Here is a 72,089-nt window from a genome sequence, read left to right on the forward strand (position 1 = left end):
CTGATTAAAGTCGGTAAAATAAGTGTACTTTTTCAAAAAAGTACTCGACCTGCCTTGTAAAGGAGCTGGGCAATGCTCCCACTGCGTATAATTTACAGCATTCCTTCTGGAATTAGTTTTATGTAAGTAGTGATTGCCAAAATGTTGGAAGCAAAACAAATCACCATAATTAGCAGACTCTAAGTACAAATCCTCAGCATCAAAGGCAGCATAATATTTCAAATCAGAAAACAAAGCCTCTACAGCCTGAACATCCCAATCATCAGAATGTATGTTTTGTTTTACTACATCCCCCATGTTTACCCTGAGCACATTAGGGACATTAACAACTTCAGTAGGGCCATGGATTTGAAATTTAACGGCATCCCACACAATCCCCTCAATGACAGGCCAAGCAGTGATGGTAACAAAAGTCAAGTCTCTTCTCAGTCTGTGTGCTGAATGCAATGAGGACAGGGGGGCCAAATTTCCATTTAGATGTCAAATGCAGGTTCTCTCCTCAACATAGTGTCCATTGACGATTCGAAAAAAATAAAACACAAAACCAATTGACATAAAAAGCTAAATTGAAAAAAGTATCAGCCAGATATATGTCCAAGGGGGAATCAAAAAGTGTTTTTTAAATTACCTGGCATAAATTGCAATACGTGAGGGCTTCTTGGAGTTATATGAAACAGTGTCAAAAGAAAATCTGGACTCTGTGGCCAAACGTGTTTGCAAATCAGGCATCGATAAGTCGGTTGGGTAAGTGCAATCTAGTTCATCAACGATATCACCAGGCAAAGTACTTAATAAAGGACTGGAAATTGCAGGCATCTCGAGGGCCACCTCTGGCTCAGGACTAGAAGCAGTGGCCAAAACAGAATTTCTCACCATCGAAGGACAGGAGACCGCCGGTGTCATACTAAGAAGAATCGGCCACTCTGTGTATCTTGACATTGTCAATGGAAATAAACCTGTTTTCCTTACGACCTGGAAGGGGTGGTAAAATGACTGTTTTTGTGCCCTTCACGCCAAGGACTGGAACCGGAGCTCGATAGGATGGACCAAATTCTTTCTTGTTATCGATCTTCTGTCGAACCAGTTCTCCAACTTGGGCTAGCCAGCCCACTACCGGGATCTGCAACACATCATCCGATGTGGAGGGCAAATGTTCCTTTGCAAGACTGTCTCTGGTCTTTTGTAGATCCTGTAAAACATTGCAATGTTCATCTACGTCAAAGGTTGTGGCGTGGGCCACGCAGTCTAGACCGTCAAGGTAGGGACGTACATCTTGATACCAAAGAGAATTTCCTATGGGGTCCGCCCACCCAGAGACCTTCTAGGGAGATTATTAAGAGCACGCTGCACGCCATTGAGGTGGGCCAGCCAGTTTCTGCCAGTGCCTATAACTCGTGCTGTCAAAGATTGCTTTAAGTCACGGTTCATTCGTTCCACTACACTATTACCCTCAGGTCTGTATGGAGACGAAAAGTTGACTTGGACCCCCATCGAAATCATGGCATCCTTATACGCCTTAGAGGCGAAAGCCGGACCCTGATACAAATGGAAGGTACCACAGGCAAAAATCCCGACAAAGACGCGTAAATCTCTTATGACAGTCCGTGAATCAGCACTGCGATGGGGCCATACCCACACAAAGCGTGTGCATGAATCAACTGCTACTAAGATGTACTTATACGCAGTATCAGAAGAAAAAGGGCCACAGTGATCTAAATAAACACATCCTAGTGGTTTATTAGATATGTACAACTGTGTCTGTGGCGGACGCGCAGCAGTCGAAGGCTTAATCTGCTGGCAAATGATACATTGAAGGACATAATTGCGATGCTGTTTGTACAGTCCCCGCCACCAGAAACGCTGTTGTAATTGAGTTACAGTGGCCGAGACGCCCGCATGCACAGACGCAACACCTTCATGCGCCGCTGTAATCAATGTAGCCCTGCGATCTGAGTTGGGAATCAACCGTTCCCCAACTTTAGGAATTTTCACATAAGGAACCTTGTCGGGACTTAAGTGGTATGTGTACTTCGAAGGGAACCCCGTAGGATGTTTACCTCCCTTCTCAGTGGCAGCAACAGCCGCCAAGATATCATCATTAATCTTACTTTTGGACCGTGCAACTAAATATGTCGATGCTGCTGATTTTGCCGCTTCATCAGCAGGCGAGTTACCAACAGCGTGAACTCCAACACGCTGATGACCGAGAGTATGAATCACAAACACAAGTGGCATCTGCTCTTTACGCTCAAGCACTCAAACCCAGATCATTTTATGTTTTATCGTGCTACCCTTGGAATCACGAAAGTCATTCTGAATACAAAAGAACAAGTTTTCATTGCAAGACTGGACACAGTAATAGGAATCACTCACAATAGGAGTCGTCACACTCGGATCTGCGTACTCTAATGCAAGCAACAGAGCCCGAAGCTCTGCTAATTGTGGGGTGCAGTCCCCTAGAGTCTGCGTGTGCACGAATCTGGACTTGAACTCATCGTTCACCGTGGCACCGACCACAATGGCGCATGCGGAAACGTAGGCATGTTTAGAGCCATGCGCAACCTGCGCCGAACCATCGGTGTAAATGATGTAATGGAAATCCTCCAAAGGTCGCATAGCTGGAGGAGCAGTATGAACGAATTCATACTGCAGGTACTCTTGCGACCGCAATGAGGCGTCAAAAATAAACGTGACATCCGTGGATGTCAAGGAAGCAGCCCATTGAATCCACCGAGGGTGCAAAGCTTTAGAATTTGGTACACTGGCTTTAGTAACCGCCTCTAAGTGAGGACAGGGGGTAACAACCAACATGCGTTTTCCCGGTGACAGAGCACGTCCCTTAAAAATCGCCATCTGTACAGCCGTCAAAACTTTCTCCACAGTGGAAAACCGCATTTCAGCCGAAGTGTACAAGTGTGAATTGTAAGCAATAGGTACTGTGTCTCCTTCATTAAAACTCAGGTACGTGAAACCCACTGTCCCAGGAATGATTCTTATCACCAGGTTGGTGTGGTTGTCACAAGTCAGTAAAAATTTGGAAGCGAGTAGATCAGCCTGCAAGGATTGCAGAATAGCTGAGTGCTCAGGCAGCCAGCATGATTTGGAAACAGTTGGTTGTATCAAAGCATACAATGGCTTGATACGATGGGCATATTCCGGAATGTATGTTCTCCCGAAATTTAAAAAACCCAGTAAAGACTGTAATTTTTTCAGAGTTGTCGGAGCGCGCAGTTGTGCACATTTCTCCAGGAAGTGAGGAGCCAAACCTCTAACTTCACTGTTGAGCTCGTAGCCCAGGAACAACACTGTATACTCTGCAATGTGCGATTTTGCAAAGTTGAATTTGTAACCCATGTCTGCAAACGTGGAGAAGCGTGGCTCAGTGGTTAGAGGCGGTAGACCCGGAAGCTGAGATCAGCCGTGGACCAGGGTTCGATTCCCCGCCTCGGCGGGTCTTGGGCTCAAAAATTCCACGGACTTGACAATTCTTGCTCTGGTGCCTACTCGACTCACGGGGTCACACTCTGCGACTCTGGGCAATAGCTTGCTTAATCTCCACTACGGCCCCTCGCGGCGGGATGCCTGGCTTTCACCTTGTGAATACCCTGCCGGGGTATCTCACAGGGGAATACCAGGACGGGTTCCCTAAGCAAGCGCCTTGAGACCCCTGGGTGATTCGTGCGCTATATAAAATTTGAAATACAAATACAAAGGTACAAATTAAGCTGTTTACTAGACACAGATGCTCCCAATGTTCGTCTGAGATAATGTCATCCACATACGAGCATGCATCTGGATCGATTCTCTCCAAAAGAGAGACTATGCGGGCAGTGAACACCCCTGGACTATTCTTATAGCCCATAGGCAAACGCCGCAAGTAAAGGAGGTCCATTGGGAACGTAGACCATCCAAACGGTGGGCATAAAAATCGTTGGAAATGTCAAGCGTGGTCTTAAAACGCTTACGCACAAGACCATCCACTAAGGCAGAGCCGTGTGTATTCTGTACTGCACAGGTACGGCAATGAGAGTTTAAATGCCGGTAATCCAATACCAAACGGTACGAACCGTCAGGCTTGGTCACAGTAAAAAGAGGTTATTCATAGGTGACATGTTTCAATAACTCCTTGATATTCCAATTGTTCAAGGATTTCTGCAACGGAAGCCTTAACTTCACGTTTAATGGGATATTGCGGTTGAGGCTGTGGCTGGTACCGTAAAGGAATCTCGTGGGACAGGGACAATTTATCCCACCCACAATGTGTACGGTACAGAGCCGGTGCTAGAGCCTTAGCCCACTCTTCTGCAAAAATCAGCGCATGCTCCTTCGAGACTGTGTGCGCAAAACTGGGGAGGATCACCTCCTCCCCTCGCGGAGCTGCAAGAACAAAAGGTGGGGGGCAGTCAGCCTCCGAAAGCAAAATGTTATATGTAGACGAAAGATTTTCCCAAAATACCCCTTTGATGGTACGCTGTATGTCACCTTCGATTAACAGGACAATTTCATAAAGTCTATCAGGGGAGCAACCCTAGTATCAGCTGTTTCTATTACAACGTAACGGTCAGTCGCTGTCACCTTCAGTAGTGGACGCAGGGCCTCTCGCACTATGGTAATCTCCGCCGCGCTGTCCTGCAAGGTCAGAGCCCATGTCAGATTCCGAAGCCGCGTTCTCACTATCCGTGGCATATCTGTGTGCCGTTAAAGCTGCAACATTCTTGTTTTGAAACTGGGGTCTCTTCGGAGTAGAGCCGTCCTGCTTCCCAGCAACGTCTTTTGGGCGGGGCTGGTCACGTCCTTGTTGGCCACCCCGACCCCTTCCGCCTCCTCCACCACCGGTCGCCGAGGCCGATGAGTCCTGAAAGGAACGAGGAGAGCGTTGATCAGAAACCTGAAATCGATCAGGTGATTTAATCTTTGCGCAAGTCATAAACACCTTCTGTTTGCGCAGGCAATGGAGACGCAGGTCGAGACTCCTGTTGTTGTTGCTTTCCCTGTTTTTGTTTCTTAGGCCAATTTTGTTTTTTGGACTTGGGCTGAACATCTGTTTCAGACTTCTGCCCTTGGGGTTGCGTTTTCTCTTTAGTAGAAAATGGTTTGAGACCCCTACTATTGCGGCCCACGGTTTTATAAGCCGCCACAATAATCCTCGCTAACTGCCGGGGTTTTTCGGCATCGGGAAGCTCCGTCAAAGCATTAGCTACCTGAAAGTTCACTGCATCCCCCTTGACATTAGCAAGAATGAAATCGCAAACTACATCAAAGGTGCCACACAGGCGCATACCCAATTCAACCGCAGCCTCAGGTCCGTGCTAGTCTTGATCACGTTTAAGGACCGCAGGCAGGACAGTCATAGACGGAGTGCCGAAACACCTCGCACAGACCACCGCAAAAGTTCTACCCCAGGTCTCACGGTCACCGATTTCAGGGGCCAAGTCCTTGGGTAAACTAATTGTCAGAATCCTGTGTTTTTCACCAGGAGTTGTGTTAGGAAATACTGCTTCCAGCTGGTCAAATTTCTCGGCAAGCCAGAAAGGAAATTCATCCTTATCCTGGGGACGCTTGCCCATCACAGCATTTACCATTACGGGACTGAGCTTCATACCGCCCTGTCGGCCAGAAGCGCCGCACCCCCCGGGGGCCCGCCCGGAAGATTACGGGTTATGTATTGCACTAATGCTCGAATAACGGCAATAGAGACTACATGTAGTCTATGAAGTTCCGGTAGGGTACAATTGCCGTATTGAGGATGAGGAGTAAATCCAGCCAATACAGGCCAATTTGCCCCACGTGGGCGCCACGTAGCAGGGATTCCGTTCTCCTACAGAACTGTGCATAGAGATTTCAGTGAATTAGGGTGACCCAAAACTCACCTCAGTACCCAAAATCCCCTTACCGAGCTAGCTACAGTGTCTCATTGGTAATAACAAACTCCCAATGTTTAGACAAATAAGAACATGAACTTAAAATACCTCAGGTCACGTGGAACACATGAGCACTCTTTCGTTATACAATCATTTCAAACCAGAACGTGGAGTCAAAGAGGACACATGAACATTTGAAATATTTATTTACTAATGCAATGTTCTCAAACGCAGTATCTTAGATAATACAAGCAAACACATTATTAGGAGCAAAGTTATCAGCATAGTTACTAGTCCATAAAAGGCAAAAGGTGACAACATGCTAAAATGTTGAAATGAATAAGGGTTAACAACACCTAATTCTCACCCTCCCTAACTAGCATATTATATTATTATCCAAGAAGGTCTCTTTGGGTTTTAGCAGGGCGGCCCCATACCTCAAGATCTCAGTGTCAGAGGATCACATCATCTTCCACCCGCTCTCTGCATGCGAACCGCATCAAGTGCGTGTAATGTGCTCTAAGCAAAGCAATATAAAACGCGCCTAAAGCCAGTTTTTGGCAGCAGCTGCATTTATGTTATGTCGAGGAAGGTGCGAAGATCAGACCTCACAACAATACTGTGTCGAGTTATCCTTCAGGCTTCAGCACTCACTGTACAGACATAGTTTACCAAGCAAAGCTGATATCAGAGCAATAACATTATTCTCATGTAAATCACAACGCTCTTCTAGGCTGAAACCTAATTGTGTGTCGTGTGCAGAAGCAGCAAAAGGTAAAATGGCGTTTAAACATTTAATAAGCTCATGCTAACTTAACACGGTATACAGGTAATCAGTAACTATATGACAGGGGATGCTGATAAATGGAAAATATAGTAAAATGGACACAGCAAGTAAGAACATCAACTTGCTCCTGAAGCCACACAAATCATCTCATCGTGAACAAAGAGACTTGACATCAGTAAACATTACTGCCGTTCCTATACCTTGTGGTATAGCATGGGATAGAACTGATTATGACATTTATGATCCAGCAGAGCTGCTGAAGATTCTACATCAATTTAAGGTTTCCTTGTGTGACTTTGTTTCACAAAGCATGTTTTCGGATGATTGGGACTTTGAGACTGTTCATAATATGAGGTCAGATTTAGAGAGTTCTGCTAAATTTACAAAAAACATGAATACTTAGAAGGTTCATCAGATTATGCACAAATGTATTGTTATAATCACTATGGTCATCATTACTTGCACAAATCTGCAAACCCTAGAAATGTTTATACTTTCAATCAATGGGAACATTGTCCAACGCCACCAAAAGGTAGCTCAAGAACATTCTATGAAAAATGTCCATACTTCTCAGGTTTTAATACCACAAATCCGGAAACATTTTACTTTAGAAATGTTAATAAGACAGGAATGAAAAGTATGTTAACCAATACAAAGCAAATGTATTCAGCAGCCTTTTATGCCCAGCTGTCCTCATTAGGTTTCGACTTGGAGTGACAACATAGAAACAAAAACTGTCTGGGGCTCAAAAGACTGGCAGGTACAGGGAATAGAAGCTTTATTTTGAGCCTGCATTATCCCTGAACAAATAATGTTTTTGAATGACACTGTTCAACAGACATCCTGCCTTGGCCTAGCCAAGATAAAAGACTTGAACAAACAGTCTATACCTGCACCTACATCTGATAGCAAAAACACTTCAGAAGGAGGGGGTCGACGTAAAAACTATTTTACTTAAAAACAGAACTGATCCTGATTGGAAAAAATGGTTAACCTGGCCCACAGACACGAATAACTGTCAAGATAGATTCCTGAACAAGACAATAGTATACAGTAACTAGGCCAGATCCAAGATATGTCCAGAGACAACATCCAGGGATAGTAACAACATACAGCGTAGGAAAACTATGCCTTGAGTGGCTACAAAAATCTACACTCACAGAGGTTAAACAAACTTATCTTACTTAACAATGGCGTGGATTTAAGGGACTTCTTACTAGGTCGTGCGAATTGACGTCATAAACGTTTCATATATGCAGGTATATATGCCACTTATAATGAAGCTTGGAAAGAGACACAGGCAGAGACTACAGAAAGAATACGAGAAATTGATCTTATTAATTTAGAGAAAGTACTCCATGTGTCATCCAGAATTTATTCTTTGGACAGCATAGTATCCTCTTTCATTGACATAATGGAACAGGACTTGCTCATGCTACAGCATGCGGTAACTGCAAACACAACAATGATGGACAGAATGTGGATCAATGTCACACATTCACCCCAGTCCAAAGATCTGGGCCCAAATCCATCGTTTTTCCACTCCACACCACCCTGGGTTAGACAATGGCGATGTGCAAATCAGCGCTGACCCTGTGCCCCATGGGAACAGTCCAGTCCGAACTACAAAAGCCATGTCCTTCCCAGAACGGAAACAAGCATCCGAGGACCGGCCCGGTTTCGAGGTAACACCTCTCTTCAGCCCGGCTAGCTTGATTCCAGTGGTGTGGAGTGCCTGGGACTCACGTCTGAGCATCCCCAGTACACTTAGAGCGGTAACTGCAAACACAACAATGATGGACAGAATGTGGATCAATGTCACATTCACCCCAGTCCAAAGATCTGGGCCCAAATCCATCGTTTTTCCACTCCACACCACCCTGGGTTAGACAGCATGGACAGTCACAATTACGTTCTATAATACTTTTTGGCTGGACGTTACAAAATCTTTCGTTCTGGATATGTGCCACTGCGTCTAATCAACACCACGTCATTGTTTTCTGTATTTAACCTTACAGATAGACAAATCAGCTTGGCACAGAAAGGAGCAGACTATACGGTGCTGAGCATTGAAAAACCGGAAAGATTACCATTAACTGTTTCGGAAAAGCCTGCAACAGAATGGATAATACATGGGATAATCAATCTGCCTGTCACAATTTTCAACTTTCAATACTGTTTGAGACATATACCAGTTGCCGTGTATGAAAGGTTGGGTAAGGAATACATTAAGTCAACCTGGGAATTACCATACACATAGATGTTGGAGTGAGGGAAAAGAGTTTTTTTTTTTTAAAACCTTTATTGGTATAGACAGGATATACAAATCTGGGCCTACAACCAAACTGGCCGGCCAGAATACGTGAAAGCAGTCAAGAAGTCCAGAATGAAGTTACAGAATCAATCATAGAAGAACGTAAGCAATACAATCTTAAAAGGGGGGGGGGGAGGAGAGAGGATCCAAACGGCCAGCAAACAGGAGCAAAGAAGGTTATTTTTTGTAATAGGGCAATAAGGAGTATGACAGGCTCGGCGACAATATAGAAGAATCCGGATCCCCAAATCAAACCATCGGTAACAGAACGACTAAAGGGCAGCCATGCAGGAATGTCAGCACTGTACATATCAGTATAAAAACAGGGCCGTGAACACAAGTCAGTATATAATTAAGAACAACTTTGCATCCCCACCACCCAGTAGCACATCGGAAACAGAACAAAGGGGCCAGAATAGCGACAACACCAAGACTAACCCGTCATACTAACCTTGGGAGAGAAGGAAAAAAGGAGGGAGGGGGGGGGGAGAAAGAGGAAAGAGAGGGAAAGGAAAACACAAACTGAAAGAGAAGACTGCCGCGCCTAAACAAGCGCCCCGTAGCAAGGAACACATAAAAGAGCAATAATATCAACAACGAGGAGGGCATGGGAGTCTCAATGGAAAGCAGCAGAACTACAAAAAGAAGAACAGCGACATTACAGACCCCACCCCAATCATACCACAGAAGGCAAGGACAGACGCGGCACTCCAAGAAAGAGATACAAAAGGGCCATAGAACTGAGGAAAATAAAACATCAAATAAGACCCAACCCACCCATCCCACCCAGCACCCCTGCAGAAGGCTACGGCCTACCCTCCAAACAGCGCGCCTATCGCCCTAAACCAGAACCCGAAATGTAGTAGAGACAAGAGAAAAGAAGAATATAGAGACAAAAAAAGGACATCAAAACAAAGGAAATAAATGGGAGGGAGGAGCAAAAGGACAGAAACAAATACGGTCGGCCACAGCACTCCACCCAACCATACGATCATATTACATGTGAACCAGAACGACACAATCTCGAGCGCCAAAAAACGCACAAGGGGGGGGGGGGGTCTCCCACAGCACTAGAATTATGAGCAACTTCGCCACAGATCCGTACCTCAATAAACCCCCGGGAGCCGTGCATCTCACCCCAGACCCTTCCTAACCACAGTCACCACCCACCACAGGACAGTGTGAGGTAAACAACACGATGCGAGGCAAGCACACAATTGAGAGTACAAGCAAAACGTAGGCCAGGGAGGGCAATCAATAAGCAAGTGGGCAAAAGTTCAAATAGGCAGTTCAAATGTCTCAGCAATAGCAACAAGGGCAATAATAGACAGGAGTTCAGTCTCGTCGTTAGGAAAAGCGGGGATTTCCCTGCAAAATAGAAACACGACCTCATCAAGGCAACAACAGGCAGCGGTCCACCATTAGTCTCAGGCACCCGGGGAGGATCGGATCCCCGCACGACATCCAAGGCCCCAAACTCCAAACATCGAAGAGCAGGAGGTTCAAAATCCACCGGCCAGCAGACCCGTCGATGGATGGCGACAGTAACCCCCGTAGCAACCTGGGGAGGCGAGGCGGTGGCGTCACTGAGACAAGAGGGGACCATGAAGGAGCGTTCACCCAAGATGGCGGTGGAACGAATCGAGTCTTCCGGAGCACCGGGGGCCAGGGCCGCGCGTAAGGATCGTAAGGCATCAAGAACGTCTCCAATCTTAGGCTCACGCACACACGTCCAGGCCCCCGTGCAGTCCAGCAACCCAAGGCCATCATCACGAGGAGACCCACAGCACAGGTCGTCAGTAGCCATTTTGTGAATTCCGCCTCCTCACCACCCTCCGCGATTCTCGGAACAGTTCACAAATGCGGGCCTTTACAGATTTCCGGGGGGACCCAGCAATGGCAGCCACGGTGAAAAAAGGAGATTCGCCCAAGGCGGGGGGCCGTCTGCAATATCGCTGGCGCTCCTCTCGAACAGAGTCCGAAGACGACGGTCCAAGGTCGATGGACGGGGCAGCGGCGGGGGGACCCCTACCCACGATCAGTCCACGGAGCACCGCGCCCCGCACCAGCCTCACGGCCGTCAAGGCGGGCCCGGATCAGGGTCACCGGGATGTTCTCACAACGGCTCTCACCAGTGGCGCAGTCTCTCGGCCGGGGCCGACGGTCACCACAACGCCAGGCCGGATCCGATAGGCGAGGCCCCGGTCTCAACACCACGAGGGCCCAGGTCCCCTCGGGGGGCACAACTTCGGAACCGCAGCACGCCGGAGTCTCCAGGCCAAACGGTGAGTAGGAGCGAAACGTTGCGTTGCTATTTCTTCGGAATTGTGTCGTCTCTGGGCAGGATATACAACAGGATAGGCGAGTCAGGCCAGAGGGCTGACGGAGCAAAGCTACAAGGCGACCATTACGCTCGCGAGCTTGGCCCCTCCCCCCCCCCCCGAGGAATTTCTTAGTGGTACACAATGCAAAAGTGCACTAAGTGGTACACTCTTATGTCAAGGTATTAATTTACACGGGGCCTGTGAAGGTTCTTCGAACAACTTATCCTGCCACCTGCAAGGTTCTCCAGCAGCAGTGATAGATCCAATTTTTCCTAAAGCCAAGACATACGGGAAGTCGCCGCTATGGCCTTCACTGAACATCTCTTCTATTCGAATTGAGACTTTAAGCAGAATGAAAGCCATTCTTTTACAAAAAACTGTGCCACGGACCTTGTCCAAAGAGACATATGAACTTCAAGTTGCAAGGTCCTCTGCAGAGATACATGCCCTTTTATCCACAAACTGTCCAATACATTTCATAGAAATGTTAGGTTGTATCTTGTACATGTCTGACATCAGTGGTATTGTACATGTTTTTAAGACAGTTTTTTAGGGACTGTTAGCACCTTTTGAAGCAATCCTCTGCATTTTCCAAACTTCGTGCACTCTGTGTTCGGCGGCCTGCCTCTCATTTTGGGACTCGTAGCAGGAATACTATTCTTGTTTCTTCTGCTCCGATATGGCAAGTCCGGTCAGCAACGACGCCCAGATTACCATCGAGAACACTCTACTGGCAATGAAGTGTCGTGAGCGCATGATACAGATCCTGGGCCTGGCTTGGTTAAGAGACCTGAATACTACGTGGTTCCTATAATTCCAACCAATCTGTCAAGACTGCATCTTACCTGTTCTATGATGCCTGCTATGTGGAGAAGAATGCGTGCTGGATGGCTGTCTAACACTTTCATCAGCACTGCCCAATGGATGTTGATCCCCTGCTTGGTTCGGTAACAGCCCATGCATCGTGTTGTCCCCAGCGGCTACCAATCCGGATGACAGCATTCATGGAGATCTCACAGACGCAATCTACTGACGGTGAGATACGTGGATCGACAGGCACACAGGTACCCCCCCCCTCATCTCCATCTCCGACGAACATTGCTAATGCGGCTAACACTGACGGCAAATCTTCCCATTTTTGTGCTATCGGTTTACTTAATGAAGTGGTCCAACTTTCACCTACTGTGGTAGACGATTTGTTTGCCAGCTTAGAAGATTTGATGTTTTCTCCTAACAACGAGAATGATTTTTGAAGTTAGCACACAGCGTTCAATGGGGCTCTGTATTCGACCTTCACTTTTCAAAACAAAACTTCCAACTTTAAGAACTCCTTTTTTCTACGAATATACTTTTCCAAATTTGAACTTTTTTTGGCACAAAGTAATCTGCTTAAAGTAGAACTATTCTTAGAGAACAAGAAGTCTTTGAAACACTTCCAAGAGACAATATTTAACCTTGTCCACAACCTAAACAGTATATTCTGTATGGAATGGTCTCAAATGTTTTTCTTCCGTATTTAAGAGCCATTTCATAAATGTTATTTCATGACTCATTCTGATAAGCATTTTTCAATGTCACACTACATGCTTTGAATGAAAATATTGCTTTTTGAAATGCGTACAGCACAAATGCTCATCTTTCATGTACAGCCATTTCAGATGCATTTTATGTATTTTAGGAGGTATTTCTTACACAGCATGCTTTAGATAAGTTTAAAAATGCTTAAAATTTAGTAATATCGAACATAATAAAGTGGAGTGGGTGTTGTGGAGCATTTTAGGATCCATGCGTAATTCACAGATTCATGCCCTTATATAGGTACAATTCACATTGCCCTTATGTAGGCATAGAAATCCTGCCCATATTTAGACATAACCCATCCAGTCCAAATACAGGCAAGGCTACTTCCACTAGTTCCAAAAAGCCACAACAATTTCTAGGAAAACTTGCCTGACGCAGCTCGCTACAGCCAGTGCCGAAGGAAGCCGACCCTCCAGCTGATGCACTGACAGAGAAGCTGTCCTTTCTCTCGCTGAGAAACCAGCTCCAGTGTTTCCAAACTCACCTCGCGGGGTGTTGGGAAATCGAGTCCCAAAACAGAGATAACAGACCTCAGACATTCTAAAACTAAGGTACGGAGCAGATTAGACCCTAAGAGAAATTTAGGTTAGATTCTTGGAAAAGACAAGCTAAACCTATGCTACACTTCACTTTCTTCTTCCCTCGTACTAGACTTATGTTAGGTACATTGGGGTAGGCGTATTTTAGAAGCACCAGTTGAGTACTTTTAGCCTTTGTTATTTATGTATGTATTTATCTATGGTCTAGAACCATACAATGCTTTTACAGTATTATTTTAGAATACTCTTCTTACTGTGCGCATTATACTTTGCAACCAGTATTACGATTGCAGCAGTTCACTTTTCTTGCATGAGAAAGAAGACTGTTTAATAAATCCTTTTATTGAAAACGCCCTTCTCTCCATTTCTCTGCACCTCTGATGAAACGAAGAATACACAATTGACTGAGTGAAACATCTATCTATTGTTTCCACGACTCAAGATCAGTTTTATTCTTGGGGAAACAAAGTTGTCATGTTTATGTAGTTGTCAGAAACGAATCCCTTCTTGTTTTATTCGAGAAAGTTTCTAGTGATCTCTGAGCTAGCTGGCACTCACAATTAAGTCTAATAGATTCGATAGAGACCTAGTAGACATAAGTCCGATGTCAAATCTATAGGATATATTATTCCAATGCACAGAGCCTATTGGGAATATAGGAACTACACTACAAGAGGAGAAGTATATAAATTGTGTATACATAAGGAACAAAGGCATGTGTTCCGTGTGAAAAAACTGCCCTCACTCACAGAATTGTGACATGCTTCATCATAGGGAGTGCTACAGACACACCGACGCAAACCAACACCGGGGGTGGGGCAATAGGGAGGGGAAGGCAATATAAACAAATACACAGTATTGGGATCCCCAAAGGAAAATTGCAGCCAGGGAGGATTAAAACTAACTCAGATGTGTACCCACAGCCAAATTTATTCTGGGCCATCTGGCTAGATTAAAAACATGAAGGATGAAGGTGAGAGGAGAAAATTAGGATTCCTTCACCCCTCCTTTACTACCAAAGTGTTGAAATGTTTCTGCAGTTGGAAGTGTGCCCACAAGAAAGGGTCACTCGTTATTCATCAGGACTCTTCGGGACCCAACACGGGAGGATCCCTCCAATTCTACCTCCAGCATCTGTGGAGAATGCTCCCAGTGAAGCAGCGATACCTTGATCAATACACTAATTGTGTTCGAGTTTCATAGAATAATTCTCTAGAACTGGCGAGGTGTGGGGGTGACCACCTGTAGTCACACTTACATCAAGGATGCTGTACCACCTTGGAGAGTTTTCAGGTCCTCATCACGTAGGTTCTTATGTATACACAATTTATATACTTCTCATCTCCACTACTCCTCTGTGTGTTGAAGGAAAAAAAAAACTTGTGGACTGTGTTTTGATACTATATGAACCTTGAGAATCTAGTAATCTGCTGTAGAGTAAAATCCTGTTGAAATTGGTTATTGATGTCTAATGGCATCTATAGGTTTCAATTAGTTTTCTTTTTTTACATCAATTTTGTTGAGCTCCATATGGATCATAAGCAGTAGAACATCCTCCATTCATTCTGCTGGACCTTATGTTGACCACTGTCTGAAAACCAATATTCTGTAAAAGCATCTAACACATGCCATTGGTAACTGCTCAACTGGAAATAGCATGTACAAATGAGAAATACATGCTGATATTTTTATTCATATTGGCTTGGAAAATTACAATCTATACTTTAGGATTTAATCCCACAAGAAATGAGATGCAATCATAAGAGAAGACAATGCTGTGTATGTTAGGATGAAAGCAGTACATACATTCTATAAAAGGAATAAGATAGGTTTATCAGAATGCGAAGAAAACACCCTGGGAAAGATTAACAAAGAAGTACATTCCATTTTATCCATGTCCAAATTGTGCACAGCAGAAAAATTAGCATAGAAATGTATGCGAATCACATAATTTGACATTTTACTCACAACTGTCCTTGATTCCACAGGCTGGTGAGTAGCCAAAATTAAAAATATTTTTAAGAAGTTATTTGACAATTTCTTGACAAATATTTGCCTGCTGTGAATGGAGGAGGGGAGTACGTTTTTGTAAGGTACACTCATGTGTTTTTGACTGAATAGGTGGTATTTTTGGTACAAACCGGAGTGCTTTCTGAATTGCCTGAGCATAAAGCAAGGGAAGTGCTGAAAATTAAGTGAAGTGACAGATGGTGAACTTGATTGATAGTAATATGGGCTAATGTAGACACCAAATACTACTCAATCACTTTATGAAGTAGTCTGTCTACCACTTGGAAAACAGAATGCTTCTTCAATTTGAAGAAAACCATAGGAAACTGTTAAAGGGTGCAGAGACCATATTGAAGAATAAAAAAAAACTGATAAGCACAAATATCGATCTGTAAATATCATGGGTCAGAAATATTGACAACAAGAATATTGTGGTCAAGAATATCGACTGGAAGTAAGTAAAATACATTTTAAAAACATTGAAGTGTTCAATATAGTTTACAAAAACATAGTTGTTAAAAATATTGTTTGTTTATTTATGTTATGTATTTTAAATGTATGTGTTGTTTTTTTGGATAAGAATTGGTTGTATTTTTTATATATGTGTTACATTTTTATTAGTTATTTTTTATTTGAATTTTGCGTATTTAGTTCTGTAGCGTGTTGTATGTTTATAGGAGAATAGGGTGGGATTAATTTAATTATATTACATGTTTTGATTATTTTGTATTTATTAATATTTGTTTAATTGAGATGGTATAATTTGTTGTTAATTCAATATTATTAAGCTGTGCTCTTAAGATGTAAGGAACCGTATCAAATAACACTTTGCAATTTAGCCACAAGACAATTAAATAAGATTGTACGCTAGAAAGCTTAAGTGATTATAGTTTCAAAAATATGTAGTTTGCAGTTCTGAATAACACCAAATGGCAAACTAAAATACAACGCAATTATTGGATCGGATCCGACCTATAAGCTCACGTTCCATATATATTTTAAAGATGTTTTTTACACTGGGGATGTTGCTTTAAACATATGGCTGCAGGTAGCTTTAACTGTCTGTTGTCCTGTGCTAATGTCACCTTTCAACCAAACAATGGGCAGCATGTTGGGGATGGTTACACATAGCGCTACTAGCTTTACATCACGACTTTCTCGTGACCTAAAATAGCTTCTACAATTTAAGATGCCTGGAGTAATCCTGCCATCTCTTGCCTCACTATGTATTACAGGCAAACATTTAGAATGCAAATCTGGTGCAATGGTATTTGTCAATACTTATTTGCTCTTAACCAAACTATGAGGATCTGCTGTGTTAGTTTGTTGACGTGTGTAGAGGAATTTTCAAAATCGCATAACAGAGCTTTCTTCTGTAATCTAGACATCATACTGAATAGCAAAATGTCCAATATAAATAATCTTCACCAAAATATATGCAACTGAAGAATAATAATATGAATCTAGATTAAAAAAAATACCCTAAATGGAATTTAAAATAATGAACTAAAATAGCTATGAAACGGTTAGTGATGTTTTTTCTATTCTTCTCTTGTGAAGCTGTAATTGACAAAGATAGAGTAAGCCCAGCCTAAACTGTGATTTGTCCCTTGTTCGTATTGTTATTACCCCACATTGTTTCACTCAACATTATTTTTCGAACCACCAAAGAGCCCCGAGATCTGAGACATGTAATTTTTTTTGCCTCCTGTGAGTCTGTTCTACAGAACATGATCTTTGTCCTACAAAAGACTCAAATAAGTAGACTATGTCAGAAAAAGAGTCTTACAAAAATATCGCATCATAAATTCACAAAAATATTGCACCAATGGGTGTAGCTTTCCTATTATTTATGTAAGAAGGTATTCTGGGAACTTTTGTATCTCAGAATATTACATACAGAAACATAGGTTGCCATATAATAGTTTCTGAAATATGGTTTCCAAAAATATGGTCCTATTGGGTGTAGATGTTCTATTAACTTCAATGGAGCTATGCTTTAGGACACAATATTTGGACAACACATTTATGTCAGATGATAGTCTAACAGCAAAACAAAGTTCTGGCACCACAGCTCGAGAATTGTATTCTGGTACGACACCAAATAGGAGTGACATGGACCAAACCAGGCAGAGTGATGTGTAGTTGTGGATGTATTGGTACTACAAGTGAACAGCAAAAGTGCTTACCTTTGTATGAGGAAACCTCCCCAGCCAGCTGATAGTCTCTGCTTTTCACCCATTTCCCCTCAGGAACATTATGTCCTCCTTTGTGTTTTGTGACTCTAGAATCCTTTAAGAGCTACCTTGACATTTGAATTAATGGTTATAGTAGGTTAGGCTAGTTATTCAGCTCCGGTATTTCACTACCTAGCCAGAAGGTTTCTTATGTCCTTGGCTTCCTCTTCTGGGGCATCCTTATGGGTGCACTTAATCAGGGTTAAAGTGGTGGCATGCAAAGTTGCCACCTAGAGGAGCTGTACCCTTGTCAAATAAGAGACTAATATGATAGAGCAACCAGTGTGTCGAGCCCCAGAGACTCAGAAGTCTGCACAATACTCACACTAGTCAACTAAGAAGTGAATCTGTAACAACTCCATTCATCACAGTTTGATGTAATGAGACATTTCTCTTTAACACCATTACCTTTTAAAAAAGCCTACATTTTCTCAGACTATAAGCATTCCTTTTACTGGGAGGAATTTTGTTGAACATTACCTTCACGCCATGAAGGCATTTAAAGTACCCTCTGACAATCTTTTCCAAAAATGTTATTCATCACTTGCCATTGGTAATCAAATCTTAATTTTCAGTTCATCTTGGCGATTTCTTCAGTGCTTCATTCCAACCACTTTTTGATGGCAAAGCATGGAGTGGTAGCAACCCCAGTCAAAACAGATTTTTCAACCATAGCTTCTCTTGCAGTGCCAACTACCTTTCTAGCTCTTCTCTAAACTCGCTCCTTTCCAACAAACCTTTCACACCCACTCTCCAACCGCTCATAATACCAAATATGTTTCCGACCTCCTTTATCGAATCACCTTTCGCCAGAAAACCCTTTATGTCAATGCAAACTCTTTCCAACGTCTCCTCACTATCTCCATCTCTTTGACCACTGGAAAACGCAATTCACAGTGAGTGGTTCACTGGGTAAACTCCACCCAGAATCGATGATCCTTTGCTTTTAGATCTTTATTCCATCTCATTCACATTTCGTTACTTTTGTATGCCGTTTACACATGTTCACAATGATCCTTTACAATGTGGTGTAATGTCCCCTCAAGCTTATGATCAGGAGAAGTTGCGTTCAACTCTCTGGTGTTTGGGGACTCACTGATAAAGCAACTAAGCATGGGCGGATTTTGCGGATCCACGATTCGCGGATTCAGCGGATTCACGGATCGTGGATCCGCAAAATCCGCGGATTCTGCGGATTTGCGGATTTGGGGGCGGGGCTTCCTCGAGCGTGTGGGCGGGGCCAAACGGACGGGGCTTCCACGCGAGCGCACATGCCTCGTGTGTCTAAAAGGTCAGAGACCGATCAGAGCAGCAGATTAAGAGACAGAAGCCCCTGGTCACAGGAACAGCACGGGGGTTGCGCTCGTAAAAGTCAAAGATGCCCAGCCTCCCAACGCTCACGTTTTTTTTTGGGCTGCTGAATGAGTCACTGCATTTGCGCTTCAACTAGTTCCAGCGACCAAGTGTGTGTCACTATGCAATCGCGCCGAAGTGCGCAGGGGTCCCTTGAGTGAAATGTCCATCATAGTGGGTAAATGGCGGGAAGACGGTGCACACCTCGAGTGTGTGGGCGGGGCCAAACGGACGGGGCGTCCATGCGAGCATGCCTCTTGTGTGTATAAAAGGTCAGAGACCGATCAGAGCAGCAGATTAATTATTTAATTGTGCCAGGACCGTCGTGCCCGAATGAACCCTGCCCTTCATATTTATTCAAGAAGACACCACTGTTGAAGTAATTTACGATGGCGCCGGCAAGCTGCCAGCGCCATCCTGCAAAAGTTACTTAATTAGCTTCAACAGGAAGCTCCAACTGCTAAAATAAAGCAGGCGCTCGAGCCCCTGCTGTATCTTATCTGTTAGAGCTTCCTGTTGAAGCTAATTAAGTAACTATTGCAGGATGGGCGCTGGCAGCTTGCCGGCGCCATCGTTAATTAGGCGCGCGCGCTTGAACTTTTGACCGCAAAATCCGCTCCGATCGCGGATTGCGGATTTTCGGCAAATCCGCGAGAGTTCGCGGATCGCGGATTTGCCGAAAATCCGCAAAATCCGCGATCGGAGCGGATTTTGCGCTCATGCTTAAAAGCAACTAAACCTTGCTTTGAATTGATGCTTTCTCTTCCACCTTTTTCTCTCAATGGAAGACCCCATCCTGAAATTTGATCAAAACACTGTTAAAGTGTTCCTTACATTCCTGCATATTCTTGCCAGAAAAAAAAACATGATTTTGAGAAGGCTGAATTTCTAGAGGGCATACAAACATATGTTCCAGAATCCTTTGAAACACCAGGTGCTGAGAACTCTGGACCACTAAATCCAACTTGAGGTATGGAAAAATGGTGTGAACATCCCCAACCATGTTTGTAGGCATTCCCAAACTCCTCTCCTTCACCTTTCCATCATAGAAAGGGTCAGATTTTTACACCAAACACGGTCTGGTATGAATCCCTTTCCATTGTGGGAAGGGGATTCTCCATGAGAAAGACATTTCCTATGTACAGAAAAAAAAATGTGCATTTGCACAAGAAATCGCCATTCTCTGTGTGAGAAGGTAATCAAAAGTGAATATGTATATTAAAACCAAGTGCACATTCTTTTCGTATTGTTCTCTTCCTGCAAATACGGTAATCAAGCTTATGCGAATATATTTGTGGTATTTAATCACATAAGTTGGTCATTTCAAGTTTAATCAATATTATAAAAACAAAGAGTTTTTAGACGGTTGATAAGTGCGTTTCATTTTGTTGCCTTTTCCAAAAGGACACCGTCTAATGCAATGGAAATAGCTAAAAAGGCCACGATACCACGCATTTTTTAATATTTATTCGGAAAGTCTTCAACAAGCTTCCAAATAATCTTATAAAAACTGTATACGATGAGCGAGTGACGATCTTCATGTCTGGCTATAATGGGGACAGGCATAACTGAGGGCGGCTGGAAGGCTAACAGCCTTCACTGGGTGTCTGGCTGGCTGGCTGCTTTGGTGATTGGCTAGCTATCTGACTTGGGTTGGCACACTGATGATGTCATTAAAGCCAGGGGGCCTAGAAAACCAAACTCTGCGACTCAAGAAAATCTACAAAATGTAACAATGGTATGATCTCTATAACTCTAGCCCAGCTAGAATGGCATAAACCTGCAAACATGCAACCATTGCGGTATGGCCCCAGTGGCTTTCTTCCGATCCTCTGCCATCTGTTTGGGATACAGGGGAACTTTGGGAAGGTTAGGAGAGCAGAGGGTGAACAAGCTGAGACATCAGCAATGGAGGACAGAGCTGGCAATGACAAACTATGGGGTGTATATATATATATATAGACGGGGGGGATAAAATGGCAAGGGGATGGAGCTAAGATAAAAGTCTAGCCTGAAAGAATAGGGCGGAGTAAAGTGAACAAGTAGAGGGTGGGGAAATTGCCTGAGAGGGTGAAGAGAGAAGCATCCATTGTGGAGGAAAAAAGTGTGGAGATATTAGAATGGGGTCCACAAAATGTAATACAATTCATATGCCAACAACAAAAATGAAGAGTGCATTAAAGGAGTGCAGTCGAATACCAGAGAAACTGTGGCAAAATAGTCAATGCCAGTCCTGTCACATAGTATCAGTCACTAACTACCAGATGCAGACAAATGTGTTTTCCGCAATCAGATAGTCGACGTGAAATGAATAAAGGAGGCTCCTCATCATCTCCAGTTGAGGGGGAGGAGATCGATCAGAATGGCTTAATTGGATGTCGAGTATTCTTGGAGTCCACCAAGAAGTCAATATTGACAAAAGGGGCTGACCTGAGGTGAAGATCAGTGGGTGCTGTTCAGAGTATGTTTTCCCACATATGCAAGCTGGCGTTTGTAAGTCAATTATTCGATTTGGTCATTTGAGCTTCAAAACATGCAAAACCTACTGTGTTTATAAATGTAAGTATGTATACAGCTGCGCAGTTGGAGCCACAAATACAATAAGGAAGTTACCAGGAGCATACTGTTAGGTTCTCTTCTGTGGTCAGTCATACATGTGCCCATTTTCTTTTGGGACGGGCTACACTGCTGAGATATTGTGCATCGGAACAAAGTTCTGAGAGGAACAATCCATCAATGTACTTCGAGGGCACAAGGGGTCGAATCAGAAACTATACCAGCTTCAGAGTTAATCTGATCATTGGCCCCTTCTCGGTTACAGCCTGGAATCCAAAGGTGAATACGGAGGCACGACAGGCCCTTCTTCAGCCTATGCCACAAGTCCCTGCTCCTCAGTAAGTAGACAATGGGATTGACCAGGCAGCTCAAGAGACAAAGGTTGCTACAGAACGCAAATGCACTCTTGATGCCTTCTGTAATGTTACCAAACAAACTGTACATCATAAGAAGCAAAACCGGGGCCCAGCATAACATGATTACTGCGAGAACCAGGACTAAGGTTTTTGCATACAGGACGTTTATTTGCATTTTGGCCTGCTGAGGCGTCTGCCCGGCTTGCTGCCTGTAGTCGTTCATGGACACAACGTGCTTGTGGGCTTTCAACAAGATGTGGCTGTAGCTATAGACAATGAAAGCTAGCAGTAACATGACCAGGGAGATCCAAAATGTCAAGTACTTGTCATCAATAAGGGGAAACAGTTCTGAACAACGAGAATTTAATCTACAACAATTCCACCCCATTAAAGGCAAGTAAGCTATAAGGACAGCGAGACACCACGTCACAGCGAGAGCCACCAATGCTCGTTTCTTCGTGACCAGGAACTTGTATGCAAAAGGCTTGTGTAGGGCGATGTAGCGATCGAAGGCAGTGAGCAGCAGGCTGCCAAGCGACACTGTGAAAGAAGCAGTGACACCGCAAAGTTTCAGTAGGAAGACGTTAGGCGAGCCCATTCTTCCAAAAACATGAAAATCCACAAAGCTGTAGGTGAAGCAGATGCTGGCCATGAGGTCTGCCAGGGCCACGCTGGCAAGGAACAGGTGAGACGGCTTTCTCCTGAGGTAGGAGGATGAGAGTATGACGCACAGCACTACAGAATTTTCTATAATACACAAGGATCCGACAGTGCAGCTGAGCAGAGCGAGAACGGTTTTCTGCCAGGTGGTGTTCAACACCATGTAGTATTCCAGGTGCTTGATCCTTGAGGCACAGTCTGTGGCATTTTCCACCCTCCATTCATCCATTCTCTTTTGTGGGGTAGGGGTTCTCTTACACAGTCCCGTCACTTCAGAGTTTACATTCAGAGCTGAAAAAAATAAAAATATTAGTAATATCTGCGAATTCATACTAATTCATAGCTAAATCATCCTGAATGAAAACACCAAATCCCTGAAAAAGTGAATGGAAAATATAAAAAAATTAAACATCTTGTTGCCAACATATACGTTTCTACATTGAAATACTACTGTGTTACTTCTGTGGATTGATAGTGTGGAATATTTGGTGCATAATCAGGCGCACTGGGGTTATGAGATTCTGCAACTGTGTTGTGATCTTCAAAGGTATGGATTCACTGTCTTTGCCACTAAATTCACCTTCTGCTGCAAAACTAGCAAATTGTTTCCAACTTAGTAGAACAAATGTTACCCAAAAAAACAAAGCACCAAAGGTGGTTCTGCACAATGACAGTCCCTTTGCAAATGTTAACTGATTACCCTTCGGCTGCTGACTGCTCTATTCAGATGTTAAATCGGTACTAATGGGAGGAGACGTTTGCCCAGACAACATTAATGTGTTGTAAATTGTCAAAACTGTCACCTAACACGGCCACAAAATATACGGTAATAGGTTGTATAATTTGACTTTACTTGGTGCATAATGTAGTCACCATTGCAACATAATTTGGTTCTCCATTGCTGCATGATTCTAGTGGCCCAGTGCATAAATCAAGAGGCTGGAGGTGTAGTAAATCGTGGACCCTAGGCCCACATGCTATAGAAATAATGGCGCAGACACTGTAGTGATGCTTAGTGAACTGGCCACAAGCACGTCACTCAGGCCCTTTTATTAGCAGGCCCAGGTCACTCTGCCTACTCACTGCCTGTGGTTGATGGGCGTGGGGTGTACGTGTCTGGCCCTCAAGAGTGTGGCTGGTAAACTTGTGCCTGCTGGGACACTAGCAAAAACAACATTTGATGGACAGAATGCAGAACAATGTCATACATTCACCCCAGTACAGCGATCTGGGCCTAAATCCATCGTTTTTTTTGCACTCCACACCACCCCAGTTCAGACATGGCCATATGCAAATCAGCCTTGACCCTGTGCCTCATGGGAACAGTCCAGCCCAAACTGCCAAGTCATGTCTTCCCTGGACCAGAATCAAGCATCCTAGGACCGGTTTCTGGCTATCACCGTCATCAGCCAGGATAGCTTGACTCCAGTGGTGTGGAGAGCACGGGACTCACATCTGAGCATACCCATCCCACTCGGGGTGACAAATGCAAAACAGTTGATGGACAGAATGCAGACATTAGAACATGTCCAGCAGGACACAACAGTGTCCATCACTGGCTTATGAAAGCCAGATTTATACAATATTTTAAACATAACTACGTAAATGATTTGCATTTCGAGGTAATGAATACAAATTTAGCCCATGGTAATAGCATGAGTTTTTGCACTGATCTGGCCCTCTTGGACAAACGTTGTAAAGACGAGAGCCAAGTGTTGTAAACAACCAAAGGCCCTGTATTTTTTTTTTATCAAATTCATCCATCAGTTTATTACATATTTGTACACCATGTTTGTTATTCATCTCAATATACAGAAATACAAGAATTCGACATGGACGTATTGCAAGTAGGCTCACTGGAATTAACATTGAACGATATCTTTTATGTTCTCCAGAATAAGGTTCGTGATCTTGGAACAATCAGACTACAACCAGAGTCTTGGGCCATAAAGTTTTGAATGTAAAAATCAAAAATTTAAACAAGTCTTGAATCACAAACCATTTTGATAATGGAATGCATCCAATTCCAGCCAAAAACACACACCTGCAAAGTAGCAGAAACTAAAATCATTTAACTCCTAAGGCCTCCTTAAAAATGCAACAGGTTCGCAAATCTCTTCAAATCATAATGCCAAAGCTCCTAGCACTACTGCCCGTGCCCACTTCCTCTTCTAGCGCCAGTGCCACCCACAGACCAAGACTTAGCTTCTAAGTTCACCTATTAAGCAAAACATGAAATTTAGTGACGGAGCAGGCCCAAAAATGGTCCGTAGATACAAGGCAAAGCTGAGGAGTCACTTCTGCTTTATTTCATGGACGCTACTCATTTATACCACAAGACGGCAATCTGTACTAAAACATTTTATATCACGTTAATTGGTGACAAGAGATTAGTATGGATGATGCAGAGGTGGATCTATATTCAGCACCCCATTCACGAAGGTACTTAGGTATAGTAAAGTTACGGAGTCTCTGTACTACAGTCCTTAGCATGGGCGTAGCGGGGGCGGGGGGTTGTTTGTGAGCTTCAGATTTTCCGACAATCACTGTGGCATATAATGTTAAAATGCATTATATGACAAGCAGAGCACATGAGGGTTAAAGAAGCAGTGGAAAGGGAGATGAAGGAGTACTGGTAGAGGTAATAAGTGAGAGAAAGCAAAATATTCTGTATAATAAGCATTTTTGAAGACTTAAAAGCGCACACACACTCTACCCCCTCTTTGCTTTCAGTTTGTTTTGCCTTGGTATTTGGCAATACAGTCGCTCGGCAGCGGCGCCTGCGGGCTTTTGATAAAAGTTACGTACTGTCAGAGCTTTAAGTGGGCCGGGTCCTGCCGGTGCTGACCATAAGCAGTAATTAAACGGGGAACCTCAAAACGGGTGCCCATCGGGCTCTGTTTTGTGGCCTAGCACAGGGCGGTCCGATTTTTTTGCAGACTGCAGTGAGAGCATGCACAGCGATGTGCACGTGTTCATTTTGTTCACTTCTCACTAGTGGAAGAGTCACAGCATGACGTCATGCCAGGTGAGCATTGTAGCCAGAAGGAAAATCCTTTAAAGAGGAGCTTTTTCTCTATGGATTTCCCTTCTCTTTTTGCAACAACATTGTCGGGGTGCCAGCCATTGCAGTGGGGACATCGTAAGAAGAACCACCGACGACTGGACCAGCACTTGCTTTACAAACTGAAGTCAGACAGCCACCAGCAGGACCGTTGTCTAACCTTTTAAAGCGAGTGAAGAGCATGGAGCCTGCAGTGTAATCCAGCCACAATTGAATCATTTCTAACCCACCCCCCTCCAAAGCGGTCTGCTTGATCCTGCCCCAGTCCCAACGGCACCAGCAAGTTTAAAGCCTGCTGAACGTGAAATCCACCTAAACTTAACGATTTGGATGCTGTATTTTCTGAAGGTGGGATAATTGGAGGGGAGATAATTGGTTTGGTTTTACTCGCTTGCTAACTCTAGCGCAACAGAACAGGCTCCATGGTTGGTTTCCTAGCTAAGCACCAAGCCAGCAGTAGCTTGTTTACCAAAAACGTCCGATTACATAGAGGGTTGGGGGGATGAGGGTGAGAGGGACTGGGCCTCATATCACCTCTATGCTTTACAATGTTGGTGCAGACAGGAAGTGTGAAATTTTGCAGGTAGCAAACTTAAGCAATGAAACTTTTATATTTGCGAATGAGTTTGTTCAAAGTCCATTGCAAATAAATTATCAGAAGCAAGGGCCTTCTACTTTTGAACAAAAGTCGGCATTAAGTGATGGAATCGATTGTAGCACACTGGCTGTGGTCAGAAGTGAACAGAGTTTGCAGTTTAATTGTTTGTCAATCCCAGAGCTACTGCATATCAGACATAATGCAGGACAAGGGAGTCATTGTTGGACCTGTGATGGTCCACTACCCCATACTGCATGAATGGTGAGCTGCTGTTCGTGAGCAGTGGGGGTTAGTGTACTGCGATTAAACTAATGTATAGCAATCCCTGTTCAATCTTGCTTTGGCAATTTATGAAATCGTTAAAGACAAAGTGATGTCACCCCAATAATAGTGCTAAGCTATGGAGGAATAGATGATTATACATATTGACACTTAGCCCTACTCGTTCTATGGGACTTTCCCAGTTTCAGTAGTACAATTTTATAAATTGATTTTTTGCAATACGGATCAGTGCTGATTATTTTTGCATTTGTAAAACTGAGTAAATACTGTTAAACTCCACATCTCTACTGGGTGCATTGTTTACTAATGTCAGCGACCTATTTTAGCCTGTTTGTCGTTATTTTAGGTTTTGGTCAATGCAGAGATGGAAAAAAGTACTCCTGTTACCATGCTGTAAAGAACTGAGCCATTATACTGAGGCGGTTGGAAAGACTATGAACATTTGGAAATGTTTTGTTTTAGGAGATAGGTAAGAAATAAGGAACTATAGTTGCCCTTTTTTATAAACAGATTTTATAACCCCCTATTTTATTGTTTGTTTGAATGTCGGTGAATAATTTTAATAAGGATGCTACCTGTTTTGTTTCTCCTCAAGTGGTGGATGTTGATTTTTGGTTTCTAACACCATTAACTACCAGTCTGTATGTAGTTCTGTGTAATTTAGTTCTGTAGTTTATATAAACAAAGGGTTTCGTGGTGAAAAATAATGGGACAATGTTCTTGTTGAAATGCATTAGGACAATTGTCAAACTAAAATGCTGCTTCCTTAGTTAACCAGGCAGAAAGACAACTCTATTAGCAAGAGACTTCTTATTCTGCTGCTTTTTGCAATGAGTGGCCAATAAAGATCATTTAAAGATAAAATTAAATTTCATTCAAACTTCATTCAATTGCTAGGTTCAGCAAAGCACCCCAGACCATTTCCAGCTCCCCAGGATCAGACAGTGGTACAGCGTCCTCACTCACCTCAAAACGCGATTCCACCAAAAACTGCCCGAGACTCAGCTACATCCTGCACCAAGGCTCAGCAACGCCAGACTTGCAATCCTCCAAACTAGGTGTGATGCAGAAGAAAGCCTCAGTAATATTTATTCATAGAGTTGTGTCTGAATAACCAGCATGTCCTGTAAAAATAAAATTCCGCTCTCAGCTTCATTAGCCCTTTGAAGAGATCTGAACAATAGAATTGGAGGGCTCGGTTAGAGCCAATCTCATCTCAGGAAATTGTATAAAACCATGGGCAAACCAGACCACTGAGGGGCTGGTCCCCCCCCCCCCCCAACATGGGAATACTGTAAATTACTAAGATGTGTGCAGGCTGAACTGGCAAATATCGGTCGTGATCCACAGTTTGGGAAACACTTATTTAGAGCGAAATTATGAAACTATACATGTCCATTTGTTTTGAATGCCATTGTGTGACAAGTCTGGTTGCAAGTATCGGCATATGGACTTTTAGAGCACCGCGCAACACATATTTTGGGCCTTCAAGATCAGGAAATCCTTACAAATTTGGTCAATAAAACAAAAACTAAAGCTGCCTGGCGTTCCTCAGCCAAAAATGAACAAAATAAAGATTGAACATGCCCTTTCTTTTTGATCTTGATATTTTTTATCTTGTATTAGTGTATTAAGTTAAATTGTTTGATCAGACTGCTTTTCCTTAACCCATTAAATTGATCATTCCTACCTCAACTATTAAACAAACAAAACTGAGTAATAGCGACACTGCTAAATGCTTGTGCAAATGATCAACTCAGTTCCTAAGGTGGCAACAATTAACTGCACTGTGGTATTTGACACAATCTCCAGAAGGCAGGTTTAATCATCACATAACTGGCAAAAAAAATAAAAATAAAAGTTTTCCATTTAGGTTTTATCCTCAGTTGAAAAAATTAGCTGCAATGGTTTTGCAAAGCTGAATGGTTTTCTCCTGAAATGTTTGAGGTCATATGCACTGTTTAGTCCCTGAAACTTCATTAAAGATATTTTAAAAGAAATATGTTTTTTGTGCAAAAATTGTACAAGTACTTCAAAAGCTACACTCTGTAAACTAAACAACTAAAAACATTTTCAGAGTATGTTGATGTAAATTAGCAGTAACTCCAAACGACTAGTAAGACTAACTAGCTTTCCTTGCCATTGACAGGGTGCTAAAACTGTTGAAAGAATTTTGTAAGAAACTCCACTGCACAATGAGATCCTTTTAGGAGCAGCAAAAAAATGAAGAGGAACATCTGCTTGCCAGATGGTACTTCAACAATGTTTAATTGATCACTGGAGTAAACTAAACATTTTGTTGCAGATAAGAAGCTAAATATTCTTATCACCTGGAAACAAACACCAGTGGAGTAGGAGTTTCTTTTTCGGATACACCAGTCCAGCCTTCAAGCAGGAAGTTCTAAATTTAACATGGCTAGTAGTGGCTTGTCTGCTTCCGCTTTGAAGCGCAAGTCTCTGCAATCTTCAATGTGTGACTTCCTACCATCACTGAAGCGGCAGCGTATTACAGGGGAGGCTTGTCCAGACAAACCAACTAGCGAAGAGGCTAGTAAAACTCTGCAAGAGTCTGCCAAGGACTGTTCACCTTTAAAAGGACTTCAATGTGTGCCAGAGACAGACAGTGCCAAACACCCTGAGTGCTGGACCACTAATCAGTGGTATTACTTTCAAGATGAATATAAATGGTTGCATCTGAAGTCAGGTTGTTCTTCGTGGAAACAGGCTAAATCAACAGGTCTTTCAGTACACCATAATACCCAGGGCATGTGCAGAAGTCAAGTGCATGTGTATGGCAATGTTGGACCTTCCAGTGATAGAAAAGCTTTTTAGGCAGAAACAGGTCACAAATAAGATTACGGAGCATAACGTGAGTGCTGCTCATTTGGCAGCTGAAGACATTCTTACAGCTAAGCAGAATACATTGGTGATGAAAGTACAAGAATGTAATGCAAACACATGAAGAGCACATGCAGGGTATCTGATAATGCCTACTACTTGGCAACAAAAGATCGCCCTTTCACAGACCACCCTTAACTAATTTTTCTTCAGACAAAGATCGGCAGTGCAATGGGGCGTGTATTGCACAGCAATGTGGTAGCAACTGATATAATCAAACACATTGCACTGGAAATACAACATAGGTTGGGTTGGTCTGTCATATCAGAAAACACAAAACAAATATCACGGTATGAATTGATGAGAGCACAACACAATACTTCTACCTTAATCATCTATCTCTGTGGCATTTTTGGAAATGAAAGTACCCCAGTGACCATCTATTACAGATATTGGGAGCTGGCAGAAACAAATGCCCATGGCATAAAGGCAGCTCTCCTAAGCTACTTGATTGTGGTATGTTATGATAGAGCAGCATTATGCTTGGAACAACAGGAGGAGTAGTAGCATTGCTGAAATCAGAATTTCCAAATCGTGTACGGAAATGACACTGTCTGGCTCACAGTCTAGAACTTGCTGTGACAGATACAGTTGATGAGATGATGGGGCACAATCACATCAAGATTTTCATGAACTTGTATGCCATATTCAGCAGGTCATCAAAAATACCAGAGCTCTAAATCTAGCCGCCAGTGAGCTACATAAACAGCTTCAGAAAATTGGGAAAAGGCTTGATACTAGATGGGTAGCATTCAGCTACAGATCTGTGAAAGCAGTTTGGAACTGCTTCCCTGCCTTATGTAAACATTTTGAGGATGCTTCTAAAGACCCATTCAGATCCATAGGAGACTGGATTAAGTATGGAGCTCTCTTAAAGCAGCTTATATTCTATTCTTTTATCAGAGATTTGGAGGTAATGTGTGATGCACTCCAGCAACTTAAAGACTTTTCACTCTCCTTACAGAAGAGGGATATTGCAATTGTTCATGCCCACAGACTGTCAGTCAAGTACGTATATTTAGAGCAATAAAGGACTCACCAGGTGCGTTTGCTTCTGCGGCTCAGTGAGCAGTTGTCAAGGGCAAATTCAAGAATATATCTTTTATCTGTTGCTCTTAAAATCAGTTTTACCAAAGTCAGCCTGTAAATATCAATAAACAATGTGCCCCGGATTCTAAAGAAAGAACTTACAGCCAGCTTCAGTGTGCTAGATGCAGGCAACTTGCCTGCTAGTAATGAATGCATTCTTTATGGTGAAACAGATATACAGAAGCTGTGTTCAGAGTTTCAGCTGCCACCAAGAGAGACTATTCAAGCTTGTAGACTTGGAAAAGATTTTGGTGGAAAGCAAACCCCTGAAGCATTAAAACAATGAGTTGCTTGCATGGAAACCCTGCCAGCAAGTAAAGCAGATTGTGAAAAAGGTTTCAGTGCACTGAACTTAATTGCTTCTCCAACTACTGCCTCTCTTCTTGTAGAGAGGATTTCGTCATGCTTATGGATAAAGCTCAGTGGTCCTCCATTTGAAACAAAGCTGTATGTAAAGAGTTTGCTGGCAAAAAGTAGAAGGTCTGCTGAAGAATATTGTTGAGAAACGCCATCAAAATATGCAGAATGAATATCTTCAAGCGTTTTGGGAAATCCTGCAATAGATTTGTAGTGTAAACATTGGCTGGGAATCACCCACTTTGAAGATCAACTGTAAGTAGTGCTATGCAGCACCAGCACAAGTGGCCATGTGAAGGCACCAGAATACAGCATGCATTGGCCAATCCAATAAGCCTGGTTTGTGAAGGTTAATTTCATTTTTATTGCAAGAATGTGCACAAAAAATAAACGTAGAAAATATGTGCTGCTATGTGCGGTCATTAAACCTTTTGAATTTAAAATTAATGCATTGTTGTGGCCGTTTTACTAGTTATTTTGTTTTATAAACTTTGTTGTGCCATGCACTTTATTATTATTTGTGAAAACGACAAGAATAAATCACCAGCTAACTTAGCTCTCAAATTGCAGTCGGGTACAATCTCAACTAAGCACTTCATAGCTTTGGAAACAGTGACAGAAAATAAATCCATATTTAACTGGGCACCCAAAGTGCAGGCAAACTAAATAACTGCTATTTAAAGTTAAGATTGAAAAGAACTACAAGGAAAAAGCACACGTTCAACCAGGCTTATCTCTGACGAGATAGGAACTAAGATTTTGTGCAGTCACTCAAAGTGAAGGAGCCAGCAGGTAAAGTGGACTAACTCACTTCACACACTTCATGCTGTGGTGGGTGGAAGCATAATGAGAACAACAATTTAACAGACCAATTGGCGATTGGGGAAGCCTGCTGACCAAAAGCCCCACTATGTATGGATATTTTTTAACACTTTTTGGGAAAACAATAGTCCAACGAGACAGCTAAAGGTAACCCAAAGACCAGACCCAACAATGTAGAAATAGTCACTCATAGTGAAAAGGGGAATAAAAAAGAGAAGCAGATAGAAACTGGGGACAAGAGGACAACGAAGGGAGAGGAAGGGCACTAGTTAAGACACTGAAATGATGGACTTCGACCCAGTGACAGAGAGACACGGAAGAGCCTGAAACGCCCTTGTAGCATAGTTAAAGGCAGGCGGACACCAAGTTACATAACATCGGGCAGCAGACAAGACTGTACACACCCAGTAATATCAGAAGCGCTTTGAGAAGGAAGACAGATACACCTGTTGACAAAGGTAGGGGGAGAAGAGGGTCAAATAGAAAGCTTGAGACAAAACCTAAGAAAGGTGGGTGCCCACCAACAGACAGAGCCATGGGATGGCATAAAATGACAAGATCTCAAGGAGTAGGGACAGCACTATATCGAGACAACTAGTTAGCCATGGATAAAGTAGCAGAGGGCAGTATACCAGATATTCACTTGCATAGGGAGAGACAGGGAGGGACGGATTCCACTGGACACAGGAAAAAGGCAAATGAATAATAGATATGTACTCCAAGGTGAGCTGAAATAAACATGTATGGGGCATATTGACACCTAAACACACAGCCAGGGGAGAGACAGATTTGCACGCATTAATACAACGATGAAGAAAGAAATAGATGTGCCAACCGACACAGATTGGTTCCTGGAAGAAGAGGGAGGTAGAAAACAGGCACAGATGGTGACGGGAGAGAGAGATAGCCTGGCACGCAAAGGCAAGGAGGAGAGAAGAGAAAGATAGGCATACCAAAAAGTGTGAGATAGTGAAGAGACAGCCAGACAGCAGAGAGCATCCAAAGAGATAGAAACCGACATTAAGACAGCCAGGCATATGCACACGTTGAGAAATGAGGAGACTGACAACTATTGACTGCTTAGAAACAGTGAGAGGCAGACACCATACAAGACCATGGGAGATGCTGAGAAACAAAGACAAAGTTAAAACCATGGATGAGAAACAGATATACAGGGACACGATGAAACATGAGTGAAGGATATATATGAACATTTATTACAAGAATCGGAGGAAAACTGAGAAGTTCCCAGAAAAAAGGAGAGACTTACAGCAAGGACACGGGGATCAATGAGGAGAAGGGTGGAGACAGAAATAAAGGCAGGAAAATGAGAACATTTGAGAAGAAACAGGCAGACAACCTGGGATACAAATATGGTTGGTGATGATACATGCATTGTTTCAGTGCTTCTTGGACAGCTTTGGGGAGATTCAGTGCTTCTTGGACAGCTTTGGGGAGATTCAACAAGAGGGGTTACACAGAATGAAAAAAAGGAGAGATTAGCGTTTGCCTCCTTAAAAAGGTTTTTCAAAATAGCAAATGGAAATCTCATTGAAAAGTCAAGTCAAGTCAAGTCAAAATATGCTTTATTCGAGATTTCACTCATAAAAGCAAGAACAGTTTAAAAATGCAATCAGATCAATTAATTACAATAAAGGGATAAATCATATTGTTTACAATTTGTGACTCAGTATATAAATCAAAATTTAGAGATATCATGTATCAATAAATACAATTTAAAAATATGTTTACTAGAGTTAAAAAAACACCCAGTACTAACAAGTTTCTAAAATAATAACATGAAAGGATTATACAAGCAGTTTACCTGGACAGAGAATAGCCAAGTGACTAGCAGTCTCTGACTACTTAACCATAAAGTTTACCCAGACAGAGAATAGTCAAGTGGCTAGCAGTCTGTCTGATCGACCATGCCCATCCAAGATATTTCGCAGTTGCTAATAATATCCATATCTCGCTACTGGTGCATATAATACGTAAGGCAACTGTGCTGCTGGTAGTCCCTAAGTTGCTGCACATCGGTTTTAGCCATACACGCCTTGGATCCAAGTAGGCTGTGCAAGAAAATAAAAAAAAATGGCCCCTAGTTTCATTAGTGGAACCACAGACAGGACAGCTAACATTCAGGCCACCTTCCCATTTAGCTTTCAAAGATCTGAGAGGTAGAGAACCTGCTCCCAATTGGAATAGAAGTTTTCGATCTCCAGGCCTAGTTCTACTATCCCAGTAGGGTTCCAAGGAAGGGTACAACTTAGCCTCTAAGAATCCTTCAGTCATGGATCCTAGGCTAATACTACTCCAACCCAGAGAGGCTACCTTTTCCCAATAAATGTCTTTCAGAGCACTTTTAGTAGGGAAAGTTGTTCCGGCTGGATCTGACCAAAGCGAACCCAATCCAAGATCATTCAAGGTTGCTTTCAAGGAATTAAGCCACCTGTTTTTGTGGAATATATCCACTTTGATAACATCTAAAAAGCCCTCAGCATAATGAGAAAGCTCAGGCGTTGTCCAGAGCCTTCTCCAGTACAGGATTGGTCGGAGTCTGACCAAGTCTGTAACCGCTTTTCTACCCAGATCATATCTCAAGGGCAGCAAAGGGGTACTTTTCGGGACACCAGTTATAGACCGAAAAAACGTATTTTCCGAAATTTGTAGGGCAGCCACCTTCTCGAAGCCCCATAGCTCAGCACCATATAGTGCAGAACCAAGAGCCTTTGCCTCGTATACCTGCAAAGCAGGCTTTATAGGTTTAGTCAGGGACTTTCTATGTTCGGAACTAATAGCACCCGATAGTTGTCTATGCCTCAATGTAGCTATATCAATGTTTGCTCCAGCCATTCTTATTTGAGATATGAATACCCAGATAAGTAAAAATAAAATGTTCACCACTTCTAAAGGCCGACCATTCATAATAATTTTAGATGTAAAACTGGGATGAGGATTAAAAATCATAAGTTTTGTTTTGGTCACATTGACCTCCAGGCCATGCTCACCACAAAATAAATCAAAAATCGCCAATGCTCGCTGGAGACCACTCGGGGTTTTTGATAGAATGAGCGTATCATCCGCGAACATTAAAATTGGAATTTTAGTGCCAGCTAATATAGGGGCATCCAACTCTGCCGATATCATGCGGGGTACAACTCCGTTAATAAACAGTGTGAATAAAGGGGGGGCCATTGAACAGCCTTGCCGGACGCCCCGCTCTACTGGGAAGTCCGTTGTCTCCAAGCCCTGACCCCCCCCCACTGGATTCTAGCGAATGCTGATTCATGGAGCCGCATTATCAGAGACAGTAAATCAGCAGGAACACCAGGTTCCTAAGAACAAACCACAACTTCGACCGCGGCACTAGGTCGAAGGCAGCCCGCAAGTCGACAAAAGCCGCATATAGGCTACCTCCGCCCAGCACCACGGTCTTCCATTGCAGTAAGTTAAAGCGGAAAACCTGATCCACGGTACTTGTGGACCTACGGAATCCCGCTTGAAACTGTGACAGAGCATCGTTGTCCTCAGCCCAATCAAGAAGTCTATTCACAATCACACGCCCTATTATCTTTTGTATGGCGTCAATAAGGCTAATCGGCAGGCTGGGATCGGTCACCTGTCTTAAACACTGGGATGATTACTGCTCCCCGCCAGGAAATCGGTATATCCGCACCCCCAGCAATATTATTGATGAGGAGGCAAATATACCTACACCAGCGTTCCCTGTCATTAACAAAGACGTCTATAGATACAAAAATATTGTTCAGGGTCTATTGATTATAACACAGATATCATAAGAATCTTTACATTAATGAATTATTTTGAATTTCTTCTGTGCAGTACAAAAGTATTTATTCACACATTTTGGTATTCAGTATAATTTATCATAAAAAGTGTCAAAAGTAGTACAATGGAAAGTTTGCGAAGACCAATTACTTCATTGGGTCATAGATATACTGAGGGACATGAGTCTCAGTCAGATCAATGTATAAACTTTCTAATGGATTCACATGTATTGTCTACAAAATGACATTTCGACGCGCTCAAAGTGACAAGGAAAAAGAGACAGTTAAGTGGGATAGGTGTGATTGGGTGAAGGTGAGGACTGGGTAAAGGGTGTTGTGACCATACTACAATCTCAGTGGTATTCAGTACAGCCTTTACGGACTAATTTCGTTCATTAGTTCCAATCGGTTCTTTAACACAGGGTCCATATTAATCCATAGGTTGCTTCCTATGTTAAGAAGGTAGGTACAATCCTGTCTACGTTTCGACCCCTGGATTAAGGGTTGATTGAAGCCTCATGCTGGGGTCTTCTTCAGGACTTAAAGGTGCAGGAGCGCTTATTAACAGGCCGTCCAGTGGCCTTTATGGTTGGACCATCATTGGTTCCATTGTGACTGTTGAAGACTGGGAAATGCTGGGCTTTTCAATTAATCGTTGTATTATTTTCATGTCCTTTTGGAAGCTTCTCCAGATGTGAAAACTCTTTGTGTGGCCCAAGTGTTTTCATCAGGACCCCTCCGGAGCGCGTGTATCCATCAGCGCTGCCGAGCCGCATTAGTCCGTAAAGGCTGTACTGAATACCACTGAGATTGTAGTATGGTCACAACTCCCTTTACCCAGTCCTCACCTTCACCCAATCACACCTATCCCACTTAACCGTCTTTTTCCTTGTCACTTTGAGCGCGTCGAAATGTCATTTTGTATACAATACATGTGAATCCATTAGAAAGTTTATACATTGATCTGACTGAGACTCATGTCCCTCAGTATATCTATGACCCAATGAAGTAATTGGTCTTCGCAAACTTTCCATTGATACTCATCCCAGGCTTTCTTTGCGTTCGCTATACTGGCTTTATATTCCATTCTAGTGGATTGGATAGCCCTAGCAACCCTACCCTTTAGAGCAATACCTAGAGCATTGCGTGCATCCCTACAATGGGCATTATACCATTTTGCATTCTTGGGAGCTCTCTTGCCCTTTACAGGCTTCAAAAAATATTTTTTAATTACTGAAAAAAAAAAAAAAAAAAAGTGTATCGTGGATTGCAGCCACACAACTCAACTCAATACTGGAAGTATTAGTATGTTCCATGGCTGCTATCGCTTTATCAGCTTCAATTTTAATATTATCCATGGCTTGCTGATTAGTTACAACATTTATCCATCTCAACCTACGCATGTTGTTAGTAGGGACAATTAAGGGTGGAGCGAGGGCAGTAGAACTACTAGGCCTGTTAAGTAATGACCACCATTTATGCTTTATACACAGGGGATTGTGGTCACTCTCGCTCCTCCACAGGACCTCCATATCGCATAGGAGCGGCCATAATTGCAGACTACAAAGTACATAATCTATTCTGCTCTTGTGCCGCCCATTGTCATAAGTCATGGACCCATTTTTGTCACTTGTCGTCCTTCCATTTAATGCTCTTAGACCTTTCTCTAGACATAGGGCATTCATACTAATCCCATCCTCAGTCCAACGCACAACTGGTTTCAACTCTAGTTTTGGGACACCCCAATGCCAATCCTCTTCCTCCCCCAGGAAATCATCATCTATGGCTAATGGTTCAAATGATCGATTAAAATCACCTGCAATGACAATATGATTGTCTTGGGAGAAAGTATCAAGTAGGGAGCCCAAGGGCACCAAAACCTCTGACCTCCCACCCCTAGAACTCTTCACACATACATTGTAGATGTCTATTGGTCCCAAAATATCAGAATTCATTGTGATTAGTTGAATGTCTCTGTGGCTAGTTTCTTTTACTTTGACATTAAATTTTAATGACTGCCGAACCCAAATGGTCAGACCGCCCATCGGTCTTCCCCTTGGGCCTTTTAGAGCTGGCACAAAGTAGTTCAGGTATCCCTGAGCAAAAGTGGGTTCACATGCCCAGGTCTCCTGAAATATGCATAGGTCAAAAAAATCGAAGCCACTCTCCAGATTCCAATTTAGAACCCAGGCCTGCAATGGTCCATGAAAAGAATTTCCCCACAATATCCACGATACCATCCAAGTCCATCAGTAAGGGATTCGCAACACTTTCTTCAAGTAGTTCCTGATCAGTTCCAGCCAACATACCTTCGTGGCTGTTATCAATAGCATCTATTCTCACGGTGGTATTCTCAATATTAGTACCCACTATAGGAACAACAGCACACATATCACTCAGAATTTACAATGGAATTAGACGGGAACTTAGAGGATTCATTATTCTTGCTATTAACTAAAGGAGTTGTTTCGCCCATTAGTCTTCCTTGGGTCAAACAAGTAACGTTAGAAAAACCAAAATCCTCAGCAATAGAAGTGTAGGTTATATTTAACTCAACCAAATCATTAAACACTCCACTGCCTGCCCTCTCAAGTCAATCGCATTCATTTAGATCTGACAGTGCTGCAAATCTATTTTCAACGCTGATTCTCCATTCGCTAGGTTGTACAACACTACCCCAGTTGTTTGGTACCGAATTCCATTTTGTCTTTAAAATGCTAGAATTCAGTGTGCTACCTCTCCTGTAGAAAAAATCCAGGGTTAGTGGAACAATTTCGGCACTCCTGCGTTGCGGGGGAAATATATATCTTAAAAGCTCGGGGAGTACTTCTGGGTTTAAAAAATGCAGAACTACACAGTCTCCTTTTAGCTTTTTCGTGCTGTTCCCTATCCACTCCACCCTTCTTGCCATGATGATTTCCCCTACTAGCTGTTGTTTACCCCTCGGAGATATCATCATATTATTACATAGCCAGTGGTAAGCTTTGCTAATCAAAGAGGAGGTAGATTCTACTTGACCTGGTTTTAGGGGAGGTACATTGGCCAGAACCAGAACAAGAGGAGAAGCCTCTACAATAAGTTGAACCGGGCCATGCTCTACACCAACCCCTGAAAAATTTGATGGTAGATCTTTATTAACTGTTACCTGGGCATACTGGTTGATGGTTAGGAGGCGGGCCTAGTATCACATCGTCGTTGCCCCCTATCCCACCCCTAGAGGTGTTTGATACATCCCTACTCTTAACTAAAGTCGGTATGTTACCCACCTCCTCCACTGTCTTATTTATCAGTCCCCCCAATCTATTTACTTCAGCTGTTAATAGGTCAATTTCAGCCACCAATGGTTTAAATATTGATTTCATCTTGCATTCAATCATACTCACTAGCTTGTTAATCAATTCTTCACCTAATATCTCCTTCTCACCTTGTTCCCCGTTCACCTCTGTTATAACTGTGGCTTTCGGTGAAGATGCTGTTCTTTTCCTACTGGAGCGTAACCCACCCAGTTTGCTCTGACCCTTTCTACAGGCTCTAATAGTCTAGTCACCGGCACAGACACAGGGGAAGGGGGTCATTTTCTATCATATTTAACTGCTCACCTAAATCATGATCTTAAGTTAGCAGCAGAGGATATATTCAAACCAAGATTAACATTAGGGCTTATCTCCGTGACTGAAGTATCACTACTATAAACCTGTATCGGAACTTCTAACACATTAGGATCTAGCAAAGAGCACTGTGCAGAGGAAACAGGTGGAGAGCTCAAGCCTAACGATATTCGTCTTGTGCTATTTATTTTGCTCACCACCTGGACCAGGTAATTGTCTATAGTATTAGGTACAGATGAAGACCTTTGTTTGGACATGTTGTAAACGCTAAGTTAATAGTCAACTGAGAGTATCGCCTCCGAAGCCAAGTAAACAAATAGCGTTAACCAATTAGATAGATTTACAGAGACTTCAAGGATATCAGAACAAGGATATTTTTTACTTGAGGAGTAGCAAGATTAAACCTTCACATAAACAAACAGGGGTCCTTGCCCAGTCCAGTTACGGGCAGTCACGGACTGTCACAGACTGTCCGCCCTTTGTCCGGGCTGCGTCCCGCACCCGCGTCCCGCTAACGCGCAGTGGGGCCGCCTAAAATACAGGAAACAAGCTGAAGGGGAGGAGTCACGGGAAGAAGCGGCAGGTGTGGGAGGTGTTGAAACGCACAGCCTGATGGGCCTCGCAGTCCCGGTCTCGGGCTGGCAGACAAAGTTCCCAAATGCTATCTCCAGCGAAACAGGTCACATCCAGGTACAGATAGCAGCAGAACAGAGCAGGATTCCACAGAAGCGACTACGAACGGCATTGAAAAATAATTACGCCTCATTCTTGTTTGGCCGCAGCATTCCGTTAAGTGAAGTAAAGTGAAACAAATTGGAATTTTGCATAACAATATTGGGAAATGTTTGGTTTAAAGATGGCCACCACGTTTCCTCATGCATAAGGCAGCTTCTTGGGTGTCAAACCAGTGCAGAGGGAAAGTGTCACAATTCGAGCAGCTAAAGGTCTCTTCCCTCCTGTGGCTCACAGCCTGTAGCTTGTGCAAATACCGGGAAGTTTATCCTGATGGTGATCCGGCTTCAAATGTTAAAAATATACAAAAAGCATAAGCACAATCCCTAAAACACAGGAGATTAATGCCACCACTCACAGTGATGGAAACCAATGGGTCAAAGTGTGTTGACCAACTGCCTCATGCTCTATGTTGTGTTGGGCGGAAGCAAAATGGGAATGAGATATCAACGGATCAATGGATGAAGAGCGCTAGCTGAAATCCACTGTAGGGAAGAATATTATAGATCATTTTTTAGTAAAATCAAAAGGTCTTGCTATCACCAGGCCTAAAAATAGTTCTCAAAATGGCCTTGTTTTCATGGGAGTACCAAAAGAGCAAAAAGTTTATATTGCCTGTAGCTCTGAAAATCCTTGCACCACAGCTGTGTTGAAGACCTTTCTACAAACTCCTGCTTTTGACAGAGGCCTTCTCCCAAAACTTTCTTTTCACACCTAGAGATGGTGTTCCCTTTCCTTAGTAGGAATACTACAACACTTACGGCCACATGCATCATTGTAGGATTTTTTGCGAATCGCAATTTGTTGATGCATTTCAAGGGTGCTGAGGGGGGTCCAAAGGACCCCCCTGCACCCTTGAAATGTTTTTTTAAGTGCAAGTTTCACACACACATGTCCAAAGGACATGTGTGTGTGTGTGTGTAACATGACACTTTAAAAAATGCTTTTTTGAAAGATTTCGCAAATTAACACGAGGGTCAACCTCATGTTAATTTGCTCCTCCTAATTTGCAATTTCGCATTTTTTTAAACATTCATGCATTGCATTTAAGGAATCGCACAAATGTGATTCCTTAAATGCAATCGCATTTTTAGGAATTGCAAAAAATTGCGGCTATTGAAAAATTGTTTCATGCATACCAAAAAGTGATTTTGGAATCGCAAACGGCCGAATTTTCCGATTCGCACCGTTTGCGACTCCAAACTCGTTTGATGCATGTGGCCGTTAGATTCTTCAGGTGCACACAATGGATGATTATGTTACCAAGGATAATTCGTGCATTGTAAGATGAGTATGTGGATATGCTTGCCATTCTGCTTTGTATTATCGATCTCAATAAAATAAAAATATTAAATGAATCTTCTACCTTTGTCTAGAATAGGTTATAATTCGCATTTTGTTTTCTGGAGGGGATTAGTGTAAATTATTTTGTGTTACATACAAAGGTTCTTTCCCCCCCAAAAAAAGATGTAATTGCTGTACCAACATAGCACATTTGACGTGATAGAGCATGAAGCGTGGTAGCAAGCATCCCCAAGCCATTGCCAATATGGTTAAGCATTTTGGGTAGCCCTACAGCTAATAGCTTTGTGGATTCCTCAGCATCTCAGGAGCAAGAGTCTGGCTTTACTGCCCGCTGACTGTCAGCCTGGCAGTATCAAGAAAAGAGGAGGTTTCTTGTCGGCACACAGGGCCTGATGGCATGCATTTCACTGTTTGGCAACTAGGTAGCATCGTTTGCAACATGTAGTCAAGGGAAATATAACATCTATGTTGAATGTTCAGTGTAAACATGACATTTTGCACTGGTCGATTATTTCTCATGCCATTTATGCTCCAGTTATTTGGTGCAAATGGCGGTGCACAATTTCCCAGCACATGTACAATCTATGTAATCCGCTATCTAATTAGCGACAGTGCTTGGATCGCTCTTTTGCCTTGAAAGGCATTTTGCTACCTCCTTCAATTATAGAACAAAATATACTGCTAAATGGCTCTCAGGAGCCCTCCACTGTTAGTATATTAGACAACTGCTTGTCATTGCTTTGCCTGTGAACCCCATTGTGTCAGTGGATCCAGGTGGTAAACACTAGCGCTCATTTCTGGGGATCAGGGCATGTTTTTCATTATCAGACCAGTGGCAGTGCGTGTTAAGTATCTTCAAGGCACAGCCCTGCCACCTTTGTGGCACCACAATGATGTGATGTTTCACTTTGCACTGCTGATTATTAGGCTTAGCAGTGTTCACGAAAACATGGCTTGTGTTTTCATGAACACTGCCAGTGAGCCTCTGCTCCAAGCTCCTGATGACAGAAGTCGGTGGAGGGGGCCGAGGGAACTGAACAATGATCCATTTGCATACTGTTTAAAAACAGCACTGTAGATGAATATCTGGATTGCACACTCACACAGGCACACTCCATTTTATTTAGCAGACATACTCCGCTTGCCTAAGGTAGCAGAGTATATCTGCTAGAATGAGAATATCAGGGACAGATGAGTGCATCCTTGAGGCCAATGAGAGGACAGAAAACAGCAGTGGCTGGATCCTCAGCCTTGTCCCTGCGCCTGATAGGTCTGGGCTTCCAGGGCTTCCAGTCCTTTTCAAAGAGCTGGAAGAGTGCTCAAGGTGGCCCCTCCTTAATCCTTGGCCCTGCTGCGCTATGTGCCTCCCTTGTTGGGAATCATGGCTTGTTGCTTCCGATGGTCAGCGCTAGACTCCTGCTCTGCTACGGCCATGAAGCCTTTGAGTTGCCAGCAAATGTCGACAGTTAAGCAAATAAAAATTCTGTTTTTCTGTGCATGTGCGAGAGAACTGTGTTTGTGAGTGATTGATTGAGTGCGTGTTAATTTAGCATGTTTGTGAGTGTCAAGGAGAGTTAAAGAGCATCAGAATCAATGTGAGTGAATGTGGATAAGTGAGAGGGAGTGTGTGAGAGGGAGTGTGTGGGAGTTAAGCAGTGTGAGTATGTTAGAATGAGTAAGTGAGGGAGATTGTGAGTGGGAGTGAGTCAGGGATGCTACTAATAATGGTGCAGCAGGTATAGTGACACCGGGGCCCAGAGTCCTGAGGAGCCTGCTGAAACATTTATTAAAGCAGAACACCTGCACCCCAGGAGTTAAAGTCAGAGCCTCTATACAGCAGTAGTTGTGAGTGAGGGTCACGGATTGTGAAAGAGTGAGTGTGTGCAAGGGTGTTTGTGAATGAGTGAGGATATGGGAACATGTGAGAGTGATAGTAGGTGGAAGGGAGTATAAATCAAAAAGCAAATGAGTGCTAGAGGGAGTGAGGGAGGAAAGGAAGTAGGCGTAATATTGAGTAAGTGTGTGGTTGTTAGCATATTTTATGCTTGCGAGTCTGCTGCTGATCTTAGCATACTTAAGATATTTTTTGGCTCAGGAGTCACAAAAGAAAACTTACTGTCCCTGGCATTCAAAAGTCATTCTTGGCATAAGAGATGCTACCCATCGAAAAATGTAGGCCCTGGTATAATATTTGTAATTCGTGTCATTATGGAGGAATCTATGGTAATATGATGGTGCCGACATGCTTGGGGTAATTTTCAGCTGCCATGGCACATTGGGGGATTGAGGTCTCTTCAGGGACGAAAAAACGTTGTCTGAGAGATTGGGGATAATTTATGACAGATGGGTCACCCACAGAATATAGGTGATATCAATGGCAAAAATGTGGTGCCGTCATAGCAAAACAGCGGGGGTTGGAGAGAGGTTCACTGATCATGATGGCTTGGCTGTAATGAGACGGACGGCCAAACCATCATGCGCAGTTAAGGGAGTGCACTACCCCTCCCCTCAGTGCCATCACCTTCTAGGTCCCACCCCCAAGACTCAGCAGGAAAGGAGAAACAATTGTTTTTTTAATCCTTTCATTTCTCCACCTCAGGATTTACTGGGATTACAGAGGATTAATGACTGGAAAATCCAAGATGGAGCATAGTGGGAAAAACCCTATTACAGAAAAAAATGATCTTTTACCATTAACTACTTTGCAGCATGTGCAGGAACAGTGAGTGTTTCACAATATGCAATCAGTGCAATGTCGCTATGTGCCTAGGAACGGGGGGACACCACAGAAGTTCACGCACTAAGCGAGCTGCAACATTTTGGTTAATTTGAAGCGGAGTTCATTTTTTCATGATATGAATAAATATGTTTATAAAAGCATGCATTATTATTTAAACTTGGGTGGCACTATAGCTAAAAAATATTCACTGCTTGGAATTAGCAGTAGATTTATGTGTGGTTTAAAAACAAATGCATGCATTATATAAATTTATATTCAAATGCCATACACAGCAAACAGTGTATCTCAGCTTGGACTGTAAAATAGGTCCATTTCCATTAAAGCGAGGGATCTGATGGGACAGAAGGATTATTTCCTGCAACATCACTTCCTCGGATGTCACTCAACGTGACATTATTGTTTATTGATTATGCTAATTAGCCCCACCTGAACTACTTTTTTTTATGGCTTGGGCCCTGGGAGCAGGGTGATATTAGCTCAAAGTATTTCTGAGCGTTTTTAGTGCATGTATGCATTGTTAAATGGGCTAATTTGTCTGCATGTAGATGTACTACATGCAGTTTAACCACGTTTCAATATAGCATTTTGATTTTGTCCATTTCCGCAAATGGGGTGGTACAAATTTTACCTGTGTTATTTACAACAGTATTTTATGATTACTTCCACTACCTGAATGAGATTTTCAATGAATTTATAACAAAGTGCTGTAGGTCAAAAATGGCCTCATGTTGTGATAAGTCAAAAGAACGACAGGGCTAGGTAATTGTTAATCCATTATAAAACTGTACTGCTCCTGGAATTAAAGGCTATTTCAATTAGGCTAATTATCTGTTGATTATATCTCGACCATATCAGGATGTAACAGAGTGCTTGTATTCTTGGCTTGCTATGCCCTGCATTAAAGATAAAAATTACCACACCACTCAAAGCCATCACTGTCCAATACATTGAATCATTAATAAAAACGTTGGTATCTCTTTATGGGGCCTAGTCACTAGATGCATTTTGTTGTACATAGAGTAATACTATGGTAGTACTACCCTCGTACAACAAAATGCTATTCACTAACCTATATGCAGAGATGTCCGCCTCCACCTTTACGATCTTTGTTTGTGGGTATCTGTCAAAGTGGAGTAGATTTTTGCACACAAGTCTAAAATGTAGGTGTAAATAAGGGCAGAACAAGGGGGAGCGGTTGGAAAATGTTGAAAACTTACTAAATGTGAGGTGATTAGGTAGGAGTTAGTAGGGGTAATGAGATGTTAGGATGGACATATTAATTCAAACATCCATCCACATAAGAGTAGGAGCATTGCTATTCACAAAAGAGACTTCCGAGGGTACAATAACCCAAAATGTCACATAACCGTAGTCAATGTACCCCATCCCTGCCTTGGAGTAAGTCTAGAACACATGACCGCTCAGATACTGCAACTCACTTCCATAGAAAATCATGGAAGGCACATGTAAATTTACTTTTGTGAGAAGGGCCATTGGTATTCATAACTTGAAGCCATTACCAATTTGAACATTTGTTGTTGTGAAACAACCCCCCAACCAGAGCTGGGTGCACACCCTAGCATTCTCCGATTCACAAAGTACAGTTAATTACGACAAAAACATTTCATGAACAATATTTTTGAAGTGGAAAATCTGCTCGTAATGTGTTTAGTCCTACAATTCAAGTACCCTTCTGGCTTTCTGGGTGTTCACAAAAATCTATAGGAAGTCTCATGGAAATCTACTCAGGTCAAGTACTTCTTCAGGTGCTCCTACTGCCATACTGCTACTGCCATGGATTGTTGTCTGGGTAGAGAATCTTCAATTGTAAGGATGGCACAAAATGTACATTAGTACCTGTGTGGCAACCTTTTGTGTCACTACTTGTATGTGGAGCGTGAAAACCACTGTGAAGGTCTGAAAAGCAGTAGGTATGCCTTTGTCAATATTCACCACCGTCCCTGTGAATACCCCCACTGTTGCCTGGGCGTACCCATGTTCCTACTCCACCCTTCAAAACGTAATAGAATGGAAAATTCCATCTGCTCGCAGATATTTATTCTGTGAATAAGGATGAGCCATGTGTGCAGGCAGATCATTTTTGTTGCACCCGTGTTGCATTAAGGTGTACAAAAAATGGACTTGGACCTAAGAGAGTGCGCTACAAAAATATCACCTTTTGCATAGCATTTATTTTTTATATTTTTATTGGAGAAGGATTCTTTAGGGCAGTATTAATCTCAAATCTGCAATATTATAAGTACTCCAGAAAATATAAGAGGAAATACCTCTAGTTAAAAAAAAAAATTAAAAAATAAAATAAAAAACACTTAGCCCTGTCTACACCATCTCAGAGAAAAACAAATTGAGTACCATAGGACTGCCACCACCACGAAAAGTAGAGAGGAAAAGAGGGTTGAAACAAATGGAAACCGAATAATTCCTGGTCTATAATCCGAAATAGAGCTGGGTAATATTCGGTTTATTTGCCAACTCTCCAAAGTGTGTTAAACAAGGGCACCCATCATTATGACAAAGGTCACATTCCTTGAATAAAATGTACTCCCATACTGTTTCAGGAAACAAAAAAGTAAAAGCCCAGATTAAGAAACACTGTTACTTCTCTAATGCAAATTCGACAGTGTTCAGGTGGGATTTAGTAGTTAACGCAAATCAGGATTTGCCTCGGATAGTAACCGAGAGCAACTCAAAATTGCTCAATGCTCTGCCTTGTGTAACTTCGCATCAAAGTGGCAATCTATAGGTGGTGCATGGGTGTTTCCCATGCAACCACCCATGGGTTTCGACGTAAATCCCTATCTACAAAGAATTGTAGATGGATTTGCACTAAAATCTATTTTGGAAAAGGGGGGTGGTGATGGACAGAGTTTCTGAATGATGCAGAATACTCTTACCAAGTCAAGAGATCATGGTTTTAATCCATCACCGTTTTTTAGCTCAATGCACCATCCCAGCTCAGAACCTGGCTATATGCAAATTAGTCTGTTCCTGTCCCAGAGCATGCTGGGAACAGGGCAAACCAAACTACCAAGCCAATTCTTATACTGGTAAGGAAACAAGCTTCCGGGGACCTGTTTCTGGCACCACAGCCTTCTTCGGCCCGGCTTGCTTGAATCCTGATGGTGCAATGAGCAAGGGACTCACGTCTGAGCATACCCTCCCACACAGTGTGGATAAAACCGATTTTGGAAAAGGGGGGTGGTGATGGACAGAGTTTCTGAATGATGCAGAATACTCCTACCAAGTCAAGAGATCATGGTTTTAATCCATCACCGTTTTTTAGCTCAATGCACCATCCCAGCTCAGAACCTGGCTATATGCAAATTAGTCTGTTCCTGTCCCAGAGCATGCTGTGAACAGGGCAAACCAAACTACCAAGCCAATTCTTATACTGGTAAGGAAACAAGCTTCCGGGGACCGGTTTCTTGCACTAAAATCTTACACCTCCTTGAGGCAAGCACTTGTTGCGCAACGACTGACTTCGACACATCTGGATCCCAGACCCACAGTTTGGCCACAAACCACAGTGATGGCTCAGTTTCTTGCCATCCTGCAGGATAATCTAGCCTGGAAGGTTCAAATGCAGAAACATGGGGCCACTGGAACCATTCCCTGGCGAGTCAGTCTTCCAAGCTGCAGGTTCTGCCATCCATTCCGGTTGGGTTGGTCAAGTGCGCTTTACATCTCCCCCTCTAGTTGTGATACGTCTTTTCATGTCCTCCAAGTCTCTCTCGATTGTAGAGGCCTCAGATCTGTTCAGCTAGTGGTGCCCTTAGGCGTGCCAACATGACGAAGTATGGATTCGCCCTGTGTTAGTGTGCAGTGCTTTAAGTGGGCCGGTACTCACTGGTACCAATTCTCGTACTTTTGAACTATCTCCTTTGGAGTACCGGAACTTTTCTTTGGTCTGGGAGAGTACAAGCACTCTCGGGGGCAGCTAGCAGGACAGGCTTGGGGCATTGCTGACTGCACAGAAAGTGCTCTGCTCAACTGTTGCAAAAGAAAGAGAAGGCCATCAGGGTGGAAGAGTGAGCGAGTAAAGCAATGAAAGGAGTTGCTGGTGAATAATTCAGCAGCGGCTCATTTGCATTACTTTAGAGCTGTTTGGGGGTTTGGATACCCTGCGATCGTCTGATTAAAAGTGCAGGGTCCAATCAGAACCTGCGCAGTCAATCACACTAAGGGGCAGATTTATGAAGGCCTTGCTCCGCCGGTGCGTCACTTTTTCCCCATGTTAAAAATGACGCACCGGCGGCGCAAGGCCTTCATAAATCTGCCCCCAAGTGTGTGGCACAGAAGAATTCTTTATTTGTTTTTTTTACAACCATTAAATAAAACACTTTGAATTATTAAAAATGTAAGTTAAAACAATTTCACGATAAAGTGCATCATTAGGTCAGGATATGTAGAAACATTTTTTTTTCCAACTCATTAACCATGTTCACAATAAAGTACATCATTATGTCTGGATATGTACAGGATTTTCCAGCTCATTAATAGCCAAGTTCACAGGTTCAAAATCCGCTTTTCCTAAGAGTGTGTCTGAGGCAAAGCGGGAAAAAGAAATCCACTTTATTTACAAGGTGACACCCAAGCCAAGAGTATCTTCCAGAATGTGCCTGCAGGCAGCAGAGGAGGTGATCAACTGCCTTGCCCTGGCTGATCACCATTCAGCTGGGCATTTAAATGAAGGACAGGCAGGGAATTCATTTTCATGCACACTACCGTCTCTACCCGTCTCCCACCTTTGTCTATTTGGCAAGTTTGACGTAATCATACAAGCTACAGTATTTATTAGGGCATGTGCGCTCCACTTATTCCACTGGCTTTTCAAGGACCAGAGCGCACTAAGGAAACCTGGGCATCCACTAAATCTTCCAAAACATAACTTAGAGATGGTGTAATCCCGATGGCCTTGAGCCTGCAGTTATGGGGCTAATTCTTTTAATTAACAAAAGGCCTCCTTTGAGCAGAGAGTACTCGGCAGACAAGTATTTTATGTTACGATGCCCACCTACTGACAAAGCTGTAAAATTAAGTTATCCTACCCATAAGATCAGTGGTTGAATGTCTTCAGTTGATCTGTGAAAAACGAACTCCGTCCTCAAATTTGTTATCTGCAACCTTGTCTCATGTTTGTGAGTCTTCATTGTGTGCATGAAACTGACTTTTTATGACTCTTCTAAGTTTACTGTGCATAAGGGGTGTCCAACATATGTCTAAAATGCCCAGTTCAAGTCCAGGTTTGCCCTTTTCCGGCTATCTACATGAGGTAAGTGTGCAACCTATCTATCTGAATTAATGTGTGCGAGTTTTTTTATGTGGTGGGTGAGTATATGTGAATAAAATCATCAAAAAAATTTCGTTTGAGCTTCAAGATCATAACAGATTAGCAAACTTAAGCTCATCTTTGCAAAATACATACTAGTATTAACCACGTTCTACAGATTTTTAACAATAGATGTTCTCCCACACACATTTATTAAATTGGGGCTATTCCAAGGCCATACTTCACTACATACAGTATGTAATTTCATTCAGAAAATTCATTTAAATGTTTGAAAACCATATTTAAACGCTAGGCAAGAACTAAAAAGGCATTCCTTTTTTTTTGGATCTATTCCTGTAAAAGCGTTGGCAAATTTCACTATACACTATTTCGCTTCTCGACGAGGAGAGAGTGTTGCAACAGTAATATCCAGAACCTAGGAACCGCTTCTTTCTTTAAAGACATCCACTTTAAGTCAACACAGAAAGTGAGCAACGGTAAAAAAACAACAACAAGCATTGGAAATGCAATAGGCCTCGCATTTCTTGGAATTCGACCCACTGGCATTGTTAATGGCATTGTTTTTTACATATGTGTTTATGGAGTGTATGTATGTGGTGTGTTGTGGAATTAGATTAGTTCGCTTTGTTATTGTGCGGTGTGGATTTGAATACGTGGCATACCTACATGACAACACATCATAGGTCACTATCCCTTTTTAGGTTCGGTATAAATTAAATTACAAGCAGAAGTTTTGGATCAACATAAGAACTAAAAAAACTCTACATGAGGACAGTAATTAGTCAAACTCTCTAGAACGAAAGACCAAGTAAACACGCAGGGAAACAATCCTCCGACTACTACTGGAAAGTTAAAAAAAAAAAAAAAAAAAAACGTGAGAATTCAGCCGTCTAATAATTTACAGGAAAGAGGATAAATCTGGAAAACGGGTAGCTTGCTACAACTTGACCAATATTATTTAATTGAAAAGTCATCGTGGCTATAAATAAACAGGAAAGCTGTAACAGAAAAAATGCAAAAAATATATATTTGGAGACCTACTGAGATCAAGTTACCTCCTGAGCTCTGCCAAACACGTCTAGCTGCTGTAATGCGGGGCCCATGTCTGCGTACAGCACGCGCTCTATGTAGGAGCATTGCACGTGCTTCTTCAATTACTCTTAATTTGAAGAAGCTGTGCGGAGTTAAAAAACTAAAATGGAAAAGGGCACCCGGGTGCTTGACTCCATCTGTAGGCAAAAGGAAGCCGAACTACAATAAACAGTGAAGAGAGCTTCACAGCTAATGTTTCACAGGGTAAATATTTTGGCGCTTACATTTTTTGTGTGATAAAAATAACTACATTAGAAAAGGCCCTTTCTCCAACCGGGAGATTTAGATCCTTATTTGGATATATCTCTCATCAGCTAACCGAGGGTCGCACGAGTGGAAAAGAAGAAGGGAGATTGGGAGAATAAGTCTTATAATGCAGTGACAGTCTAATTGTATGCAAACCTCAGCTATAAACACATGGCTGTCTGGGTGGCGCGCAGAAGGTTTGGAAAAGGGACTACCTACAGATGAAGCCATAGAAGGAAGTGTCGTCCTCGAAATAAACATTTTTTTTTGTTGCCTTTTTTGCAACTTCGGTGCAAAATGCAGTTTCAAAACTTTTTTACTTGAACCTCTCTTCACGCCAGCAAACATTGAACGTATGCCGCGCTACAGCAGCTGCTGTTGTACTTCGGATACAGGCTTTCCACTCAAGATGGCCACCGCGATCCTCTGGCAGAAGAAGTTGCAGAGGCAGAGCACAACGGCAAGGAGGGACTGCTGCTGGGGTCCACTCCAGCTGCTGCAGACTGCGAAAGCACACTCACGTGACCTAGTAAATAGTGACAAATAGACAAATCAATGCGCTCAAAATAGCTGTTGCCATATTAACACCTGTAGTGACCAGCTGGTCATGGTCTAGTGTTTCCAGAATATGTGTTTCCAGCAGCCGCCCCTTGAGGGCTGGCTTCCACACTCACCACGAACCCATCCGTCACAGGTGTCACCGATCAAGCGAGACCGCTAATAAAAGTGGATTGGAGCACCTACCCTGGGCCAGTTCCAGAGTATAACACCAGGGCACGAATCGGGGTGGGTACACGCGGGTAGACGGTGTCCACCCACTATTTTCACAGGGTGGGCAAGAACTTGGGCCCCACTCTAAGAACATGCTGATTTCGTCCCAGTGTAATTTGCAAACACCGGGACACATTCAGCAGCGCCTGCATTTTGCTGTCTGCTTTGATCCGCAACAACGTGCAGGCGGGGACAGGGCTTTTTAGGTCTCGCCTATTCTATCGCGTAGAGATTGAATAGTCGAAATTATAGTAAGCGGTCCGAAAAGTCTACCTAGCTGCGGATCGCGTACAGTTCACGTGAGCCAGGTGCATGCACCTCATCGCCAGCCACATCCCACACCATGCCTCGGCATCAGACTACAAAGGAAGCCGCTTGCACACCACCATTTGTCTGAGCCTCGGCATCAGACTTCAAAGGAATCCGCTCCCAAGCCGCTCCCACGCCCCCCATCCTCCTTCAGCCTCACCTGGGGCCCAGACCTCTTCCACCACCCCAGTCACTCCATCGCACCCTCTGCCCCTCTTCCTAGCCAGCCCCCCCCCTCAGTCTTACCACCCGCCCCCATGCCCCGTTCTTCCATCACCGCTGCAGTCATAGGCATCTGCCTCGCGCTCTCTCCATTTCCGGAAACCCTTTCCTCCAGCTCCGCTTTTCTACATTCTTGCCACCCTACCACCTGGGCCGGACATCTATCGCCGTCTTCTACTCCTCTCCCCCAACCCTCAAACCGCTCCCCATGGCACTCTCTCACCCCTCCTCTAACCACAGGCTACGAGACCTTTACAAATGGGCTGCCCAAATGCACAAAACGTAACATAGCGTGACATAAAGTAAATAGCAGAACATACCACATCATAGCGTAACGTAGTGCACCGCAACATAGAATACCAAACACAGCATAGTGTGACGACACAGCACACCACAACACAACAAAGCACAGCATAGCGTAGCGTAACATAAAACTTAACTTTTAGAACGTCTGAGTTGTGCGTCCTTCAATTCCTACTTATTCTCCTTCTAATTCAGCCCTTTCTCACCCTCCTATGCTGCCCGTTGCCAGGCGGTGCTTCTTTCAAAGCCCCCCCCGACCCCCCAGCTGATTATCGGGTTTGGAATCTGCGGTGTATGAAAACCTCCGTTGTCTCATCTTCACGCCCCCCCTTGTGGCCGGGGACGAGGGGTCCTAGACGCTGAGAGATTAGACAGCCACCCAAACGCCCCCAGCACCTCCATAAACACAATTTTGCTACTTCTTGTTTCTGGGGCGCTGCCTGAGCACAGGTGCCATTCTGACAACAGGGTACCTCTTCCAGCAGGTGTGGGGGTTGCGAGTCTACCCCCCCTTGACCACGTGCTTTTTAAACTAACGCAGCCCTCACAGAGAGCTCCGCGTCCTGCAGACGAGATTGCTGTGCCTTGCTGCGCACCTAGCAAACTCTCCAGTTTCTCCTCACCTTCACTTCAACCCCCTCCTTGGTGCCCCTCTGTTGTTCGCTGTCTCCCTTACCCGAGCAACCTTTTCTCTTTCGCTTTCCCGCCGACTCTGTGGTTGCGTTCTTTCTATGCCCTTTTAATATTCTGCTTGCATTATTTCCCATTTTTCAATTCATCGCCATTCCCTTCTTTTCTTTTTCCCTCTCTAACCGTGTCTCCGCTTTCTCTTCCGATGCCCTTCCTCTTTCACTCCATCTCGTGCTCAGCATTCTGTTCTTTCTCTCCTTTCTCTTTCCGTAACTTCCCCTCACATCACCCCTCCTCTACTTCTCTCAATTCACGTCTTTCACATTCTGCTTTCTCTTCCTTTCACCGTTATCGTCCATCTCTTTCTCTCCTCGCCTTTATCATCATATTACTTTCCCTCACACTCGTTCCATTCTTTGCATTCTATTGACTCTACCTTATATTAAAGTTAATCCCCACTTTCCCGTGTCTTAGCCCCTCTCATCCCTTTCACTCTTCTCTCACCAGTTTCCCCTATTCTTTTCTTTTACCCGTCTCTTCCCTTTGCTTTCGACTTTCTTTGCCTCTCTTTTGCATTTTCCCTTTTTGTGAATTCCCCTATTCTCTTCATATAATCATTTCCTGTCCTGTCTTCGTCTCTCTTCATTTTATCCCTATATCATTATCCTGCACTTTTTCCGCTTTCACATTTCTCTATCACATTTGACTGAATTTAACTACTTCTTTCCTTTTCGACATCCGGCTTTACACACTTCCTCGTTCTTTTCCATTCACTTTTCCTTTAGTCTCTTTCTTATTTTGTAATTTATTCCTCTCTCTCTTCCTCTGTCTTCCCCTTCATATCTCTAACTTCGCTGTACTTTCTGACATTCTCTTGCAGCACCTTTCCTCCTTGTCTCATTTTGAGACCTTTTCGCCTTGCTTCCTTTTTCAGCTCCTACTTATCCCCCTATCTATTCCTTCTGCTCTCGGTGTCTTGTCTTCCGCTCTACATTATTCGGTTACCCCTCTGTGACTCATTTTTCTTACCTTCCCTTATATTTTCGTATTTTAACTGCCCTTCTCATTTTCTTATTTCTCGAAACTTCAAATCTGCCCTTCCTGTCATTTATCATTTTGTTCCGCTTTCTTTCTCTTTAGGTCTCGCTGAGATAACGCGCATGCGTTCTCAGCGAATTGTAAAAGGGCATTCAAAAATGCTACCAAGCAGGTGGATTACCTACAGTGCATGTGTGAAGGCGCATGCACATCGAAGGCAGCCTGTGAGCCTCTCTCCACACTCACACTTCAAAGGAATTCTCACACATCAAAGGAATTCTCTCCACCGCCCCCCTCCGCGCAATGCCAAGAGCTTGTTGTTTACACACAACACCCCAGCTGCTTTTGATCCGGAATAAACGTAAAATCTGTAGTGTGAGCAACGTTTTCAATGTATGGTAATGTGAAGATATATTCTCGCATTTTCTTGGTGAATTAAGGAAGTGTAATGAATAAGTCATCTTAGATAAAGGACCTCCTTAACTCTCTCTACACCTCTCTCTCTACACCCTCCTCTCTCTACACCCCCTCTCTCTACACCTGTCTCTCTCTACACCCTCCTCTCTCTAGACCCCCTCTCTCTACACCCCTCTTTCTCTACACCCCCCTCTCTCTACACCCCTCTCTCTCTACACCACTCTCTCTACACCCCCTCTCTCTACACCCCTCTCTACACCCCTCTCCCTACACACCTCTCTCTCTACACCCCCCTCTACACCCCTCTCCCTACACACCTCTCTCTCTACACCCCCTCTGTCTACACCCCTCTATCTACACCCCTCCCTCTCTACACCCCTCTCTCTCTACACCCCCCTCTCTCTACACCCCCCTCTCTAGACCCCTCTCTCTACACCCCTCTCTCTACACCCGTCTCTCGACACCCCCTCTCTACAACCCTCTCTCTACACCCCTCTCTCTACAACCCCTCGCTCTCTACCCCACTCTCTCTACACCCCTCTCTCTCTACACCCCACTCTCTCTACACCCCTATCTCTCTACACCCCCTCGCTCTCTACCCCACTCTCTCTACACCCCTCTCTCTACACCCCTCTCTCTACACCCCCTGGCTCTACACCCCTCTCTCTCTACACCCCTCTCTCTACACCCCTCTCTCAACACGCCTCTCTCTCTACACCCCTCTCTCTCCACACCCCTCTCTCTCCACACCCTCTCTCTCTACACATCCCTCTCTACACCCCCCTCTCTACACCCCCCTCTCTACACCCCCTTCTCTACACCCCCTCTCTACACCCTCCTCTCTACACCCCCTCTCCACACACCCCTACACACCCTCTCTACACCCCCCTAAATCCCCCTCTCTACACCCCCTCTCTACACCTCCCTCTCTCTACACCACTCTCTCTCTCTATACACCCTTCTCCCTAAACCCCTCTCTCTACACCCCTCTCTCTACACCCCCCTCTCTCTATACCCCCCTCTCTCTTTACCCCCTCTCTCTATACCCCCTCTCACTACACCCCCCTCTCTCTACATCCCCCTCTTTCAACACCCCACTCTCTCTACAGCCCTCTCTCTCTACATCTCTATCTACACCCCTCTCTCTACACCCCTCTCTCTACCTCTCTCTCTACACCTCCATCTACCTATCGCCCTCACTCTATCTATCTATCTATCTATCTATCTATCTATCTATCTATCTATCTATCTATCTATCTATCTATCGCCCTCACTCTATCCATCTATCGCCCTCACTCTATCTATCTATCTTTCGCCCTCACTCTATCTATCGCCCTCTCTCTATCGACCTCACTCTATCTATCTATCGCCCTCACTCTATCTATCTGTCTATCTATCTATCGCCCTCACTCTGTCTATCTATCGCACTCACTCTATCGCCATCACTCTATCTATCTATCTATCTATCTATCTATCTATCTATCTATCTATCTATCTATCTATCTATCTATCTATCTATCTATCTATCTATCTATCTATCGCCCTCACTCTATCTGTCTATCTATCCATCGCCCTCACTCTATCTGTCTATCTATCCATCGCCCTCACTCTATCTATCTATCTATCACCCTTACTCTATCTATCTATTGCCCTCACTCTATCTATCTGTCTATCGATCTATCGCCCTCACTCTGTCTATTTATCGCACTCACTCTATCGCTATCACTCTATCTATCTATCTATCTATCTATCTATCTATCTATCTATCTATCTATCTATCTATCACCCTCACGCTATCTGTCTATCTATCGCCCTCACTCTATATATCTGTCTATCGATCTATCGCCCTCACTCTGTCTATCTATCGCACTCACTCTATCGCTATCACTCTATCTATCTATCTATCTATCTATCTATCTATCTATCTATCTATCTATCTATCTATCTATCTATCACCCTCACTCTATCTATCTATCTATTGCCCTCACTCTATCTATCGCCCTCCCTCACTCTATCTATCGCCCTCCCTCACTCTATCTATCGCCCTCCCTCACTCTATCTAATCGCCCTCCCTCTTTCTATCTATCGCCCTCCCTCTATCTATCGCCGTCCCTCTATCTATCGCCGTCCCTCTATCTATCGCCCTCCCTCTATCTATCTATCGTCCTCACTCTATCTATCGCATCACCACAGTATCAGTCAGCACCATCACAACATCACTAAGCGCTACAACAGCATCACTGAATGCCACAGCATCACTCGTCGCCACCACAACATCACTCAGCGCCACCGCAGCATCAATCTGTGCAACCATTCAACAACAACTGGTTCAAATATGTTCTCTCAATGTTTCAAACTTTATTACAAATGTCACAAAAAGATGTTAATATTTCACTTCTGTTCTTGGATTTTCGTCACAATAAAATACACTGAACATAATCTTCACAAAAGTCATTTACAAAAGTTTAAGCTATTGCCATTATAGATAACAATAACTTTCATTTAAGTATTAATCATTTAAAAACATTAAAAGCCATTGTTATTTATAATATCAATACATCTAAGTCACGTAAATACAACACATATTGCAGTACAAATGCTATAGGTGTCACATTTGTGAGAGTTAAAACTATTGGCATTGTCAATGACAAAGCTATTAATTTAGCTATTTTCAAAACCAACACATTAATTAAAAAAATTGTCATTTACAATACCAAAAGCTCAAACTTTCCTAATGCGAGACCTATTGCATTGCAAATGCTTGTTAGTTCAGCTTCCTGCTGGACCCATAACAAAAAGTCAAAATCTGAGGGGTCATCAGGCCTCCTTTTGTTCAAGTCTCCTGGCTGGCAGCAGTCAGGAGCCTCACACTTAGAAGCAAATGCAGCAGAGGGGAAACAAAGTCTCACACTTTGTTAGCGCTTCACACCATACTTGAGAGGCAGTTTTTCACTTTGTTCAGACTCTGTTTAGGTCGATATGCATGCACTGTAAGAAAGTCAGATGTGTTGGTCTTTCCCAGTATTTACACAAAATAAATGTAATTTATAGAGTGCTTACTACCCCGAGGAGGCGTTGAAATAATTTAAGTGCCACTATTAGGTATTGAAATAATTTAAGTACCACGATTTTTTCTTTTAAAGCACTATAGGTAGAGGTTACACTGACAAAAGACAACATTTTTAATGTGTAGCTTACAAAAGTGGGAATCTTCTGCCTAAATCAGGAGGGTTTCCCTATATACCTGAAATGTGTTCCAATGTGCTCATGATGGACATGGTAAACATATATGTGAGACTTAAGATCTGATGTCACTTCTTATGATGGCACTTACTGTGATGTCACGTGCCGTGAGGCCACTTGCATTCTGATTAACTAGGTTAGTCTCCCCCCTTTTTTTGGGGGGACTTGTGCCCTGTATTAAACCATGGTGTCTGTGTGCTTATTCTAACTGTATGGGGGCCTAGGTCCCCAACTCCTACATTGGAAACGATTGAGTACTGCCCAGCATGCAGGAAGGCTGTGGCCAGGGCCGGACTGGCTACCGTTCGTTTTGGCATACTCCCGAGTTGGGGGCTGATTTCGTTGATGGGGACCTGCGTATGCTGAATGAAATTCGTTTTGTTTTGTTTATTTCGAAGCACATGCAGGTCTCCATCAACGAAATTTGCGCCCCCACAGCAGTGACATCAGCCCCCAGCTCGGCAGTATGCCAAAACACCTGGTAGCCAGTCCGGCACTGGCTGTGGCCCCAAAATGCTGCATGGAGGGTGAAAGAATGAACCATGCCAGAGGCACCACCACCAGCTTGTGACCTTCTGAAATGCGAAGATGATGGTTCCCGCATTGGTGGTGCACCTGCACCCTCAGTTCGGTAAAGGGGGCCAGCGTTGATGAGGATACTGGCAGGATTCGGTGGAGGACGACAGAGCCTGGCGACGTTCATCACACTTTCATGGGCGCACAAAGAAATTGCCTGGAGAGACGGTTGACTGAGCAGAGCAGGCTGCCAGGTAAGCATGACCACCTGCGGACAGGAGGGAGTGGATGTCTCAGGGAGAGTAAGAGTGTTATGTCGGCATCCCAGCAGTGTGAGAGCTGGACAAAATGAGGCCGCTCTCTGCTCTGTATGGATGTGGGGCAGAGTTCGGCAGACGTCGTTTTGAACTGCAATAAGACACTAGAGCAGGAGGAGTGGGCGCTGCTCTACGGTAGGTCTTCCGCTGCCTACAGTCAAGTGGCAATTGCAAACACAACAGTGATGGACAGAATGTGGATCAATGTCACACATTCACCCCAGTCCAAAGATCTGGGCCCAAATCCATCGTTTTTCCACTCCACACCACCCTGGGTTAGACAATGGCAATATGCAAATCAGCGCTGACCCTGTGCCCCATGGGAACAGTCCAGTCCGAACTACAAAAGCCATGTCCTTCCCAGAACGGAAACAAGCATCCGAGGACCGACCCGGTTTCGAGGTAACACCTCTCATCAGCCCGGCTAGCTTGATTCCAGTGGTGTGGAGTGCCTGGGACTCACGTCTGAGCATCCCCAGTACACTTAGAGCGGTAATTGCAAACACAACAGTGATGGACAGAATGTGGATCAATGTCACACATTCACCCCAGTCCAAAGATCTGGGCCCAAATCCATCGTTTTTCCACTCCACACCACCCTGGGTTAGACAATGGCAATATGCAAATCAGCGCTGACCCTGTGCCTCATGGGAACAGTCCAGTCCGAACTACAAAAGCCATGTCCTTCCCAGAACGGAAACAAGCATCCGAGGACCGGCCCGGTTTCGAGGTAACACCTCGCATCCGAGGACCGGCCCGGTTTCGAGGTAACACCTCTCATCAGCCCGGCTAGCTTGATTCCAGTGGTGTGGAGTGCCTGGGACTCACGTCTGAGCATCCCCAGTACACTTAGAGCGGTAATTGCAAACACAACAGTGATGGACAGAATGTGGATCAATGTCACACATTCACCCCAGTCCAAAGATCTGGGCCCAAATCCATCGTTTTTCCACTCCACACCACCCTGGGTTAGACAATGGCAATATGCAAATCAGCGCTGACCCTGTGCCCCATGGGAACAGTCCAGTCCGAACTACAAAAGCCATGTCCTTCCCAGAACGGAAACAAGCATCCGAGGACCGGCCCGGTTTTGAGGTAACACCTCTCATCAGCCCGGCTAGCTTGATTCCAGTGGTGTGGAGTGCCTGGGACTCACGTCTGAGCATCCCCAGTACACTTAGAGCGGTAATTGCAAACACAACAGTGATGGACAGAATGTGGATCAATGTCACACATTCACCCCAGTCCAAAGATCTGGGCCCAAATCCATCGTTTTTCCACTCCACACCACCCTGGGTTAGACAATGGCAATATGCAAATCAGCGCTGACCCTGTGCCCCATGGGAACAGTCCAGTCCGAACTACAAAAGCCATGTCCTTCCCAGAACGGAAACAAGCATCCGAGGACCGGCCCGGTTTCGAGGTAACACCTCTCATCAGCCCGGCTAGCTTGATTCCAGTGGTGTGGAGTGCCTGGGACTCACGTCTGAGCATCCCCAGTACACTTAGAGCGGTAATTGCAAACACAACAGTGATGGACAGAATGTGGATCAATGTCACACATTCACCCCAGTCCAAAGATCTGGGCCCAAATCCATCGTTTTTCCACTCCACACCACCCTGGGTTAGACAATGGCAATATGCAAATCAGCGCTGACCCTGTGCCCCATGGGAACAGTCCAGTCCGAACTACAAAAGCCATGTCCTTCCCAGAACGGAAACATGGATTTGGGCCCAGATCTTTGGACTGGGGTGAATGTGTGACATTGATCCACATTCTGTCCATCATTGTTGTGTTTGCAGTTACCGCTCTAAGTGTACTGGGGATGCTCAGACGTGAGTCCCAGGCACTCCACACCACTGGAATCAAGCTAGCCGGGCTGAAGAGAGGTGTTACCTCGAAACTGGGCCGGTCCTCGGATGCTTGTTTCCGTTCTGGGAAGGACATGGCTTTTGTAGTTCGGACTGGACTGTTCCCATGGGGCACAGGGTCAGCGCTGATTTGCATATCGCCATTGTCTAACCCAGGGTGGTGTGGAGTGGAAAAACGATGGATTTGGGCCCAGATCTTTGGACTGGGGTGAATGTGTGACATTGATCCACATTCTGTCCATCATTGTTGTGTTTGCAGTTACCGCTCTAAGTGTACTGGGGATGCTCAGACGTGAGTCCCAGGCACTCCACACCACTGGAATCAAGCTAGCCGGGCTGAAGAGAGGTGTTACCTCGAAACCGGGCCGGTCCTCGGATGCTTGTTTCCGTTCTGGGAAGGACATGGCTTTTGTAGTTCGGACTGGACTGTTCCCATGGGGCACAGGGTCAGCGCTGATTTGCATATCGCCATTGTCTAACCCAGGGTGGTGTGGAGTGGAAAAACGATGGATTTGGGCCCAGATCTTTGGACTGGGGTGAATGTGTAACATTGATCCACATTCTGTCCATCATTGTTGTGTTTGCAGTTACCGCTCTAAGTGTACTGGGGATGCTCAGACGTGAGTCCCAGGCACTCCACACCACTGAAATCAAGCTAGCCGGGCTGAAGAGAGGTGTTACCTCGAAACCGGGCCGGTCCTCGGATGCTTGTTTCCGTTCTGGGAAGGACATGGCTTTTGTAGTTCGGACTGGACTGTTCCCATGGGGCACAGGGTCAGCGCTGATTTGCATATCGCCATTGTCTAACCCAGGGTGGTGTGGAGTGGAAAAACGATGGATTTGGGCCCAGATCTTTGGACTGGGGTGAATGTGTGACATTGATCCACATTCTGTCCATCATTGTTGTGTTTGCAGTTACCGCTCTAAGTGTACTGGGGATGCTCAGACGTGAGTCCCAGGCACTCCACACCACTGGAATCAAGCTAGCCGGGCTGAAGAGAGGTGTTACCTCGAAACCGGGCCGGTCCTCGGATGCTTGTTTCCGTTCTGGGAAGGACATGGCTTTTGTAGTTCGGACTGGACTGTTCCCATGGGGCACAGGGTCAGCGCTGATTTGCATATCGCCATTGTCTAACCCAGGGTGGTGTGGAGTGGAAAAACGATGGATTTGGGCCCAGATCTTTGGACTGGGGTGAATGTGTGACATTGATCCACATTCTGTCCATCATTGTTGTGTTTGCAGTTACCGCTCTAAGTGTACTGGGGATGCTCAGACGTGAGTCCCAGGCACTCCACACCACTGGAATCAAGCTAGCCGGGCTGAAGAGAGGTGTTACCTCGAAACCGGGCCGGTCCTCGGATGCTTGTTTCCGTTCTGGGAAGGACATGGCTTTTGTAGTTCGGACTGGACTGTTCCCATGGGGCACAGGGTCAGCGCTGATTTGCATATCGCCATTGTCTAACCCAGGGTGGTGTGGAGTGGAAAAACGATGGATTTGGGCCCAGATCTTTGGACTGGGGTGAATGTGTGACATTGATCCACATTCTGTCCATCATTGTTGTGTTTGCAGTTACCGCTCTAAGTGTACTGGGGATGCTCAGACGTGAGTCCCAGGCACTCCACACCACTGGAATCAAGCTAGCCGGGCTGAAGAGAGGTGTTACCTCGAAACCGGGCCGGTCCTCGGATGCTTGTTTCCGTTCTGGGAAGGACATGGCTTTTGTAGTTCGGACTGGACTGTTCCCATGGGGCACAGGGTCAGCGCTGATTTGCATATCGCCATTGTCTAACCCAGGGTGGTGTGGAGTGGAAAAACGATGGATTTGGGCCCAGATCTTTGGACTGGGGTGAATGTGTGACATTGATCCACATTTTGTCCATCATTGTTGTGTTTGCAGTTACCGCTCTAAGTGTACTGGGGATGCTCAGACGTGAGTCCCAGGCACTCCACACCACTGGAATCAAGCTAGCCGGGCTGAAGAGAGGTGTTACCTCGAAACCGGGCCGGTCCTCGGATGCTTGTTTCCGTTCTGGGAAGGACATGGCTTTTGTAGTTCGGACTGGACTGTTCCCATGGGACACAGGGTCAGCGCTGATTTGCATATCGCCATTGTCTAACCCAGGGTGGTGTGGAGTGGAAAAACGATGGATTTGGGCCCAGATCTTTGGACTGGGGTGAATGTGTGACATTGATCCACATTCTGTCCATCATTGTTGTGTTTGCAGTTACCGCTCTAAGTGTACTGGGGATGCTCAGACGTGAGTCCCAGGCACTCCACACCACTGGAATCAAGCTAGCCGGGCTGAAGAGAGGTGTTACCTCGAAACCGGGCCGGTCCTCGGATGCTTGTTTCCGTTCTGGGAAGGACATGGCTTTTGTAGTTCGGACTGGACTGTTCCCATGGGGCACAGGGTCAGCGCTGATTTGCATATCGCCATTGTCTAACCCAGGGTGGTGTGGAGTGGAAAAACGATGGATTTGGGCCCAGATCTTTGGACTGGGGTGAATGTGTGACATTGATCCACATTCTGTCCATCATTGTTGTGTTTGCAGTTACAGTCAAGTGGCAGCCTTTGGAGATGGTGCCCCGCCGCTGGTAAAGAGAGGGCGTGGTCAGGAGTGAGGAGGCAGCCCTGGATGGGCCCGGCACTCGCCGGGTAATAGAGATGCGCCGCGAGGGAGTGGCCACGTTGTGCCCATGCTACTATGTTACGGCAGCCCGGCCTAGCTACCTGGGGAGGGGGGAAGGCCCGATAAAGAAAGAGAGGGAGAGCGTGGAGCCACTGGAAGCCTGCTGTGGCATCTAGCGGTAGCTCAGTACTCCGCGCCAGGGCTTCACAAGTGACTTTAATGAAGGCAGCCCAGATGGCATTGGGATGACTCTGAAGAAAAAGAAAAAGGTATTTACCCTGTCACCTAAAAAAAACCTTGATTGAAAGGGGATGAAGTCAGAGCAGGCATAAGCAGAAAGGCTTGCAATATTAGGTACGATGAGCTCTGAGGAATAGTGAGGACAGTATGTGTGCCTAGCGTTGGGGCAGGCAGGAGAAAGAATGCCCTGCAATGCCACCAAATTAACTATATTGACTAGGCAAAGGCAAGAGGTTGGGCATCCCCGAGAAGAGTTCAAAGAGCCCCAAGCTGGTACCCCGATGCCCTTGCCAGAGGAAAAAAAGGCTTCCAGGGCCTATGAGGTGGGCTGCAGTGACACCTAGTGGCCATGGGTGGTTTCCGCAGCAGCAGAGTACACCTGTGAAACAGGAAAAGGCCAACATCGCTTAGAAGGCTGCCCAGCACATGGTTGAAGCTGGTGGCAGTACCCAGGAGCATGAACTGTGAAGGGGTGAGAGACGATGTATGCCAAGGCAGAGAATATCAAGAAGCTCAAAGCAGCTAACCAAGGAAGGTGCATGAGTCCACAGATGCCAACAGCAGCCAGGCAGCAAGTCCACAAAGGAAGGAAGTATGTGTGCCTCATGTGTGCCCCCAGTGGTTGTTGGAGGCCACTGCACGAGAGGAGATAGCGCAGTGTGCCCCAAGTGAAGATGGGTACACATGGCGCCAGCAGAGGGTGCTCCTAAACAAGACCGAGAGCATGAAGTATCAGAGGTTCAAGTTCAAGTTCAAGTTTGGGCATTTATATAGCGCACTACTCACCCAGAGGGTCTCAAGGCGCTAGAGGGAGGGGTTCATTATTTGTCGAATAGCCAGGTTTTCAGTTCTTTTCTGAAGGAGATGTGGTTCTGAGTAAGGCGGAGGTGGGTGGGGAGTGAGTTCCAGGTCTTGGCAGCCAGGAAGGAGAAGGATCTGCCACCCATGGTGGATTTTCGGATGCGCGGGACTGCGGCGAGGGCTTGATTGGATGATCTTAGATGGCGGGTGGGTTTGTAGAAGGACAGTCGAGTGTTGAGGCATTCGGGTCCTAGATTATGAAGGGCCTTGTGTGCGTGGGTGAGAAGGCGGAAAGTAATTCTTTTGTTGACGGGAAGCCAATGGAGGTCTTTTAGGTGTCCGGTGATGTGATCTTGGCGCGGGATGTCTAATATGAGTCTTGCTGACGCGTTTTGGATGCGCTGGAGTTTTTTCTGTAATTTTGTTGTAATTCCGGCGTACAGTGTGTTGCCATAATCCAGACGACTCGTGACCAGTGCATGGGTGACAGTCTTTCTTGTCTCGAGGGGGATCCAGCGGAAGATCTTTTTGAGAATGCGGAGGACGTTGAAGCATGAGGACGAGACGGCGTTGACTTGTCTGGACATTGAGTACAGAGTTAGGAGGTTTTTGATCAGTTGAGCTCCGGGTGCACTGCCCGTTTATACGCACACCAGTACCAAGTTGCTAATTGTTAAGGTGCAAGACGGCGAGTGGAGAAACCCTGAACCACTCAGTTGAGTAGAAAGGAACTACCCCTACACAATAAGCTCTGTTGGCGTTGCACTCAAGACAGTTTATACAATGTTAGGTAACAATATTCAAACAAGATAATGACAAAGTGACAGAATTATCACAACAAAGAAACTCTCAATGAATCTTGGAGTCTTTAATGCAGTAGACAGCCAGCCGACACGTGTTTCATCGCACTCGCGATTCCTCAGGGCTGAAATGAATAAAAGTTGACAATGGAGCATGTGTCTCGCACAGTTCAATTCATACAATAAGACCTGGTTACATGGTCTTGTATGCTCGGTTATTGCTTCTATTCAGTGAGTGTACAGAAATACATAATCGATTACTAGGTGCCACCCCAACACATCCGTGTCGTAAGTGTGAAAATTAACACTATTATCACTAACCGTGCAGTTTAATAGTGATTTTGTGCATCAATACATAGGTATAGCATAATTGTTATTCTTAGGAGACAGAGTCTCTATTTGAAAAGTGAGCAATCTGTGTACGACTCAATCATACGTCATGCATAGTGGGACTGTGAACAATGCAGAAACTCTGGACCTAAGAGTGTATACGTAACATACCTAGATGGCTGTGTTCCGGTCAAAAAGGTCTGATTGTTCAACACAAAACAATAAAAAAGGAAAACAACAGGAGAAAACCCATCACTGAGTGTCCTATATCAATTACTGAGGCACAAAAGAGAATGCAGTAGCGAGAATGTGAGGCAAATAATTTAAGGCTCACCGCTCAGCTGGTGCTAATTCCAACCCAGCCGGGCCCTTGACCGTAGATACTCCGTTTGAGTGTTCGAGTGTTCGAGTGAAGTACAGTTCTGTAATCAGATTAAGGAATCTGAGTTACATTACCAAAAACTTGTTGTATTCAACACACAGTTACCCGACTTCAAATGAAACAAAAGACAGCGCACTTAGACCTATCATACACCCCACATCTTGTAAGTTCGATGTGCAATGCTCCTACCCCTGATGAAAGCGTCAAAAGATTCACGCATTCTAATACAGAGTGATTCTGCAGCATGTAAGTATAAAATACACTTACATTCGTGGGTCTATATCAGCAGTCTCAGGCTTGAAAATCATAAAGTGTAATTCCTCTCAATTGTTGCCCACGGCGAGTAGGGTAATACTCTGGGGAAATTCAGGATAATAATGGTTACTAGTGATGCCATAAGCCCCGACATATGGATATTTATACGGGGTATGAAACACCCGTAGTCTTACCTATAGGTGAAGGTATACTCGAATTGCCATGTATCCGCAATATGGATCGTACCAAAGTGGCAGAAGAGCTATTTGATAACTTAGCTAAAGGGATGTCCACTCAATCTGCTTCTACCAGCTCTAATCCCCCTCGCATAGAGGGTCTTAAAGACAAATTTCTTAAGTTGGAAAGACTTAAGAAATTGGAAAACTCAAAATGGTGGGATGGGGTGACCTTAAAGCAATACCTAAGACTAAAACGAATTCCGAGAGGGTTAAGAGGCCAAATATTCCCCACCTATGACGACCTAGATGCGGATCTCATGGTAAAATGGGAGGAATCTCTGACCAATAACTCCATCACTCTTATGGAGATATTGATTGTTAGTTCGGAACGTAAAGTAACCAAATTGCAGGCGGATATAGCAACTTTAGAACAAGAAATTAAGGATTTGAATTTGCCCGAACCAACAGTTAAGAATTACACCATTTTGGATGAAATCCTATTGAAACATCAATCGGATATCAAGAACAGGAAAGCACGACAACTAAGAAGGGATGAGTTGGATTACACACGTGGAAGAATTTTCACTTTTGATAAAAAATATGACTCTATGATCCCGAATAGTTCCAAAACTAACAGCAAAAACAAGACTAGCTCAGAACCTGCCTCCTTATCCTCCAGTAATGCCTCTTTAAATTCTGTCAATACGACTGGGGGGGGACTCAGATAATCAAGACACACAAAATATGCCTGCATTTTTTCAAGAGGTTTTACGCATAAGGAAGGGCAACAGATACGTGCCCCCAAGAAACCAACCCGAGCCAAGACCAGACGAGGTAGGGGCAGCAAGCTCAGAGGACTATCGAAAGAAACTGAGATCAGGAGCCAACAAGAACCAGTAAACATTGAGAATCAGGGTGTACAGGTTATCAATCTCTCAAAACTAATTCTTACTCCAGATATGATTTCTCTCTTGAGTAAGGGCTTGAACTTTAACCCTTACGCGACTGGAGATATCTGCAAACTAAAGATTGATCTTTTTAAGTTTATTCGAAATCTAAAGTTAAAAAAGCATTTCCATGGGTCAGAAAAAAGGGAGAGAGAAGTGAGAATCACACCTGTACAGAGTACTTCTGATTCATTGTCAATAAAAGATGTGCATACAACCCACCTTCTGTTGTCATTAACTGATATGGAGAATTCTCCTCTAGATATGGATCAATTGCTAGAGGAACTAGACATAGAGTCTGATTTTAGCATTGTCAGTGGTTTAAAATCAAAATCCAAATGGATTCCCACACTACCTGGTGGCAATGCAATAGACACCTTTCACAAACGTGTATTAGAGGACTTGGATAGCCTGAATAGTCACCGAAAAGACAGGATGTTTAAATACAAGGATAACCTCACCCATGGGGAAAGACATGCACTAGCCACACTCATGAAAGACAACACCATCACTATCAGGGAAGCGGACAAAGGGGGCAACGTAGTGATAATGGATAGTGTAGATTATCACTATGAAATCTCCCAGCAATTACAGGACGAATCTTGCTACGAACATCTGGCATATAACCCCATTGGTCCTTTAACATTGGAGATTAACTCACAATTACTTAAATGGAAGCAATCTGGGTTACTGAACGAGGAAGAATATCTTTATCTCAAGGTGTTTAGACCAATCTACCCATGGCTATATACTCTGCCGAAAGTCCACAAAAAACTCCCTTTTCCACCGGGGAGACCAATTGTTTCTGGCATAGGGGGCCCCACCGAAAGAATGGCGGAATACGTGGATCTCTTCCTGGGCCCTCTGGTCAGAAACCTACCCTCCTACATACAGGACAGCAAACACATCCTGAGTACTCTAGCAGACATCCAGTGGCAAGAAGGATCTCTACTGGTCACGCTGGATGTAGTTTCACTGTACACCAGTATTAATCTAGATTTGGGCATACAGGCAGTGAACAAATTCTTGCATAACAGACCTGCCACATTTTGGCAACATACTGTAATGTTATCTTCAATGATTGAACTTATACTAAAAAATAACTTTTTTATGTTTGACAAAAATTGGTACTGCCAAAAGAAGGGGGTGGCCATGGGCTCGAAAATATCACCCTCGTTTGCTAACTTGTTCATGGGGGCTTTGGAATCCGACCTCATTTGGAGCGAGAAGGGTGCACAATATATCGACTCCATTATTTTCTGGGGTCGGTATATTGACGACTGTATCCTAATCTGGTCCGGCTCTGAGGAGCTTTTACAGGATTTCTTTAAATATCTGAATGATAATACCTGGGAAATCCAATTTACCATGAATTGGAGTAAGTCGAATATTGAATTTTTGGATATCGAATTCTATGTTTCATCAAACTGTCTTCACAGTAGACTGTTCAGGAAATCCACTGCATGCAATGCAGTCTTGCATGCCTCAAGCTCACATCCCCCTCACCAAATAAACGCCATACCTTTCGGCGAGTTCTTAAGGGCAAAAAGAAATTGTAGCGAGGATGGAGAGTTCAGGAGATGTTTAACTAGCATGAAGGAAAGATTCTACAATAGAGGTTACTCAAACAAGATCATTGGGAGAGCCGAGAAAAGAGTCAAAAAAGTTAAGAGAACACATACTCTTACCTCTACGCATAAACCTACCACTTCTGGGAGGGAACAGATCAGAATGGTGACTGACTACAATTCACTCCATGACGCCTTACGGAAAAGCTTGACCAAACATTGGGGTTTATTGAAGTCAGAAAGAGCTCTCACCAATTATATTACAGACAGACCTCAAATCACATTCAGAAGGGGTAATACACTTAGAAGTAAATTGAGTCCCACGGTACCCAGAGACACTAAAATAACAACTTGGATGACCCAACACAGTCTAGGTTTTTACAAATGTGGATTTTGTAGTATGTGTAAATGGGCAAAACATGGCATTACCGAATTCATGGGTCCTGATGGTGTGGCCTTCACTGTGAGATACAACATCAATTGTACCACTAAGTTTGTGATTTATATCATAGAGTGTACATGTGGGAAGTATTACGTAGGGAGCACTATTAGGCCACTAAAAGAGAGAATGATGGAACATGTCAGGGCAATACTTAACCGTGATCCTAAATATCCGGTGGCCCTACATGTAGCCTCGTGTCAAGGTGACAGAGCCAACAAAGTGGTAAAATTCTTTGGCATAGACACGGTCCCCCAGGATGTCAGAGGTGGCAACCGTGAATTGAGGCTTAGGCGCACAGAGGCAACCTGGATTATGCGTCTTAAGTCGGTAGAACGGGGACTCAATTACGATCACGAGATGCAATATTTCTTGGGTAACTGACATGGAAAATGGGACTATGATGATTTTTAACAAGAGATGGTATATTTCTGATGTTTACTGACATATGTTACTGCAATGCTTTTTAATTTCATATCAATGAATACTGCATATAGCGTAGCACTTTGAATATGCTATTTCCTCATGTCAGGGTAACTCTCCTGTGTTTTGCTTTGACGTTGTATAATGTCTCATACTTATATATGAACAAAGAACGGACGTTTTTATATACAATAGTTAAATGTAAATGTACTGCTGTATATATATGTAGATACCCACGTGTGAATGGGATGGGCACTTAAGTCTGTAGATATAGGGCACGGTGCTCACGAATATAGCTCACCGAGAGGACCAATTTTGTCTTCTGTTCAGATTCTAACAAATGGTTGCCTGTACATGGCTTCTTGGATACGTTGACCGATCGGTAATATAATAATATAGGAATTGATCAATTCCCATAGGACGTACATCGCGCTTTCCCTACCACACAATCTACACATTTGATTAAGATTACCTCCCCTTTCTAATATTCGTCACAACCCGGTCCTTACTGGCGGACACGATAATATACCGATGCAACGCCCCCTAAATATTTTACCTTTAAAATATGAGTGTATTAGCTTTACGAAATATATCCATTGGTGGACTGATTCCGAGGGTTATGATGGAAACCCAAAATGGATAGCTCTGAAACGACACAACCGGTCTAGTTGTTCGTCACGTCACGCTTAGACGCTTTTTTAACGTCCTCTGAACCCCGGTCACGTGTCCAAACAGGAACACGGCCGTGGGGTCCGGACGCACTACACGCCGCTTCTTCGCTTTACCGAGGTAACTGCTCTGAACTGACTGGCCTGCGCGTCAATTTTTGTTGTTCGTATGAAAACCAATTATTTAAGGACTCCGGGGGCTTAACTCCATTCCTAAATTTGATGTTTTTCAGCCTGAAGCACCATAGATAACGGAGCCATACATGGCAATTCGGGTATACCCTCAACATAGATAACGGAGCCATACATGGCAATTCGAGTATACCTTCACCTATAGGTAAGACTACGGGTGTTTCATACCCCGTATAAATATCCATATGTCGGGGCTTATGGCATCACTAGTAACCATTATTATCCTGAATTTCCCCAGAGTATTACCCTACTCGCCGTGGGCAACAATTGAGAGGAATTACACTTTATGATTTTCAAGCCTGAGACTGCTGATACAGACCCACGAATGTAAGTGTATTTTATACTTACATGCTGCAGAATCACTCTGTATTAGAATGCGTGAATCTTTTGACGCTTTCATCAGGGGTAGGAGCATTGCACATCGAACTTACAAGATGTGGGGTGTATGATAGGTCTAAGTGCGCTGTCTTTTGTTTCATTTGAAGTCGGGTAACTGTGTGTTGAATACAACAAGTTTTTGGTAATGTAACTCAGATTCCTTAATCTGATTACAGAACTGTACTTCACTCGAACACTCGAACACTCAAACGGAGTATCTACGGTCAAGGGCCCGGCTGGGTTGGAATTAGCACCAGCTGAGCGGTGAGCCTTAAATTATTTGCCTCACATTCTCGCTACTGCATTCTCTTTTGTGCCTCAGTAATTGATATAGGACACTCAGTGATGGGTTTTCTCCTGTTGTTTTCCTTTTTTATTGTTTTGTGTTGAACAATCAGACCTTTTTGACCGGAACACAGCCATCTAGGTATGTTACGTATACACTCTTAGGTCCAGAGTTTCTGCATTGTTCACAGTCCCACTATGCATGACGTATGACTGAGTCGTACACAGATTGCTCACTTTTCAAATAGAGACTCTGTCTCCTAAGAATAACAATTATGCTATACCTATGTATTGATGCACAAAATCACTATTAAACTGCACGGTTAGTGATAATAGTGTTAATTTTCACACTTACGACACGGATGTGTTGGGGTGGCACCTAGTAATCGATTATGTATTTCTGTACACTCACTGAATAGAAGCAATAACCGAGCATACAAGACCATGTAACCAGGTCTTATTGTATGAATTGAACTGTGCGAGACACATGCTCCATTGTCAACTTTTATTCATTTCAGCCCTGAGGAATCGCGAGTGCGATGAAACACGTGTCGGCTGGCTGTCTACTGCATTAAAGACTCCAAGATTCATTGAGAGTTTCTTTGTTGTGATAATTCTGTCACTTTGTCATTATCTTGTTTGAATATTGTTACCTAACATTGTATAAACTGTCTTGAGTGCAACGGCAACAGAGCTTATTGTCTGGACATTGAGAGAGAGGAGTCTAGAATGAAGCCAAGGTTATGTGCATGGTCTGTGGGTGTGGGTGCTGTGCCCAGAGAGGAAGGCCACCAAGAGTCGTCCCAAGCTGAGGGGGAGGATCCTAGGATGAGCACCTCCGTTTTGTCTGAGTTGAGTTTTAGGCGGCTCTGTTTCATCCATTCGGCTACTTCTTTCATGCCTTCACGAAGATTGGTTTTGGCGGTGTTGGGGTCTTTGGTGAGGGAAAGGATTAGCTGGGTGTCGTCGGCGTAAGAGATGATGTTTTGGTTGTGTTGACGCGCGATAGAGGCGAGAGGACTCATGTAGACGTTGAAGAGGGTGGGACTGAGTGAGGATCCTTGAGGTACGCCGCAGATGACTTCGGTGGCCTTAGAGTAGTATGGGGGAAGCCGGACTCTCTGAGTTCTCCCAGCTAGGAACGAGATGATCCAGTCTAAGGCTTTTCCTTGTATGCCGATGTTGCTGAGGCGTTGTATAAGGGTGCTGTGGCAGACTGTGTCGAAAGCGGCGGATAGGTCGAGTAGGATGAGGGCCACTGTTTCTCCGTTGTCCAGGAGTGCTTGGATGTCGTTGGTCGCTGCAGTGAGGGCGGTTTCGGTGCTGTGTTTGGCTCGAAATCCGGATTGAGATGGATCAAGGGAGTTGTTGGATTCAAGGAAAGCGGCGAGCTGGCTGTTGACGGCTTTCTCGATGAC

At 44.1% G+C, this 72,089-nt stretch overlaps 1 protein-coding gene across 2 annotated transcripts; it reads right to left on the reverse strand.

Annotated features, from left to right (window-relative positions):
* Positions 1 to 19,756: 19,756 nt before the first annotated feature.
* Positions 19,757 to 50,329, reverse strand: LOC144823074 (cannabinoid receptor 1-like). 2 transcript variants are annotated; one of them, XM_078681245.1, is made up of 3 exons: positions 50,231 to 50,329; positions 27,489 to 27,646; positions 19,757 to 22,869 (listed from the first exon to the last, which is right to left on the reverse strand). In XM_078681245.1, exon 3 carries the CDS (start codon positions 22,805 to 22,807, stop codon positions 21,740 to 21,742), a length of 1,068 nt encoding a protein of 355 aa, XP_078537371.1. In that variant the 5' UTR covers positions 22,808 to 22,869; positions 27,489 to 27,646; positions 50,231 to 50,329; the 3' UTR covers positions 19,757 to 21,739. The 2 variants fall into 2 exon arrangements, with proteins under 2 accessions (XP_078537371.1, XP_078537372.1); XM_078681246.1 differs by having other exon boundaries at positions 50,217 to 50,301.
* Between the last annotated feature and the right edge of the window lie 21,760 nt (positions 50,330 to 72,089).

This window comes from Lissotriton helveticus, chromosome 3_1 (genome assembly GCF_964261635.1).
Source record: "Lissotriton helveticus chromosome 3_1, aLisHel1.1, whole genome shotgun sequence".
NCBI lineage: Eukaryota > Metazoa > Chordata > Amphibia > Caudata > Salamandridae > Lissotriton > Lissotriton helveticus.

What these genes read in the sequence shown, in the direction of transcription:
- LOC144823074 (XM_078681245.1), bottom strand. Translation starts at nt 22,807, where the DNA reads ATGGATGAATGGAGGGTGGAAAATGCCACAGACTGTGCCTCAAGGATC.